Source organism: Chlorocebus sabaeus, chromosome 23 (assembly GCF_047675955.1).
Source record: "Chlorocebus sabaeus isolate Y175 chromosome 23, mChlSab1.0.hap1, whole genome shotgun sequence".
NCBI lineage: Eukaryota > Metazoa > Chordata > Mammalia > Primates > Cercopithecidae > Chlorocebus > Chlorocebus sabaeus.
In genome coordinates this window covers 42,417,448-42,487,924 of record NC_132926.1, presented here as the reverse complement: position 1 = coordinate 42,487,924, position 70,477 = coordinate 42,417,448, and the positions used below count along the sequence as shown (strand labels likewise).

Here is a 70,477-nt window from a genome sequence, read left to right as displayed (position 1 = left end):
TGTATGATGCCTTCCTCCCACCTTCGGAGCTTTCTTGTCCCTTGCAAACGGGGTCAAGTGTCCCTTGCCCCCTGCCCCCCACCCCCAGCCCATCACAACACTGGTCATTCTTGGTGACATCGCCTGGTCTCAGGGCTGTGGTCTGCAGCTCAGCAAGGGCAGTGCTGGCACCCGACACATGGAAGGGGTAGGAAACATCTGTGGGCTGAGTAACACATTCTCTCCTCTTTCTGGACATTATTTTTCTCTCACGCATTTCCAGCCTAATTGGGGGTCTGTCCACAGGTGAGGGAAGCTTACTACAAAGAGCCTCCTTTCTCCAGCCCCTGGAGCCTCCATACCCTTTGGCTAGAGGCCTTAAACAAGATCCTCCTGCCTCAAGGTATAGAGCCTGTGGCCTCTGTGCCAGGGACTGGGCCATTCCATTGCACTGACAGGCTCACAGCAACCTATGAGGGGGGCTTTAGGCAGTTCTCTCCATTTGACAGATGAGAAAGTTAAGGCTCAGAGAGGTAGCGAGACATACACGGTCACATACCCAGGTCTGTCTGCTTTCGGAAGCTAGCCCTTAAGCACCTGGCCATGCTGCAGGCTTTGGCTGGAAGGACCTCCTCCGTCATCCCACATGCTGCCTGTGATTGTGCCCAGATGTGGGATTAGGGTCGAGTATTACTTACTTAAACTTGTCTACACTTCTTTTTTTTTTTTTTTTTTATACCTTTGCTATTCAAATTGGAATACCTAATTTATTAATAAATTTATTTAAGTTATTTAACCAAATGTTCTCAAGCCCAGAAAGGTCACAGTCTGGAGCGAGGATAGGGGATTAGGGGGTAACCTAGGATCACGGCCTCCTCCCCTGCAATGACAGGGTGTGCGTATTTCGGGGGCCTGAAGTGGGTACAGCCTGAATCCACAAAGGCTCCTGCCTGCCGCTCTCCCTGATGTCTTCCCACCAGGCTCCCAGTCCCTCTTCCAGCTTTGAGGCCTGGCCGGGAGGGGCACCCCGTGTGGCTGAGGTTTGGCTCTGCAGCAGTGGGTCCATAGGCGACTGCTGGGAGTGAGGGCGAGCAGTGGCCGCTGCCGTTGATAAGGCGACGGAACCCTCAGGAGCAAGGACGCAACGAAGCCATGGAAACATGGCTGAGGTGTGAGGCTGGCTCAGCAGCTTCCCCCAGGTGGCCGCCTCCCAGGCCTGGCAGGGTCCTGCGAGACAGGTCCTGCCACTGGCTGCCTCGCTCCCTGCCCTATTGGGGGCCAGGTCTGGGCTGCTGACTGGGCTGGCTTGGTGTCACCCAGCCATCTCCCCAGGGCCAGGCTGGGGTCAACCCTGGGCCTAAGTAGGGAGGGCTGAGGACAGAGGCAGGAGTGCTCTGAGTTCTCAGGCCCCAAAGCCCCCTTACCCTGATCAATCCCTCCCCTTCTACCACCTCCTCCCTTCCTATAAATATGTGTGCATTATTTACCTTAAGCATTTTGATAAATCATAATAGCAGAGACATCTGCTGTCAAAACTGCAAACTGCATTTGGGGCTCAGCTGGTGAACGATGAGGGCTAGAGGCCAGGGGTACAAGAGCTCTGATGGTCTGGGGGAAAAATAGGGATGCCCCCACCCCTCATCCAGGGCTGGGCCTTGAAGGAGACCCAGGCCCCATCCTTTGAGACCCTTCCTCACCAGCCACTTAATCACAAAACCCTCCCAAGGAAGCTGCCCACCAGCCCCCAGCTGCGTCCCCTCCTTCCTGCCTCCCTCTGCCTAGAATTAATGCAGCAGTGACAGCGGCTGAGAAGTCCCCCAGAGCGGAGATTAACTCCCAGGGCAGCGCGGGCGGGGTTGGCCATGGGAGGCTTGGGGGTGGGGGGTCTGACGCACAGACCTCGCAAGATTAATCGCCCTGCAGCGGGCCTCATCACGAGGGCGCCCAGAGCTCCGGGCCCCCACCCCGAGGAGGGGTGCTAGGTCCCCTGTCAGGAGCCTGCTCCGCCCCCCCGCAGCCCTCATGGCCCTCAGTCCAACTCGTGGGAGGATTTTGGGAGCTGAGTTTCCTTCTCTTCCCGTTTTGGTGGCCCTCAGGGACCCTGAGGACCGAGCAGCAATCCTGTGGTCTCGTTCCCTCCCCCAGTTTCTGGCCTGGCTCAGCAGCCCTACCTCTTGCTGGCCCTACTGGCCCTGCTCCCGTGGCTTTCCCAGCCTGCCAGTTTCCTAACATAGAGCTAGAGGTGGGGGGCACTGAAAGAGGTCCCTGGACCTGCCGTATTTATTTGGGGGACTCAAAGAGATGTGTGAGGGATCCGATGACTCGGGGCCTGCTATCCAGCCAGCCCTCTTGAACTGTCCTGGGGGGCTTGTGGAGGTGGTGGAGAGAGAAGATCCTGGGCAGGTACAGAGTGAGGCTACTGGGTGATAAAGCACTGGGGTCAGTACCTGGGTACTGGCCTTTGTCAGCTAGTCACTCACTTAGAAAGTCTTTGAGGGGTTGCAGCAAGTGGAATTGAGCTTAGACATGGAATAAGGTTCCCCAGGCACGTGGGACCTAAGAAAGGTTGAGCTGTTTTGCATAGAAGACTCCTAAGGTCAGAGTTGGCCTTTACTCTGTAAGTCAGAGCTGGAGTATCCTCTTCTATGCACCCACTGCCCTAAGTGCTCCCATCACAACCCTGCTGGCATCACACTGGATGAACTCACCTGTTCACTTGCTGATCTTCTGAACTAGAAGGAGCACTCCGGGAGGGAGGGGCTTGTCTGCCTGGCAAATGCCAAATGCTCAATAATGTTGAATCAATGGATGAATTGGAGGAGGACATGGGTCAGCCTGTTGTATATGAGGGGCTGGGGAAAGAACTGTTAGGTCTGAGCTTGGGGAGCCCAGCTGCAGGGCCACAGGCTGGCAAATGCTAAGAGGGGGCCCCAAGAAGTTCCAAGAGAAAAGGGGGTCTGGATCCAGGCACCAAGTGGACGTTCACAGGCTATGTGACCTATAAAGGCTTTCCTTTCTGGGCCTCAGTTTACTCATCAGCAAGTAACATTGCTTTTCAGATATCCTATGAAGGTGGAATGAGAAATCCTGTGTGAGGTCCCTGTGAACTCTCTAGCCTTGTACCCCTTGGTAAGCAAGAGATTTGAATGCATGGGAAGAGCCAAGAAGGCTTCTTGGAGGAGGTGAGTGAAGCTGAGGCTCGAAGGACCATGCTGTCTACCTAGGAGGCTTGGAGACTGGTACTTCTGGGGCAGTGAGGAGACCACACTGGAGAAAGCCCAGGGGACGATGGGCCTATCTCAAGATCCAAGACAAATGGGTATATATTGTCTTGGGGACAGTGGGAGCCAATGATGGTTCTGGAACCTTTGGCCTTTAGGCTTTGGAGGGGCTAACATGTATCGAGTGAAGCCTTTAGTCAATCTGGGTATGTGGGGCAACTTCCCAACCCCACTCTGGGGCCCTGAGACTGAGGTAGGAAGTAAGCCAGAGGCTGATCTCTCACATATCTCCTTCCAGAGGAACGAAAATATATCCCATGTTAAAAAGTGCAGGGCTGGGCCAGGCGCCGTGGCTCACGCGTGTATCCCAGCACTTTGGGAGGCCAAGGTGGGCAGATCACCTGATGTCAGGAGTTCTTGACCAGCCTGGCCAACATGGTGAAACCCCATATCTACTGAAAATACAAAACTTAACTAGGTGTGCTAGTGCACGCCTGTAATCCCAGTTACTCAGGAGGCTGAGGCAAGGGAACCTCTTGAACCCGAGAGGTGGAGGTTGCAGTGAGCCAAGATCATGCCACTGCACTCCAGCCTGGGTGTCAAAAAATAAAGTGAGGGGCTAGGCTTGATCACAAGTAATCTGTTAGTGTGAGGACCTTGAATACTCATTACAGGATGGGGAATCCAAGTCACAGAATGGCCATGCCAGGTGTGTTCAGGACCCACACCTTTCCTGGAGGTGGGGATAAGGGGACATCTGACCTCATGCCTAGCCTAGAAGCAGCAGAGTCCCGGGCTGGGAGGCATGGGGATAGGATTTCCATCCAAGCCCTACCCATAACTGGATTCATGATCACATGACCAAAGGTATAGCCAGCCCTTCCTGAACCTAGCTTTCCCAATTAGTGCAATGGACCTTCCAGTATCAATCAGGCATGGTTCTAGACCTTTTCTGGGGGTTCAAGACTCAGGAGGGAGCTGCAATTTGGGGGTCCTTCACTCTATCCCCTCCCCCACCCCCATGCTGGGCCCCTTCCCTTCTGCTCTTCCACCCATACTCCTCTCACCCCTGACCCTGCGGCCAGCAGCCTCTGCTGCTGTCATCCGTTGTCATGGGAACCTTGCAGCGCTGACCTGATGCAGGCGAGAGCTGGCCCAGAGCTCCTAGCAAGGGAAGCTGAGGTTAGCAGGGGGCAGATGGGGGCACCTGTCCCTGCCAGCTTAGCTGGGTGCTGACACACCCCCAAAGGAATGGGGCATTGGAAGGACGGCCTGGATGGGTGTGGGCAGGGGTGCAGGGGGTCAGGGCCTGACTGCCCCCAGTCATTGGGGTGCCTGCTCCTTTTCAGGCCCACCCCCACCCAACCCAGCTCCAGGCTGCTGGTGGGAGGGGGGGTGGTGGGGACCTTCCCATTTCCCTCACTGTCGATGGGAGCTCAGAGCCCTGAGCTCAGCTCATTCTCAAGGCTAAAAATACCAGGGAGGCAGCAGCAGCAGCTCCCCCAGCACACTGTCCACTGCCGCCCCACTCCCAGTAATAGACACACACACACACACACACACACACACCAAGCCCAGCCTGGACCACACATCAAGGTGCTGCTTAACCATACTGTGCTGTGGTCCATGGAGGTTCCCAAAGTCCTGGCCCTATGTGAGACCCAGATCTGGGGTCGACTTCCACCTCTGACCCCAATTTGCCATGTGATTGTGGGGTAGTCCTCTGGATTCTCTGGGCCTGGTTTCCCCTTTTGTGTACTAAGGGAGCTACATGGAAGACGGGAGGCTCAGGAATGGAGTAGAGGGTCAGGGCGTTAGCTGCCCCATCTCATTTAGTTACTGGAGCAGTCCTGACAACTCCTTGAAGGATGTATTGAGTCAGAATCTGCTTTTTCTAGATGAGTACACTGAGGCCAGAGACGGTGGCTCAAGGGATGCTACTCCAGGCCTTTGAGTTCCAAGTGGCCCTCTCCTGCCCTGCGGTGGCCAACTGAGCTACTGAGACCTCCAGGCATTCGTTGAAAAATAGATCTGTGCCCCACAGTGGGGCAGCAGGTTAGTGGCATCAAATCTCAGAGAAGTTCCCGGTTCTGTGAGCGTGACTGAGAATGGGGTGGGGAGGCCATACTGCCCTCTGCCCAGAGTCTGGGTGAAACTTGAGGTGAGTGTTGACAATACCTGTCTGCCAAGTGCTTGGCCAAGGCCAGGGTGAAGGTCCACACTGCCCATCCAGGATGGGTGTGGTTGAGATACAGAGGAGTATCCACACTGTCCATTTGGCCAAGGCCTGGCTCTGTGTGAGACCCATATTGTTCATCTACCTGGGCTTGACCAAGACTGGGGTGAGCGTCCATGCTACCTGCCTGCCCAGCCTGGCTGGGGCCGGGTTGAGTGTTTACACTGCTCTGTTGGAGCTAAGGTCAAGATGATTAAACACACCGTCAATTTGCCCTGGGCCTAAGTCTTCTTTCCACCAGTTCTGGGCTCAGGATTTCATTTTGGGTTTCATATTCTCTCTTCTTTCTTGGAAATTTAGAATCATCTTCTCTGCTTATTATTTCTGATTTAGAGGAGGCCTAGTTTCATCTAGGGGCCAATGGGAGAAAGATGGGAGCCCCTTGCCATTCCTGGGACCCTCCAGGAGGAACCAGGGAAAATCCATTATAGAAATCACAGCCACTGGGCACTGAGAAGCCTGGAAAGCCAGACCCTGGCCTCTAGGATGCCTGAGAGATCCACTGCTGTTTGATCTGAGTCACTGAGTTCCTATACTTCTCCCCACTAGCCGTGTCACCCAGTAACACTGACATCTTGAGAACAGCAAGGCATACTTCTCCCACAGACCCAAGGCCTCACAGTTTGAAGCCAGTATCTGCAGGACCAGAGTCTGGATTTTCTGAGGGGGCCAACCAATACTGGAGTGCAGACAGTGGACTTTGTGTCCCACACCCTAGTTTTGCAATGCCAGCTCTTCCCTTCAGCTGTCATGTGTGACCCTGGGCAAGACACTTCATTCTCCTGGTTCTCAGTGTTTCCATCTCTAAAACAGGTGTTTATACCTTACCTATTTGTAAACGTTGGGACAAGGATTAAATGAGATAGTCCCATAAAGTGTCTGGCAGAGTAATAATTATTTCTGGAGGCTAGCAGGGAAGGGACATGCTCCAAAAGAATTCTGGGACATGTGGTTGGTTGGTTTTTCTTTTTTTTCAGAGGCAGGGTCTTGCTCAGGCTGGAGTGCAAGTAGCATGCTCACTGCAGCCTAGACCTCTCAGGCTCAAGCAATCTTCCCACCTCAGCTTCCTGAGTAGCTGGGACTACAGGCACGTGCCACCATGCCCAGCCAATTTTTAAATTTCTGTAGATATGGAGTCTTGCTATGATGCTCAAGTTGGTCTTGAACTCCTGGGCTCAAGTGATTCTTCCGCTTCTGCCTCCATAAGTGCTGGGATTATAAGCATGAGCCACCACGACTGGGCATTTGTTTGTTAATTAGTGCAGTGCAGGGAGTTGTATTGGTTGCTGGGTCTCAGGGCCTAAAACCCCAGCTGGGATCCTCTACTCTGAACTAGGGGCCTCCAAAACAGAAGCAATGCCCATTAGTTTTGTGAATGTGTTTTCAGTCCATGAATGGATGCTCTTAGGTAAAACATTAATAAACTGCATCACGTTGTTGGGGAAAATTAAATGTAAATTAGATAATTAAAAACGAAGCTGATGCCCGCTGCTTGGTGCTATTACCCCTTATTAAAAGTTATGAGAGGTGGCCCTGGGTGGAGGCTGGTTGCAGGGTTCCAGTGAGGGTGGGGGCAGCAAGGGGCTGGCTATTGGAGCCCAGTGTGATCTTTGAAAGAGGCAGACAGACCTAGAAGATACTCTGGTATGGGCTCTGGAGAGCTCTGGGTGTGCTGGGGTCACAGCCCTGTTGTCTCTTGTGGGTGCCTGGGTCAGTGCCTTCCCCTTGCCAAACCTCAGTATTTCCTTATCTGTACAGGAAGGATAGTAACAGAACCTACCTCATAGGACTGAGGCAGAGACTAGATGAGATGATATGTAGAAAGTACCCAGCCTAGTAGATCATCTGAGGTCAGGAGTTCAAGACCAGCCTGGCCAACATGGTGAAACCCCATCTCTACAAAAATTAGCCAGGTGTGGTAGCACGTGCCTGTAATCCCAGCTACCCAGGAGGCTGAGACAGGAGAATCGCTTGAACCTGGGAGGCAGAGGTTGCAGTGAGCCAAGATCGCATCATTGCACTCTAGCCTGGGTAACAGAGTGAGACTCAGTCTCAACAAAAAACAAGAAAGTACCCAACCTGGGGCCTGGTACATAGTAGGTGTTCATTAAATAGCCTTGATTACCAGGGATATCATCAACACCATCATCATGACTGAGTCCCTTCCAGCAGCCGGCCCTGAGCTGAGGGCTTTAGAGATATCTGTCCCCATTAGCACATGGAGTAGATACTGTCGTCCCATTCTGCAGAAAGCAAGACTCAGGCCAGGGGAACAAGTGTCCAGGGTCACACAGCCGTTGAGGTAGGTGGCCTTGCTGTATTTCAGTTTCCTAGAGGAAGAGCCCTAGGAACAGCATTCCCACACGGTGCTCCGCTTCTCACGCTGAAGAGGTTTCATTGACTCCTTTTTTCTGCACCTGACCTGTGCTCCTGGCCTGGTCCCGAAGCGGGACGGGGGTGATCATTCTGGAGAGAAGAAGACAGCCCCGGGGAACTAAGTCCCAAAGGAGTGTTCTAACCACTTGTCAAGGATAGACGGGCCTCCTTGCGGGAGGGGGCTGTGACTGTTGGACTGCGCCGAGGTGCGAGCTGGTTCAGTGTTCTAAGAAACAGAGAATGGAGGATGGGCAAGGCAGGTAGCAGGACCCGTAGGAGCAGAACAGGGAGGCTGGAAAGCCTGGGGCCAGGCCTGTGGTGGGCAGGGGAGGGTGCATGATGAGGGGGTGGGAACACGGAGCGGGTGAGTCACCGTTTCTGGGCCAGGCAGGCGGCGGCTGCAGAGCGGGGGGCGCATTCCTGGCTGGCAGGGCGGCCGGCACTAATGTCTTTCCCACATGGCCCCGAATTCCCCGCTCGGCACGATCACACGGGCAAGACGCTCCCGCGGCCACCCCCGCCCCAGCTGCCTCCTTCCCACAGAGCAGGGAAGGGGGAGGGAGTGTGGTGGAGGCTGGCGGAATCGGCCCCTCCTGGGGCGGGGTGGGGGTCTCTGGCATGGCCTCCCTGGGGCCTGCGCCCACGGTGTCGGCACGCGATGAGCGACTCACAGGGCAGCTGCAGTCACAGTGAGAGCAGGGTCGCGCTTGTGAAGCGGGGAAAGAAGGAGGCCGGGAACCGCCATGGGTCCTTGGCCACGTCTCTGCTTCCCTGGCCCCCATTCACCCACCCCCGCCCTGGGTCAGGCTTTCCCTCGCGCAGCGGCTGTCGGAGGGCCGCGGCCGGATAGGGACAAGCGGCAGAGCAGCAGCAACTCCAGCCGCCTCCGATCTTACGCCTTCTGGCCCTCCCCTCCTTCCCGACCTCTGGGCCTGGCTGGCGGGGGACGGAGAGCGGGGGACTGTGCCGCTGCCGCTGCATCCGGCGAGGGCCTAGTGGGGTGGTTCCTGGAAGAGGCCACACCCAGTCCCTCCCTCCGTGAGGTGGAGGCCAGCCCTTGCTAAGGCGAAGGGAACTAGGAGCGCCGCTCTCCCACGCAGCCCCTGTCCCCAGGCCAGGCCCCGGAGAGGGGGGAAACTGAGGCTGCTGAGAGGGCGGCCCACCCAGAGCTCCCTGTGCTGGGAGAGGTTGGCCGCTGTCCCTCCCAGCTGGGCTCAGAGGCGCTAATGAGAGTTAAATGTAGGACATGAGTCACCTCTGAGAGGGGACTGGGACCACCCCCAGATGTGGGTCCAGACGCTCAGCCTTTTCACTACTCCCCTGTGTGTCATCCCCTACCCTTGGCAGAGTGGGGCATGAGTTCTGACCTTGCTGACCAGGCTCTGTCACCCTGGACCAGCCTCACTTAAATGGCTGGGTGCCTCAGGAGCGGGTGCTGTGGGACCACAGGAGACTCTAAATCCCAGGATAGGCCCAGCGCACCCTGAAGACTTAGGGGATGGACCAACACCTAGGGTGTCTAGTGGCCGTGAGCCCTGGGGTGTGGTTATGGGTCTTGGGATGTGGGTGGGCAAAGGGCCCAGGCCACCCTGAAGATTCCCCCCACCCTACTGCCTACCTGGCTTTGCTCAGGCCACCAGGCTCTGACCACACAGGGTGCCTGTTCCCCCACTCCCCAAAGTCCCACTCTCTCTGACCTCCAGCCAGCACAAGGACCTCAGTCTGAAGTCCTCATGGCAAGGCAGGCAGTGAGTGTGTGTGTGTGTGTGACTGTGTGTGTGTACACACATGTGCCTCTGCGGCTGGGTCTATTTGTGCCGCTGTGTGTATTTATGACTGAATGTACAATTGTGTATATTTATGTGTGACTGGCTGTCTCTGAGTGGGTCTCAGTGTTGCAGGGGGCTTGACAGGGAATGTGCGTTTCTGCGTCTATATCTGTTTATTCCTTCTATATCTACGTGTGGGTCTTTCTGTGTGACTGTGTTTGTGTCAGCCTGGCCCCTTCTATGGGGTCCCTGCCTCCTCCTTAAGCACCCCACCATTACCAGGAGCCACAGGCGTCTGGGAGGAGACTCGGGAGGTGAAGCGCCTGCTGTTGCCCAAATGGAATGGCTTAGCTGGGTGGGCAGCACCAGGGGGTGGGCGTGGGCAGTCACAGGAGACAGAAAAGTGGGGGCCGGGGAGGAGCCCTGTTCAGCAGTCCCCTCCCTGCTCCCTCTGCTCCCAGCTCTGCGCCTCCTGGCAAGAGCTTATTTGCATGGTATTTACATTTCATTTGCATCGTGTTCAATTAAAAACCTGACCAGCTCCCGCCTGCCTGGCGCTGCCCGCCCAGCCTGGTGAAAATGTTGGTTGGGCAAGACGGCCTTCCCACCCCCCCCCCCACGCCCCCATGGACTGACCAATGTGGGAGGGGTCCTCCCCTCACTGAGATCGTGCAAGTCACCCACTCTGGGAGTGAGAGGGCTGGAAGTCCAAATGGAGAAACTGAGGTCCAGAAAGGGCTGCCTTGAGCTCCAGGCTAATGGCCAGTCAAAGCTAGAAGAATACTAGTAGTAACAGTTGCCCTTTCATGGAAGAATCTCTTGTGCCAAGAGTGGTGCCAACACCTGGTGTGCAATATCTCTTTGGAACTTTGCCATTCCTTGAGGTCAGGCCTTCCTTGCATTATCCTCATTTTCCTGATGAGAAGACCAAGGCTAGAGGGCCAAGTCCAATATCACTCAGCTGACCTAGAATTCAAGTCTCTATCAGTATGACTTCCAAGTTCATGCTCCAAACACATGAGCATAGCTGCCAGAAGTCTGGTGTCTCCTGCTTCTGGCAAGTGAACCCAACTCATTATTTCCAGGGTCATTGGTTCCAGGATGGGCTGCTGCAGTGCTCACCCTAACCTGGAGGCTGGCCTGGCTGCTGACTGCTTCATAAGACTGAGAGCCATACCCATTCCTGGCTATAGGGTGGAAGGCTCTCCCTGTGGCAGTCCTTCCTGGCACCTGGCCGTAGTCTTTCCTATTCCAAGACTGCCCTTCCTGGGCTCTAGCCAGAGCGGGTAACTTTGTAAAAGGCAAGTAAAGACTCTTGATAATGAAACTCTAGGAGGAAGTTCACAGCTGAGCTAAGAAGTGAAGGATGGGTGGAGAGATGAGATGGGCCCATGGAGACATCCAAGGCACCAGAGCAGGCCTGGCAGGAAAAACTCCCAAGACCTCTCCTGTCCTAGATCAGGAAGCTTCCTGGAGGCCCCTGTCACCTAGCCAGAGCTGGACTGCTGGTTGTCATCTACACAGGTGGAACTCTTAGCACTGGGGAGACAGTGGGAGTCCTTAGGCTGCCCATAGAGGGGTCATCCAGGGCCCAGAATCCAGCCCTGGGACTAGGGCATCCTAGTGTTGACAGGCCCCCAGTACCCACTCTCCTCTGGAAGGACTACCTTTCACCTCTACCACCAGCCTTAAAGCTCTAGAAGAACTCCACCTACCCCTGGTGCTGAGGGATCAGGCCAAGCAGCTAACTCATCCTCCCTGGCCACAGTGATTGGTTCAGAGATAGACATGTGACTTGGGCTTGACCAATCAGGCTGAACCCCAAGACTGGTTAGAATTACTGGGAAGAGGCGGGGCTCGGTGGCTCACACCTGTAATCCCAGCACCTTGGGAGGCTGAGGTGAGTGGATCACGAGGTCAGGAGTTCAAGACCAGCCTGGCCAAGATGGTGAAACCCTGTCTCTCCAAAAAATACAAAAACTTAGCCAGGCGTGGTGGCACATACCTGTAATCCCAGCTACTCCAGAGGCTGAGGCAGAGAATTGCTTAGACCTGGAGGGGTGGAGGTTGCAGTGAGCCGAGATCACGCCACTGCACTCCAGCCTGGGTGACAGAGCGAGACTCCACTCCGTCTCAAAAAAAAAAAATTACTGGGAAGAAGTAGGGGTTCTCTGATCTGGTATTGTGGGGATCTGGGGCCACCTGCCTTTTGAGGAGAGCTACCCATGAATGAAGCGAGCAAAGGGATACTGAACTTGAAGCCAAACACTCTTCTACTTGAGCCTTAGAATTAGCCAGGACGTTCCAATTTTACTTAAGCCAGTGTGTGTTGGCTTTTTGTCACTTGCAGCCTGAAGGTCTGACCAGATAGTGCATGCCTTGCCCATTTCTGCCTTCAAGCCTTTGTCCATGCACTTCTCCTCTGCCTGGAATCGGAGAGCCTTCCTCTTGCCCTCTCCTGACCAGCCTTGCCTGTGTTTTGAGGCCCAGCCACTCTCCTCCAGGGGGCTGGCTTCCATGCGGTACCCTCCCCTTTTAGCCCCACCCTCCTGGAGAGTTACCTGGAATTCTGACCCCCAGCTTGGCGCTCAGTAAGTCTATGCCTACAACTGCTGTGTTAATTTCCCTTTTGGGGGGCTTGTATCGCACAGCCCCAAAGTAGACTGTAAATTCTTGAGTGTCATGAGCTGAGTCCCCTCCTACAGAGAGGGGTGATAAAGTACAGTGGTTAGAAGCTTGGCTTTGGCGTCAGGTAGTCTCAGCTCAAATTCTAGTCCATCGGTGTGACCTTTGGACCAGTCTCTCCTTTTCTGAGTTTCCTGTAGGTCCATCCACCCAGTGCCGAGGGTGCCACTGTGAAGCACTCACAAACATACTCTCTGCCCTCAGGGGAGTTAAGGATGGAAGTTGGGGCAGTGGCCCCAACCGGAAGCAGCCAATCAGTAGGCTGAGGTGGTCCTCCCCAGCCTGCCAGCACTGGGCTCTAGGGGAAAGAATCCCCTCCACCCTCACACACTTCCTTCCAAGGCGCTAGGGGACCTTGCTGGGGGGAGGTCTGGTCGTCCCCTCCCCCTTCCGCCCCTTCCTGTCGTCCCTTCGAGCTGGCGCTGCTCTGAGTTAATCTCCTTGCCCGTCAGGGGGTGACAGGAGGTGTCTGTCATTCGAAGCTGAGGCCGTCAGCCTTGCCGGCTAATTGGGGCGCGGGCACCAGGAGCACGGGAAATGGCCGGAGGGAAGGAGAGGGAATGTGAGGGGAAGCCACCCTCACCTCCTACCCACCAGCTTGGGGCTGATCCACATGGCTCCTTAGGGGAGGGGGAAAGGAGGAAGGGACTGTGGGATGGGAACTTTGTGACCTTCGGCATTGCTGTTCCTCTCTGGGCTTCATATTGTCATTCACAATGATAACAGCAGGCCTTTAATGAGCAATTACTGTGTAAATCAAGCACACCTGTTGAAAAACCTCAGGTTTTTTTTTTTTAATTTTTTTAATTTTTTTTATTTTTTATTTTTTTTATGGAGACGGAGTTGTGCTCTTGTTTCCCAGGCTGGAGTGCAATGGCGCGATCCCAGCTTCTCACAACCTCTACCTCCTGGGTTCAAGTGATTCTCCTGCCTCAGCCTCCCTAGTAGCTGGGATTACAGGCATGTGCCACCACGCCCAGCTAATTTTGTATTTTTAGTAGAGACAGGGTTTCTCCAAGTTGGTCAGGCTCCTCTCGAACTCCTGACCTCAGGTGATCCACCCGCCTCAGCTTCCCAAAATGCTGGGACTACAGGCGTAAGCCACTGCGCCCGACCCCTCTGATGGTTTTCTATAGCCCTTGGAATTCAAGCCAGACTTCTCCCAAGGTCCTTGGGGACCCCCAGTATCCATGCCTCTTTCCTCCCTGCTCCTCCTGCTCCAGCCACTCCAGCCTCACCACAGAGCAAGCTCTTCCTGCCTCAGGGCTTTTGCACTTGCTGTTTCTGCTCTGTGGAACACCCTTTCCCTACCTCTTAGCATGGCTGGCTCTGCATTCTTCAGGTCTCAGCTCAAATGACACCTCAGAGACAAGGTCCCTGACCTCTTTATCCAAAATCACTCTTGTCTGGGTGCGGTGGCTCATACGTAATCCCAGCACTTTCAGAGGCCAAGGCAGGTGGATCGCTTGAGGTCAGGAGTTCGAGACCAGCCTAGCCAACATGGGAAAACCCTGTCTCTAGTAAAATACAAAAATTAGCCAGTCCTTTTGTGGCAGGTGCCTGTAATCCCAGCTACGCAGGAGGCAGAGGCAGGAGAATCGCTTGAACCTGGGAGGCAGAGGTTGTAGTGAGCCGGGATCCCGCCATTATACTCCAGCCCGGACAACAGAGCAAGACTCTATCTCAAAAAAACAAAACAAAACAAAATCACTCTTCCACCTCCAGTTACTCTGTTATGTCCCCCTGTTACCTTATCCTATTTATAATTTCACAGCATTTGCCATAATGTGAAACGACTTCATTTTTACATTCATTTTCCCCCTCTAGAATGGAAACCCTTAAGAACAGGGACCTTGTCTGTGCAATTTACTGCTGAAGCCCCAGTGCCTGAAAGAATGCCAGGCACAGGCCAGGCACAGTGGCTCACGCTTGTAATCCCAGCACTTTGAGAGGCCGAGGCAGGTAGATCACAAGGTCAGGAGTTGCAGACCAGCCTGGCCAACATGATGAAACCCTGTCTCTACTAAAAATACAAAAACTAGCTGGGTATGGTGGCAGGCGCCTGTAATCCCAGCTACTTGGGAGGCTGAGGTGGGAGAATTGCTTGAAACTGGAAAACAGAGGTTGCAGTGAACCGAGATCGCGCCACTGCACACTCCAGCCTGGGCAACAAGAGCAAAACTCCATCTCAAAAAAAAAAAAAAAAAAGGCCAGGCGCGGTGGCTCACACCTGTAATCTCAGCACTTTGGGAGGCCAAGGCGGGCGGGGATCACGAGGTCAGGAGATCGAGACCATCCTGGCCAACATGGTGAAACTCCGTCTCTACTAAAAATACCAAAATTAGCTGGGCTTGGTGGCATGTGCCTGTAATACCAGCTACTCAGGAGGCTGAGGCAGGAGAATCGCTTGAACCAGGGAATCAGAGGTTGCAGTGAGCCGAGATAACACCACTGTACTCCAGCCTGGCAACAGAGCGAGACTCCGTCTTAAAAAAAAAAAAAGAAAGGAAAAAAGAAACGTGGTATTATGTCCATTTTGAGGTGAGGAAACTGAGGTTTGAGGAGATTATGTGACTTTAAGTTATCGTAACTGGAATGAAGCCTGAGACTGTGTGACCATAGAGGTATAAGGGCTGTGGGAATGATTGTGAGGGTCTGCCAGCACGGCCGCTAAGCTGAGCCCAGGCTGGTGAGGGGGACGTGCACAAGGAGAAGACCCAGGGCCCAGGAGACTCCACTCCAGGGTAGAAGCTTCCTCTGGGAACTCAGCTGAGGGCAGCAAAGGAACTGCTCTGGGGCCTGGGGACAAGACCCAGTGTGCTGTGTGTAGGTGGTAGATGGAGCGGATGGTGCACTGGGGACCTCCATGCAGGCCTGGTATTTTGCCTGCCAGAGCAGAGGTAAGGATGCAAGTGTAGGGGCAGGTAGGGGGAATCTCCACCTCCCTCTCCAGTCTGCATCTACCTTTCATGCCCACTCCTGCCTGTCAAACTCCTGCCTCCTGGCCCTGGCACAACCCAGCCTTGCTGCCTTTTCTCTTCTCCTCTACTGCCGTGGTCCCTGACACCCTGGAGAAGTCCCTGCCCACTGTGCCTTCAGTCATGTCTTGTCACTTTGTGTGTATTTATTTATTTATTTGTGAGACAGGGTCTCACTCTGTCACCCAGGCTGGAGTACAGTGGCATAATCAGGGTTTACTGCAACCTCGATCTCCCGTGCTCAATCCATCCTCTCACCTGGGCCTCCCAAGTAGCTGGGACTACAGGTGCATGCCACCACACCCACCTAATTTTTTTTTTTTTTGAGACAGTCTGTTCAGGCTGGAGTGCAGTGGCCGGATCTCAGCTCACTGCAAGCTCCGCCTCCCAGGTTCACGCCATTCTCCTGCCTCAGCCTCCCAAGTGGCTGGGACTATAGGCGCCCGCCACCATGTCCAGTAATTTTTTGTATTTTTAGTAGAGACGGGGTTTCACCGTGTTAGCCAGGATGGTCTCTAATCTCCTGACCTCATGTTCCTCCCACCTCGGCCTCCCAAAGTTCTGGGATTACAGGCATGAGCCAGTGCGCCTGGCCAATTTTTGTATTTTTTGTAGAGATGGGGTTTTGCCTTGTTGCCCAGGCTGGTCTTGAACTCCTGGGCTCCAGTGATCCTCCTGTCTCGACTTCCCAAAGTGCTGGGATTACAGGTGTGAGCCGCTGCGCCTGACCTCTGTGTGTTTTTAAAAAATTATTTGCAGAAACAAGGTCTGAGGCTTTGGGTCTCACTGTGTTGCCCAGGCTGGTCTTGAACTCCTGGCCTCCGGTGATTGTCCCACCTCAGTCTCCCAAAGCGCTGGGATTGCAAGTGTGAGCCACCGTGCTGGCCCTCTAACCCATCCATTGAAGCCCAGCCCCTGTGCTGCCTCCTCCAGGAAGGGCTCTCAGGTTAGTGTTTGTGCAGTGGTTGTCTTCAGATCTGAGGATCCCTGCCAGGCTGTCAGCACCCTCAGCACCCATCACATGGCTGGCCCAAAGCCACTCAGTAAGTATCCTATTGCCTCCCCTTATCTATGGACCCCAGGTGAACCCAGCATTCTGAGTTCCTGGGTCTCTGGTTCTTACCCAGGTACCCACTGGGTGCCTCCAAGCCTGAAATCTCCACCTGACATAGCGACAGGGGATGTGTGGGCTGCAAGATGCTACTGCTAACCCCAGTCTTCAACTGCAGACACCTCATGGCCAATTAGACCCCAAGACACTCATGGGAACAATGATGGCTGGATCCAATCAAGACAGGTTATTGGCCTGTTAACTCACATGGGTCACACCTCATCAGCCAATCACAGGAGCTCCCTCCTCCTGTATTTTCATATCAGGGTCTCTTAGGGGGCCCTGACCTGGTTAAAGCTCCAGGCTGAGGCTGGGCTGTTTCCAGACTCTCCCCATTCTCTCCCCAGGATCACCGAGCCACAGTTTCTTTTCTAGTCCTTGCTACCCTCCCATTACTGGCATCTCCATTTCTTCCTGTTCCTCCCCTCTCCTTCCCTCCAGACGAAGCAGCCCAATCAGAAGGGTGTGTAGGGGTGAGCTCCTAAGATGGCAGCCTAGCCCTGTGTGAAGAGAGGCTAGGGCATGAGGATCCTGCTAGGTGCAGTCAAGCCAGCCTTCAGCATCAGTAGCTGTAGCAGCAGTGCCTCCTTTCCCTTCTCCTCAACCTCAGGCTCCCAGGCAGGCTCCCAGACGCGGGGTAGTTCCTGCTGCCCTGCTCTGTGTGTGTGTGCTGCCTAGGTTTCCTGCCCTGACCCACCACACTTCCCCCAGGAAGGGATGGAGGGGAGGGAGGGGCAGAGATGAGGGCAGGAGCCTTCCCATCTCCCTCACCAGCACACTGGAAGTAGACAAGCTTAGGTGGAGCCTAAATGGGTCCCCCAAGAACCCTACCCCCTGCTCTGGGTCAGCAGGTGGGTGGGCTTAGGAGCCCAAGAGGGGGAATACGGTGCCAGCGCCAAGGACTCCGTACATTTTGATGTTAGGTGAACAGCATTCAAAGCAGATGCAAATATTATGCAAAGTAGAACTTTCTTTTTCTAGTCCACAGCTCTGAGGTGCTCTGAAATGGGCTGAAAGGGAGGCCCACAACTCAAGGGGAGGTGTGGAGGTTAGGGCAGGTATCATCACTGCTTTGTCAAGAGGTTGCCACACTGAAGTATAGCTACTGTGTACCTAGCACCTGGCTGGACTTGATTCAGCCTCTGTCCTTGAAAATTCAGGCACACAGGGGAATCAAGGGCAGAAGGGGTAGATCTATCTCTACAGGATATTGGTTGAAGGCCTTTAAGAAGCATTTGCCCATTAAATGACATATGAGACCAGATAGCAGAATGGCTCAATTCTCCTGTTCTGGCTTCAGCCAGGCCTGGGTTTGATTCCCAGCCCTACCACTTAATGGTAGATTTTGGGCAAGACACATCACCTCTGGAAGTTTCTGTTTATTTACTCATACATTAAGAACAATGATTGTGCTGGGTGCAGTGGCTCATGCCTGTAATCCCAGCACTTTGGGAGGCTGAGGCGGGTGGATCACCTGAGGTCAGGAGTTCAAGACCAGCCTGGCCAACATAGTGAAACCCCGTCTGTACTAAAAATACAAAAATTGCCCGGGCATGGTGGTACATGCCTGTAGTCCCAGCTACTTGGGAGGCTGAGGCAGGAGAATCACTTGAACCTGGGAGGTGGAGGTTGCAGTGAGTCGAGATCGCGCCACTGCACTCCAGCCTGGGTGACAGAGTGAGACTCCAACTCAGAAAAACAAAAACAAAAAATTGTACCAGTTTCATGGTGTGGATGGGGTGGTTATAAGGACTCGATGACATGTATGTGTGACATTCATGGACCAGAGCAAAGTGCCTGGCCCTGGGTAAAGTTTCCATAAATGGGAGTTGTAATTTAGGCCTCCACCCCCAACCCTCTACCTGCTCTGCTCAGCTCTTTCAGCTCCTAGAGCCTAAAATGCCGTAACTAACTGCAATTCAGGAAAGAGTACAGGCCTCTGCCTGAGAGCCGGGCCTACGTTTGCTTTTGTCTGTCCCCACCACCACCCTGGGCCCTGGAGGGCCACTCAACTGATTGAATGAGTGGTAACTGAATGGTCTCAACTCTTCCAGAAGGCAGTTGAGGAGGGCTCACCTTGAGACCTTTGAGCAACTCTTACGGTAACCAGAGGATGGAGAGTTAGGGTCCTGAGATGAGGAGGATCCCAGTAGACAGTTTAGTGAACAAGGACTGGGTGGGTCTCTTCCCAGTGACCTCCACCCCCTCAAACAGCCTTCCAAACAAAGGTGTGTGTGGGGGGGAGCAGTGGTTGATGGGAGGAGGAGCTTCTACCCTCAGCAAATGAAAACAAAGCCAGAGGTCGGGTGGAAAGGCCAGGCTGTGTGTTGAGGACTGTTCTGGTACTAAGAGGCAGGTGTGTGGGGGTGGGTGGAGCAGCAACAACCCCCACAATAACAGCCAACATTTATAGAGCACCTACTCCTCCCAGGCTCTATGCTAAACACTTCCACCTTACATCATACTTAAACCTCACAATGACAGTCTGGATTATGATCCCATCCTTTTCTTTTCAAATGCTTGAGGAAATTGATCTACCCAAGGAAATTGATGTTTACCCAAGGTCACTCAGCTAGTGAATATCAGTACCAGCATTTCAACCCTGGCTTCTTGCTCCATAGCTTTACTCTTAACCTCTTAAGCTGGGCCTCCATGCTCCCAAAGACCGACCTAGGTTCAAATCCTGCCTGTTTCAGCAAACGTCTATTACCCTACCTCACCCACACATCCAATTCATCTGCCAAAATATCTCTAAGCCAGCAACCTCTCCACCACCATCTTTCCCTTGCTATCCCAACCCCCAGCCCCTCCTCCCAGGTCTCCTTGCTTGATCCTTTGCCTTCCATTGGTCTACAGGGGGGCCAAGGGGATCTTTAAAAAGTTTAAGTCAGACCTCCCAGCTTAAAACCCACCGAAGGCTGCCATGGCACTTTGCATAAACCCTGACCCCTCAGGGGGCCTGCAAGGCCCAGCCCTATAGGCATACCCTTTGGGCTTACAAAGGCCTTCCCCTCACCTTCAAGAGGCACATTCTTTGCAGACTTGGAGCCTTTGCAGCTTTGGAGCCTCTGTGCCGGCTGTGCCCTCTGCCTGGCATGCTCTGCCCCCTCTCCTTTGCTTGGCTGGCTCCTCCTGGTCTTTCAGGCCCCAGCTCAGATATCTTCTCCTCAGAGGCCTCCCTTGATGACAATAGCTCATATGGACCCCTCCCTGAAGTCAGTCTCACATGACCTATTTTAATGTCCTCATGGCTCCTCACGCTCTCTGAAGTGATCTTGGTCAACTATTTGTTTACTTGAACGTCACTAGAACGCAAGTTCTGAAAGGCTGGGGACAAGACTGTGCTCTCATGTTCCCATGGTCTAAATAGTGCCTAGCACGTAGTAGGCACTCAGTAAACATCTGAACAATATGTATTTGATGTGACCTGCATCAAGAAGTCCCAGCCTCAGCTTCCTTTTTCTGTTAGGTTCTGCCTTCTCTCAGCCTCCCAGGGAGGCTCTGGATGAGATCAGAGATGGCAAAACGCTCTCTCCGGGAGAGGGAGGGCACGGCGCCCGCCTGGGGATGAGGTCAGTGCAGCAGGCACCTCTCCTCAGTGCAGGAGGCAAGCAGAACCGCAAAGATCATCTTGGCCAGACCCATGCCCCTGGAATCCCAGACGGGCAGGGCAGGGCAGGGCGTGTGACCCCTTCCCCTGGTGGGAAGCTCCTCCCGGCGGGGCCTCCTCTTCCCTTCCCCGGGGAGGCAGGTGGAGCTGCGTCCTCATCTTTGTTCCCATCTGGAGCGCGTTTGGCGCGGCGTGGCGGGGGCGGGGCTGAGCCCCCGCAGTGCCCGGAGAGACGGGCCCGCCCGCTTATCTGATCTGCGGCTAATTGAAACTCCCTGCTCGCGAAGGTCAGCTCGGTCCCCTGACAGCTGCCGAGCCGAGCCGGGCCGGATGGAAAACCCGGGCTGTGCAGGGCCCGGCGGGGCGCTGGGGGGAGGGGTTGTGGGGGGCTGCCTCTGCGGCAAAGTAGACAAAGGCGGCCCCTCCCTCCCTGTGCGCGCTGCTGGGGGTCGCCAGAGGTAGCGGCCTTCGCCCTCACCCTGCAGGGTGTTCCAGCCGGGGTCACATGGCCTAAGGCTACAGAGGAGGGGGGCGCCCTTAATCCCTACGTGCCCGCCCACCCCGCTCCCACGCCGGGGCCCTGTCTGGGGTCTCTGGGAGAGTCACCCCCAACTTCCTGCCCCCACCCCGCCTCCACGCCCCGGCTCTGAGACTTCCTGCCTCCCCGGCTCCGGGCAGCTCAGGCTGTGGGAAGCTGGCGGGGCGGGGGCGGCCCGATCCCCTCCCTCTGTGCACTCGACGGGGCGCTGGGGGTCCGGGAGGAAGTGTGCACGCTGGGGGGCACGGCTCGGCCCAGAAGCCGCCATCCGGTGGGTCAGGTGCGGCCTCAGCCTGGGAGGGCGGGCGGGCAGGCCTGTTGCTAATGGTGCTGGAACGGGCGGGGGGGGCGCCGGGGGGATGGTAGCTGGGGAGCCTCTGGGAGCCCTGTTTCCAGGGTTCCGGGTGCGGACGTGGCGAGCTCTGGAGACTGCAACCCCGCCCGCCGCGCCCCAGGCGGTCCCAGTCCCTAAGCAGCCCGCACGGGCCTCCCGCTAGCTGCCTGTGCGCCTAGGCTGAGGTGCTGGGGAGCTCCCGAAGCGGAACTCCTAGCCTCCAGGCTAAGCGCGCGCCCCTAATCGAAGTCTTTGGGGCCTTGGCTTTCACAGCCAAGAAGAAATAATTCCAACCACAGATTTTCAGAACCACGTGCCAAACACCATGATAAGCGTTGAACGTATTTTGTATCAATTAGGCCTCACAATTCCATTTTGCTGATGAGCAAGCTGAGGCGCAGAGAGGTGGTGACTTGGCCGAAGTCACACAGCTAGTAAGTTATCGAGGCGGGGCTCGGCTGTGACTCCAAAGCCAGCGTTGTTAGCCTCGGGTGGTCACGTCTTAGCAAGAGCTCTGCAGTTGTGCGCCAATATAGGTCGATTACCCAGGGCATCCACGAATGCAGACAGCCCCTTGGCGGCGTCTTGCCGCACGTGTTCTCGTCTTGGGGTTGGGCACGTGTTTCGTGGCGCAGTCCCGCGTGTCAGAGCCCGGGGACAGAGGTATAGCCTAGCGGCCTGGTGCCCAGGTGCGCCATTCGCCGTTGGGACCTGGCAGTCATATGGCTGGGGCCTGAGCTGCGAGCAGGGCGGAGCGGGGGCGGAGAACTCGGAGCTGAGTCCACGCGGGCCGCGGCGCCTGGGAGGCCGCAATCCCGGCGCCTGCAGCCGGCGAGGCGCGGGGTGACGCGCGGGGGCCCAGCTACCGTGACCTCCTCCGCGGTTGCCATGGAGACCGTGCACTATAAATAAAAAAAAAAAAAAAAAAGAAGGAGGAATTTCAAACCCGTTTTCTACGGCGCTTGGCGGGAGGGGGGAGGAAAGCTCTCTTTGAATCGAGTTTCCCATTTCACCTTCCCAGGCGGCGGGAGCGCTTCCCCCGCAGCCCAGCCGGGAAATTGCCGCCCCTCACGCCGCGTGGCGCCCCCTGAGGAAGCTAATTAGCGCAGCCCAGGGAGCTGGAGACAGGGGGACCGAGCCCCGGGGGGCCAGGACCCGCCTCTTTTGTGGGGGGAAGCGCCTACAAATTGGCCCCCATCTCTCCAGGCGCGCGCGCAGCCCAGCGCGGGCCGGGGCACGGGGCGCAGGCGGGAGGTCGCATCTGCAGCTTTGGCGCAATGAATCAGGCGCGGCCGCCGCCGCCGCCGCCGCCGCCGAGCGCGTCTGGCATCCGGAGTCTCCCGGGATCGAAAATAATTTGGGCAAAGCGGTGGGAGGTGTGTGTGCGCGCGCTCCGAGGGGAGGGCGGGGGAGCAGGCCGGGCGGGGTGCGCAGGGCGGGGGGAGGTGCCATCCGACAGCCCCGCTGTGGTGAGAACAGAGTTGACACTTCTTTCCTTTCCACTTACTGCGGCAAGTACTGCGAGGAAGTTTAACCCTCTCGCTGCTTGGAGGGTTAGAGGCTCTGGGAGCGCCCTCATGAGGGCGCGCCGGAGCTGGGGGTTCCAGGTGTGCAGACTCCTTTGGAGTGGGCTGTTGTGGCGGGCTGGAGTCAGCCTTTTAGCTCCTCAGACCAGCGCGCCTACCCGACATTCCTCAAGGCATCCTTCTGGGACTTTCTTAATCCTTCCGTTTGCCTTCTGTGCATCTGGCTAGTGTCAGTGCTATGGCCTCAGTTTCCCCACCTATACAAGAGGGTGGGGATTCTATAGCACCTTCCCTGTCGGTCTGGTGACCCTGGTTTCGTGACCCTCTCTCTGGCTTGATCCCTGGGCCTGGGCAGGGGTGAGCCCGTTAGGGCAGCCGGGTGCAGGAGTCAGAACCTGACCCTCCATGTCTCCCGCCAGCGCTCTGGGCGCCGTTCGTCAAAATGGCCGGGTTCCTGTTTTTGCCTCTGAAGGCAGAAATGTCACTGCCGCTGCATTAAGCACGCTCGGCGGGAACTCGGTTTGGAGCGAGGAGCTGGCGCTCAGCCCTGCCAAGCTGCCTGCCGCAGGCGGGTGGGGATGGGCTGGCTGGCCAGCCGGCCTGGCTGGGGTCAGTCTTTGTCTATGAGGGGCTCCCACCTTCCTGTCTCTAGCCCAACATGGCCCACTCCCCTAAACTGTGCTGGTTGCTCCCACCCCACTCAAGTTTGGCGGGGGCGGGGCGGGGGAGATGGTGGGGGGATTAAAGGGGAGGATCTGTGCCCCTCTGGCTCGGGGATAGCAGGGAGGTGATTGGGCAGAGCTCATTTCCTTCTCCCCACCCCCATAATTGGCAACACCTCTGGAATTCATGGATCGTCTCCCCCCTAATGTTGCCCATTTGACGAGGGAGGAATGGTAGCCAGGCCTCAGGGCATCCTCAGTCTTCTGACCTGAAGTTTCTCCAGGAGGGCCTGGGGGAGAGGGTGCATTTCACCTTTTCCTAGCTTCCTTCTGGCCAAGGGATCCCACCACCCCAGGAATTCTCAAATCCTGGTGCACAGCAGACCACTTGTCCTTGTGAGCACACAGATGTGAGGAGGAGGGGGCAGGCCAGTGTGGAGAGTCTGATTTAGTGGGTCTGAAGTGGTCCTGTGATCTGCACACCTCACGAGACCTGAGGGAAGGCCCCCACCCTCACTGAGAGGCATGCTGGGAGTCCCACAGAAATCGGAGGTGATGGGGTTTAGCAAGTCACTGAACAATGGGAGATTGAGAGAGGGATCACTTAGTAAGGTAGGAACTTGGTGGTTGAGAGTGTGGGCTCTGGACTCACGAGGACCAAGCTTAAATCCTGGCTCTACCACTAATTGACTGCATGCTGGAGGGCAGATGACCCAAACTGAGTCTTGGTTGTCTCAGTTTTAAAATGGTGGTAACACTGATGGTCCCTAACCCCACCAAAACAATGTGTGGCTTCTATGGGACAGTGCATGGAAAGTGCTGAATGTAGGTCCAGGTACTTAGTAACTGCATGATACATGTGAGCTTCTGTCATTGTCATCACTATTAAAACTGTTGGAACTCAGATTTGTAGTTCAGACTTTAGTTTTGGGGTGGAGGACAGTCTGGCCCAAACGTCTCTGGTTCTCCTAGTCTCATCCTTTAGGGGTCCACCAGGTCCTGGTCAGGGGAGAGTGAGCGTGGGGTAGGGGTCAGTCCCCTGGGTGTGGTCTCATCTGTGGTTCTCCACTCCCTACCCCAAGCCCTAGTGCCTTAGGTCTCTTTCACCCTTGGGTGTCCCCTCACAGCTCCCACTTGGAGCTACAGATGCCCACTGGGCATTGGCTTGGCTAGTACTTGAGGGCTTGCCCCTCCTAGACCCATATCCAGCCTCACTTCTCTATGAAGCATCAGATTCTGTGATGGTGGTACAAGCGCCCGGGTAAATTAGGCCCCTGCACCCTAGGTGGTAGGGGAACTGGGAGTGTTAATGTTGAGCATGTGGGGTGCAGGAATAGGACACCCAAATTGGAGCAGCCTTTGGAAAGTGGAATCCCACTTCCCTCTTTGGAAAGATAGATTGAGGGGAGCTGAGTAAGGACATAGTACTAATGTGTGCCTGGAATCTAGGGCTGATATCTGTTTCATTCAGGATATTTGGGACTGCTGGTTTCTTTTTTTTTTTTGAGACGGAGTCTCGCTCTGTCGCCCAGGCTGGAGTGCAGTGGCCGGATCTCAGCTCACTGCAAGCTCCGCCTCCCGGGTTTATGCCATTCTCCTGCCTCAGCCTCCCGAGTAGCTGGGACTACGGGCGCCCGCCACCTCGCCTGGCTAGTTTTTTGTATTTTTTAGTGGAGACGGGGTTTCACCATGCTAGCCCATGTTGGGATGGTCTCGATCTCCTGACCTCGTGATCCGCCCGTCTCGGCCTCCCAAAGTGCTGGGATTACAGGCTTGAGCCACCGCGCCCGGCCAGGACTGCTGGTTTCAGAATACAGGAAGGACTAACTGAAAACCAAGGCTATACACTGGGGAGGATCCTGGGGCAGATGCCTTGGCATGGGAGCATTCTTTTTTCTTTTTCTTTTCTTTGTTTTTTGAGACGGAGTCTCACTCTGTCGCCCAGGCTGGAGTGCAATGGTGCGATCTCAGCTCACTGCAACCTCCGCCTCCCGGGTTCAAGAGATTGTCCTGTCTCAGCCTCCCGCGTAGCTGGGATTACAGGCACACACCATCATGCCTGGCTAATTTTTTTGTATTTTAGTAGAGACAGGGTTTCACCGAGCTTCCCAGACGGGTCTTGAACTCCTGAGCTCAGGCAATCCACCCACCTCGGCCTCCCAAAGTGCTAGGATTACAGGTGTAAGCCACGGCGCCCGGCCTGGCATGGGAGCATTCTAACTTGACTTGGGGAAGTGGTGTCTGTCCACTTGAGGCTGCCAGGTGGCTGAGGCTGAGATGACCTCATAGAGCTCCTTCTTGGGCTGTAGGCAGCAAAGGGCACCAGCTTTGGACTCTACTCTTCTCACGCGTGCTTGCACATCTGCCCATGCTCGCCACACTGACCCAGATTCATACTGGCCCATATGTTCTCATGCCCCTACGTGTACATTCATGTACATGCTAACGTATATGTGCACACGTGGTATACCACCACATGTACAACACACATGTACGCTTATGCATGCACAAGTACACACAGGTACACTTGGATAACCAGATGCACACATACTAACTTGCACACGGGCACTCTGATGCACCCATGCATACATTAACACCATGTACACACACAGTAACAAATGCACACGCATGGGCAAACCTACAGCCATTTGTTCTTCCATCAGCCAATTCGTGTGTATGTAAACTGTATCTCCCATGAGAATAGCACTATCTTTGTTCATTGTCAAGTCCCCCAAGATAAGAGAGGTTTGTTCAACCTCAAGGCTCACATGCTTGGTACTTGGGAGGTAAACAATACAGTATTGTTTGGAATATATGAGTAATTGTATAAGTGTATATAGAAATGAGTAATCTATGGTGAATAATAACCATAATAGTAAATGCCACCCCCATTTATTGAGTAGGTGCTATGTGCCTAACCCTGTGCTACCAGTACCATCTCATCTCAGCCTCATAGCAACTTATGAGGCAAGTACTTGTTTTTGGGGTTTTTTTTCTTTCTTTTTTTCTTTTTGAGACGGAGTCTCGCTCTGTCGCCTAGGCTGGAGTGCAGTGGCGCGATCTCGGTTCACTGCAAGCTCCTCCTCCTGGGTTCACGCCATTCTCCTGCGTCAGCCTCCTGAGTAGCTGGGACTACAAGCGCTGCCACCACCCCTGGCCAATTTTTTGTATTTTTAGTAGAGACGGGGTTTCACCGTGTTAGTTGGGATGATCTCGATCTCCTGACCTCATGATCCACCCGTCTTGGCCTCCCAAAGTGCTGGGATTATAGGCGTGAGACACTGCGCCCGGCGTTTTTTTTTTTTGTTTTTTGTTTTTTTTTTTTTTGAGATGGAGTCTTACTCTGTCACCAGGCTGGAGTGCAGTGGGGCGATCTCAGCTCACTGCAACTTCCGCCTCCCAGGTTCAAGAGATTCTCCTGCCTCAGCCTCCCAAGTAGCTGGGATTACAGGCACGCGCCACTGCGCCCAGCTAATTTTTTGTATTTTAGTAGAGACGGGGTTTCACCATGTTGGCCAAGATGGTCTCAATCTCCTGACCTTGTGATCCACCCACCTCCACCTCTCAAAGTGCTGGAATTACAGGCATGAGCCACCATGCGCAACCGAGGCAAGTACTCTGATAATTTCTGCTTAGGCGTTTGGGAGCTGAGGCTGCAAGAAACAGTCATTGCCTGTATCGTCTTGCTAGGGCTTGCATAACAAAATACCCCAGACTGGGTGGCTTACAGTTCTGGAAACCAGATGTCTAAATTCAAGGTCTTGGGAGGACCCTTCTGAGGGCTGTGAAGGAAGGATCTGTTCAGGCCTCTTTCCTTGGCTTGTAGATGGCCACCTTTTCCCTGCGTCTCTTTGTCTCTTCACCTTGTCTAACCTCTGTGCATATCTGTTTCCAAACTACCCCTGCTTATGAGGACACCAGTCATATTGATTAGGGCCCACCCCAAAGACCTCTTTTTTTTTTTTTTTTTTGAGACAGAGTCTCTCTATGTTGCCGAGGCTAGAGTGCAATGGTACGATCTCGGCACACTGCAACCTCCATCTCCTGGGTTCAAGCAATTCTCCTGCCTCAGCCTCCTGAGTAGCTGGGCTTACAGGCTCCTACCACCACGCCAGGGTAATTTTTTTATTTTTAGTAGAGATGGGCTTTCACCATGTTGGCCAGGCTGGTCTTGAACTCCTGACCTCAGGTGATCCGCCCGCCTCAGCCTCCCAAAGTGCTGGGATTACAGGCGTGAGCCACTGCGCCTGGCCAAAGACCTCATTTTAACTTGAATTTATCTGTAAAGACTCTATTCCCAAGTAAGGTCACATTCTGAGATACTGAAGGCTTATTAAAGACTTTAACTTATGAATTTTTGGAGGTACCCAATTCAACCCATAATACTACCCAAGTTTGCACAACTGGAAAGTAGTGTAAACAGGATTTGATCCTGAGTCTGGAATGCCAGGGCCCATGGTATCACTCTACTAAGTGGTGCAGAGTTTGGTGTGTGTGTGTGTGTGTGTGTGTCCTGGTGGTTGCTATCTGATGCTATTATTTCCTGCTAGCAGGTGGGCATCTAGAGCCTGCTTGCATGAAGGAGTTGGCCCCTATTCACCCTGGCTTGCTGGTGCGCTGGAAGCTTTTATACTTCTTCTGTCATGGCATGGGCACCCAGAGCCATCCCCCAGGGCTGTGGTGGCCAATGCTGACCAGCCAATACTGATAGGAGTGCCTGTAGGGGGACATGGGGGGCCAGGGAGCTGCTGACTCCCCCCTACCCCACCACTAGCCATCATCTCCAGTGCTGCAGCCTCATTTCAAAGGCTTAGCCTATTCAGGTGGGAAGCTGGAGACATTTTGGAGGTGGATAGGGGCAGTCATGAGGCCTCCCTGCATCAACTGGGGCAGCTAAGACCAGGCAGTCCTGTGCTGACCTTTGTCCATAGCCTGAACCTCTCTTTGTGCCACACAGGAGGCAGGGAGGCTGGACCTCACCCCTCTTCTCCTCTAAGCTTAGCTGGAGGCCTAAAAACGAGCCCTGGCAAAGGAGGGAGGCAAAACACCTAGTCTGATGGGGAGACACAGCCTCAGTTCTAAGAGGAGCACAGGTTTGGGAGGGAAGGCCTCTGTCTTCTGGAATTTTTCAGTCTGAAAAGCCCCAGGCTCTCTAAGCCTCACTTTGCTCATCTGGGAAGTGGGGATGACACCTGTGAGGGTTCCAGGAGTTATGATGTGGAAGGACCAAGGACCAGGATCAACATGGATATCTTAAACCGTGCATAGCCACAACATTCAGGGGGATGATGATGACGATGATGATTATTATTATTGGTAATATTTACTGGGCACTTACTAGACCTCAAGTCAAATGCTAAGTGCATGCTTTACCCAATTATCTCAGTTAATCTTTTTTTTTTTTTTTTTTTCTGAGATTGAGTCTCACTCTGTTGCCCAGGCTGGGGTGCAGTGGTGTGATCTCAACTCCCGGTGACCTACCCCCTCAAGTGATTCTCAAGTGGTTCAAGTGATTCTTCCCCCTCAACCTCCAGAGTAGCTGGAGCTACAAACATGCGCCACCACACCTGGCTAATTTTTATTTTTATTTTATTTTTTGTCTCGGTTTGTCGCCCAGGCTGGAGTGCAGTGGTGCAATCTTGGCTCACTGCAAACCATTTGGCTCACCCCTGTAATCGCAACACTTTGGGAGGCTGAGGTGGGTGGATAACTTGAGCTCAGGAGTTCAAGACCAGTCTGAACAACATGGTTGATATGATTTGGCTGTGTCCCCACCCAAATCTCAACTTGAATTGTATCTCCCGTAATTCCCATGTGTTGTGGGAGGGACCCAGAGAGAGGTAATTGAATCATGGGGGCTGGTCTTTCCTGTGCTATTTTTGTGATAGTGAATAAGTATCATGAGATCTGATGGATTTATCAGGGATTTCTGTTTTTGCTTCTTCTTCATCTTTCTCTTGCTGCTACCATGTAAGAAGTGCTTTTCACCTCTCACCATGATTCTGAGGCCTCCTCAGCCATGTGGAACTGTAATTTCAATTAAGTCTTTTTTTATTCCCAGTTTCAGGTATGTCTTTATCAACAGTATGAAAATGGACGAATGCAGTAAATTGGTACCAGGAATGGGGTGTTGCTGAAAAGATACCAAAAAAAGTGGAAGCAACTTTGGAACTGGGTAACAGGCAGAAGTTGGAACAGTTTAGAGGGCTCAGAAGAAGACAGGAAAATGAGGGAATGTTTGGAACTTCCTAGAGACTTGTCAAATGGCTTTGCTCAAAGTGCTGATAACGATATGGACAATAAGGTCCAGGCTGAGGTGGTCTCAGATGGACATGAGGAACTTGTTGGGAACTGGAGTAAAGGTGACTCTCATTATTTATTTATTTATTTAATTAATTTTTTTTTTTGAGATGGAGTCTCGCTCTGTCGCCCAGGCTGGAATGCAGTGGCTAGATCTCAGCTCACTGAAAGCTCCGCCTCCCAGGTTCCCACCATTCTCCTGCCTCAACCTCCCGAGTAGCTGGGACTACAGGCGCCTACCATCTCGCCCGGCTAATTTTTGTATTTTTTAGTAGAGATGGGGTTTCACTGGGTTAGCCAGGATGGTTTCGATCTCCTGACCTCATGATCTGCCCATCTCGGCCTCCCAAAGTGCTGGGATTACAGGCATGAGCCACCGTGCCCGGCCAATTAATTTTTTTTTTTGAGACAGAGTCTTGCTCTGTCACTCAGGCTGGAGTGCAATGGCACGATCTGGGCTTACTGCAAACTCTGCCTTCCAGGTTCAAGTGATTCTCCTGCCTCAGCCTCCCAAGTAGCTGGGATTACAGGTGCCCACCACCATGCCTGGCTAATTTTTGTATTTTTAGTAGAGACGGAGTTTTGCCATGTTGGCCGGGCTGGTCTTGAACTCCTGATCTCAGGTGATCTGCCCACCTTGGCCTTCCAAAGTGCTGGGATTACAGGTGTGAGCCACCACACCTGGGTTTTTTTGTTTTTTTTTTTTTGAGATGGAGTCTCACTCTGTGGCCCAGGCTGGAGTAGTGGTGCAATCTCTGCTCACTGCAAGCTCTGCCTCCTGGGTTCCTGCCATTCTTCTGCCTCAGCCTCCTGAGTAGCTGGGCCTACAGGCGCCCACCACCACACTCGGTGAATTTTTCGTATTTTTAGTAGAGACAAGATTTCATTGTGTTGGCCAGGATGGTCTCAATCTCCTGACCTTGTGATCTGCCTGCCTTGGCCTCCCAAAGTACTGGGATTACAGGCTTGAGCCACTGTGCCTGGCCTCTTGTTATGTGTTAGCAAAGAGACTGGTGGCATTTTGCCTCTGCCCTAGAGATTTATGGAACTTTGAACTTGAGAAAGATGATTTAGGGTATCTGGTAGAAGACTGTTCTAAGCAGTAAAGCATTCAGGAGGTGACTTGGGTGCTGTTAAAGGCATTCAGTCTTATAAGGGAAGCAGAGCAAAGTTTGGAAAATTTGCAGCCTGACTATGCGATAGAAAAGAAAAACCCTTTTTCTGGGGAGAAATTCAAGCTGGCTGCAGAAATTTGCATAAGTAGTAAGGAGCCTAATGTTAATCCCCAAGACCATGGGGAAAACGTCTCCAGGCCATGTCAGAGACCTTCATGGCGGCCTCTCCCATCACAGGCCTGGAGGCCCAGGAGAAAAAAGTTGTTTCATGGGCTGGACCCAGGGTCCCCGTGCTGTGTGCAGCCTAGGGATTTGGTGCCATGTGTTCCAGCTGCTCCAGCCGTGGTTGAAAGGGGCCAAGATACATAATGGACTTTGACTTCAGAGGGTGGAAACCCCAAGCCTTGGCAGCTTCCACGTTATGTTGAACTTGCAGATGCACAGAAGTCAAGAATTGAGGTTTTGTAACCTCCACCTAGATTTCAGAAGATGTATGGAAAGTCCTGGATGCCCAGGCAAAAATTGCTACAGGGACAGGGCTGTCATAGAGGACCTCTGCTAGGGCAGTGTGGAAGGGAAATGTGGGGTCAGAGCCCCCACACAGAGTCTCAGCTGGGGCACTGCCTAGTGGAGTTGTGAGAAGATGGCCACCACCCTCCAGACCCCAGGATGGTAGATCCACCAACAGCTTGCACCATGTGCCTGGAAAAGCTGCAGACACTCAACACCAGCCCGTGAAAGCAGCCAGGAGGGAGGCTGTACCTTGCAAAGCTACAGGGGCGGAGCTGCCCAAGACCATGGGAACCTACCTCTTGCATCAGTGTGACCTGGATGTGAGACCTGGAGTCAAAGGAGACCATTTTGAAGCTTTAAAATTTGACTGCCCCGCTGGATTTTGAACTTGCATGGGGACTATGACCCCTTTGTTTTGGCCAATTTCTCCCATTCGGAATGGCTATATTTACCCAATACCTGTACCCCCATTGTATGTAGGAAGTAACTAGCTTGCTTTAGTTTTTGTTTTTTTTTTTGAGATGGAGTCTCACTCTGTCGCCCAGACTGGAGTGCAGTGGCATGATCTTGGCTCACTGCAACCTCCGCCTCCCAGGTTCAAGCGATTCTCCTGCCTCAACCTCCCGAGTAGCTGGGACTGCAGGCATGTGCCACCACACTCGGCTGATTTTTTATTTTTAGTAGAGATGGGATTTCACCATATTGGCCAGGCTGGTCTCAAACTCCTGACCTCAGGTGATTAACCTTCCTTGGCCGCCCAAATGCTGGGATTACAAGCATGAGCCACCACACCTGGCTTTTTTTTTTTTTTTAAGACAGAGTCTCACTCTGTTGCCCAGGCTGGAGGGTAGTGGCATGATTTCAGCTCACTGCAGCCTCCACCTCCCAGGTTCAAGTGATTCTCCTGGCTGGGCGTGGTGGCTCAAGCCTGTAATCCCAGCACTTTGGGAGGCCGAGACGGGCGGATCACGAGGTCAGGAGATCAAGACCATCCTGGCTAACACGGTGAAACCCCGTCTCTACTAAAAATACAAAAAAAATTAGCCGGGCGAGGTGGCGGGTGCCTGTAATCCCAACTACTCGGGAGGCTGAGGCAGGAGAATGGCGTGAACCTGGGAGGCAGAGCTTGCAGTGAGCTGAGATCCGGCCACTGCACTCCAGCCTGGGCAACAGAGCGAGACTCTGTCTCAAAAAAAAAAAAAAAAAATCAAGTGATTCTTCTGCCTCAGCCTCCTAAGTAGCTGGGACTACAGGCGCATGCTACCACGCCCAGCTAATTTTGTAGTTTTAGTAGAGGCGGAGTTTCACCATGTTGGCCAGGCTGGTCTCAAATTCCTGACTTCAAATGACCCACTCACCCTGGCCTCCCAAAGTGTTGTGATTACAGGTGCGAACCACTGCACCTGGCTGCTTGCTTTTGATTTTACAGGCTTATAGGTGGAAGGGACTTGCCTTGTCTCAGATGAGACTTTGGACTGTGGACTTTTGGGTTAATGGTAAAATGAGTAAGACTTTGGGGGGCCGGGGCGGTGGCTCACGCCTGTGGTCCCAGCACTTTGAGAGGCCGAGACGGGTGGATCACGAGGTCAGAAGATCGAGACCATCCTGGCTAACACTGTGAAACACCGTCTCTACTAAAAATGCAGAGAATTGGCCAGGCACAGTGGTGGGCGCCTGTAGTCCCAGCTACATGGGAGGCTGAGGCAGGAGAATGGCGTGAGCCTGGGGGGCAGAGCTTGCAGTGAGTGGAGATCACGCCACTGCACTCCAGCCTGAGCGGCACAGCGAGGCTCCGTCTCAAAAAAAAAAGAAAAAGAAAAAAAAAGACTTTGGGGGACTGTTGGGAAGGCATGATTGGTTTTGAAATGTGAGGACATGAGATTTGGGGGAGCCAGGGTCGGAATCATATGGTTTGGCTGTGTCCCCACCCAAATCTCAACTTGAATTGTGTCTCCCATAATTTCCACCTGTTGTGGGAGGGACCCAGTGGGAGGTAATTGAATCGTAGGGTCTGGTCTTTCTGTGCTATTCTTGTGATAGTGAGTAAGTCTCATAAGATCTGATGGGTTTATCAGGGGTCTCCACTTTTGCTTATTCTCATTTTTCTCTTGCCAGCGTCATGTAAGAAGTGCTTTTCACCTCCCGCCATGATTCTGAGGCCTCCCCAGCCATGTGGAACTGTAAGTTCAATTAAACCTGTTTTTATTCCCAGTTTCAGGTATGTGTTTTTTTTTTTTTTTTTTTTTCCAGACGGAGTCTCGCTCTGTCGCCCAGGCTGGCATGCAGTCGCGCAATCTCAGCTCACTGCAAGCTCCACCTCCAAGGTTCACGCCATTCTCCTGCCTCAGCCTCCTGAGTAGCTGGGACTACAGGTGCCCACCACCATCCCTGGCTAATTTTTTTGTATTTTTAGTAGAGACGGGGTTTCACCATGTTAGCCAGGATGGTCTTGATCTCCTGACCTTGTGATCCACTTGCCTCGGCCTCCCAAAGTGCTTGGATTACAGGTGTGAGTTACCGTGCCCTGCTAGTTTCGGGTATATCTTTATCAGCCATGTGAAAACAGACTAATACAATGGTGAAACTTTGTCTCTACAAAAAATACCAAAATTAGCCAGTCGTGGTGGTACACGCCAGTAGTCCCAGCTACTAGGGAGGCCGAGGTGAGAGGATTGCTGGAGCTCAGGAGGTCGAGGCTTCAGTGAGCTGTGAGTGTGCCACCACTCCAGGCTGGGTGACGGCATAAGGCCCTGTCTCAAAAATAAATAAATAAATGAAGAAACACATCCAGTGAGGTGGACTTGCCCAGTGTCACACAGCTGGAGAGGGAGAGAGTGGAGGTTTGACCCTGCTCTGAAGATTTTACTGGCTGGTCACAGTGAGTGACTCACGCCTGTAATCTCAGCACTTAGGGAGGCCAAGGCAGAAGGGTAGTTTGAGCCTAGGAGTTCAAGACCAACCTGGGAGACCCTGTCTTTACAAAAATTACAAAAATTAGCTGGGCATGGTAGCAGTCACCTTTAGTCCCAGTTACTTGGGAGGCTGAGGTGGGAGGAGCTCTTGAGTCTGGGAGGTCCAGGCTGCAGTGAGCTGTGATTGTGCCACTGCCCTCCAGCCAGGGTGACAGTAAGACCTTGTCTCTAAAGAAAAAAAAGGTTTCACAGTAGGCCCTATAATTGTGTAAAGACAGGGATCTCAGGGTGGGGGCCTAGGAGTAAGGACTCTACCATGGCTGGTAATGGCCCTAGTTCTGGGGTCCCCACCCTCTGAGCCTATACCCAGTCCTCAGAGGTGTAGGCTGAGGAGTGTTCTTTGTCAAGGTGAACCAGGCCCCTGTGTCTGGATGTATTTTTTTTTTTTTTTTGAGATGGAGTCTTGCTCTGTTGCCCAGGCTGGAGTGCAGTGAGATCTCGGCTCACTGCAATCTCCCCCTCCCGGGTTCAAGCAATTATCTGCCTCAGCCTCCCGAGTAGCTGGGATTATAGGCGCTCATCACCACTTCTGGCTAATTTTTTGTATTTTTAGTAGAGACAGGGTTTCACCATCTTGGCCAGGCTGGTCTTGAACTCCTGACCTCGTGATTCACCTGCTCCAGCCTCCCAAAGTGCTGGGATTACAGGCGTGAGCCACCGCGCCTGTACAGTTGTTTTTTGTTTTTGTTTTTGTTTTTTTTGAGATGGAGTTTCACTCTTGTCACCTGGGCTGGACTGCGATGGCGCGGTCTCAGCTCACTGCAACATCTACCTCCCAGGTTCAAGTGATTCTCCTGCCTCAGCCTCCCGAGTAGCTGGGATTACAGGCGCCTGCCATCACGCCTGGCTAATTTTTGTATTTTTAGTGGAAATGGGGTTTCACCATGTTGGCCAGGCTGGTCTCGAACTCATGGCCTCAGGTGATCCACTTACCTCCTTCCAAAGTGCTGGGATTACAGGCGTGAGCCACTGCGCTCGACCTGCCTCTGGATTTTTGAAGTTGGTCCTTACAGCTCCCTGTAAGGTGAGAACTATTCCTGTTTTATAGGTGAAAATACTGAGACCCAGAGTCAGAATCAGTCCCCTAAGCAAGTCAGCAGGGCAGTGCCAGTCTCAAACTCAGGACTCCTGACTCCATGTTGATATTCTTTCTGTTGGAGGCAGGTGTCTTTAGGTAATTTGAGAACAGAAGTCCTTTTTGGTTCCCTTCCCCAACCCTGGGTTGCCACAAATGTGAGACTAAGGACAGGTTAGCGGAGGGTGCAGATCCTAAAAACCAACTCCCAATAGCAACACCAGTGTTAATTTAGCAGCGGACGTGTATTGATGGCTCACTTTGTGCCGGGCATGGTGCTTCTGTGTGCATGTGTGTGCAGCCTCAGAATCCTCCTCAACACAGTGCTTCAGAAAGCGACTGTCAGCCAACGGGAAAAGACATAGGCCTGCAGTTCAGATCAGCCCATGTTAGCGAGCAGCAGGCATGAGGAGAGAACTGGCCAGTACTGGGGAGAACAAGGCCAGCATCTAGGAGGCAGATGTGAGACAATGGCGATAATGTAGGGGAACAGCTAGACTGTAGGGACACAGACATGGGGCCCCTGATGTCAAACTGAGGGGTTTGACAAGAAAGGTTTCTTGGAGGAAGTGATATTTCAGTTGAACTCCTCTGCACCCTTAGGTGTTCCCCAAACCAGACTATGCCCCATCCTACCTCATACCATCCATCCTCCAAGATGATGAGAGTTAGGGGTTCAATAGGATTGAGCCAGGCAAAGAAGATAGGGTGGGAAGGAAGAGTTCCCAGTTCTAGGCTGGGAGAATAGCACCCCAGAGGCCTGAAATAGGAAGGAGCGCAGCCTATCTGTGGAACTTAAAGATGCTAAATGAGGGCCGGGCGCGGTGGCTTACGTCTATAATCCCAGCACTTTGGGTGGCCGAGGCAGGCGGATCACGAGGTCAGGAGATCGAGACCATCCCGGCTAACATGGTGAAACCCCGTCTCTACTAAAACTACAGAAAAATTAGCTGGGCATGGTGGCGGGCGCCTGTAGTCCCAGCTACTCGGGAGGCTGAGGCAGGAGAATGGCATGAACCCGGGAGGCGGCACTTGCAGTGAGCTGAGATCACGCCACTGCACTCCAGCCTGGGCAACTGAGCAAGACTCTGTCTCAAAAAAAAAAAAAAAAAAAAGATGCTAAATGAGGCAGAAGGTGGAGTATAAGGGGGCAGAGGGGAGGGCATTCATTTAGGGCACTGCAGACCAGGAGAAGAGGTCTGGGTTTAATGTTGTGGCATGGGGGTCCACTGATCTAGCTTCCCATCCACCCCTCACATGGTACTTTCCTATCTCCAAGACCTTCTCACATCAGCCAGATTCACCCAATACTTCTTGGGAGTAGATGGAGCAGGGGTCACCATGGCCATTTTACAGATGAAGAAACTGAATCTCAGACGTTACAGTGCTGGTCCACTTTGCCTGGCTGGTAAGAGGGGCAGTGGGCCTGGGTTCTAAGCCAAAGTCCTGGACTATTTGCAGGACCATCAGTGTGGATTCTGGAGGACGGATGGTATGGAGTAGGGTAGTGCACAGTCTGGTTTGGGGAACCCCTAAGGGTGCAGAGGGAGGGTGAGGATTCCTGCCAAAGCTCCAGGCTGGAGGGGACTGCGACCTCCCTCCTGCAGTCCATCCCCAGTGGCCAACTGGGGTGAGTCAGCCTGATGAAGTCACCTACTTCCATGCAGACTGCACCCCCTGACGTGGGAGGCGCCTGTCAGGGGCACCAGCCGAGACTGAGGACAGGCTGGGCAGCGCTCCAGGTCACTGTGTGGCAGCTGATTTAGGGGGACTGGAAATGTCCAGAGCCATCAGAAGCAGCTGGGTGTCTGGGGCCTCGACGCCCATAAGTCATACTGCTGCCTGCTGTTCCCTGCATTGCTACCCCAGGGGTCTGTGAAGACTCGCCAGGGACTGGGCTCATCAAAATCAGTTTATACCAAAGGAAATTAATTTTTGCCTCTCTGAGATGGGGTGTGGGGAAGGGAGGTTGGCTCCAGAGGTAGGCCTGTGACAGCACTGCAGGGAGGGGTTGGATCCCACAGTGTGACCACGATGGCACTGATCGAAGAGCCTCAGGGCTAGAGGGCCTGCGCATTCTACAGAGTGGGTGACTGAGGTTTCAAAGGAGCCTCCTAGTCTTTGGGACCAGAACCCAGATTTTGTTCTTTATTAATCTGTCTTTATTCATTTATGTCCTCCCTCACGCCTGTTCCTTCTTTCCGTCTTTATCTCCATAAGTATTTACACTGGCACCTGCTATGTGCCAGGCACTGTCCTGTGTGGTAAGGACACAGAGATGCACAAGACAGACTAAGTCCTGCTCTCATGGAGCATGCAGTCTGGTTGAGTAAGACAGACTGGTCATAGCTAAATAAGAAAGTATCAGATGGGGAGGAGTGCTAGGTGAGCATTAAAGTAGAGTGATGTGAGGCGAGGCACAGTGGCTCACACCTGTAATCCCAGCACTTTGGGAGGCCGAGGCGGGTGGATCACCTGAGGTCAGAAGTTCGAGACCAGCCTGGTGAAACCTTGTCTCTACTAAAAATACAAAAATCAGATGGGCGTGGTGGTGGGTGCCTGTAGTCCCAGCTACTCAGGAGGCTGAGGCAGGAAAATCGCTTGAACCTGGGAGCTGGAAGTTGCAGTAAGCTGAGATCACACCACTGCACTCCAGCCTGGGTGACAGAACAAAACTCTGTCTCAAAAAATAAATAATAAAAATAAAAGCAAAAATTAGCTGGGTGTGGTGACGCACTTGTAAGCCCACCTATTCAGGAGGCTGAGATAGGAGGATTGCTTGAGCCCAGGAAGTTGAGGCTAAAGTGAGCCGTGATTGTGCCAGTGCACTCCAGCCTGGGTGACAGAGCAAGGCCCTGTCTTGAAAAAAAAAGATAAAACAGGAGTTGTCAAAGAAACCTTCAATGAGGCAGCTGGCCCAGACCCACAATCTGCTTCCACTCTTCTTGAGCTCCAGGCTTCTTTGTGGTGAGGGTGAGCAGCTAGCTGGGTCAGCCCTTTCCCTGCCCAGCTTTACTTGTGTCCCTGTCTGTCAGGAGCCCTCAGCGGCTCCCCATTGCTCAGTAACAACAGTTCTCAGTTCTTGAGTGATTACCTTAATCTGGGCATAGAGCCTTTTTGTGAATCCCTACAACAACCCTGCTAGGCAGATACCATTATTATTTCCATTTTACAAATGAGGAAACTGAGGCTTGGAGAGGAGAAGAGATTTTTTCCAAGGTACCTCAACTGGTTGGTGACAAAGCCAGGATTCAGATTCGCTGAGCCATTAGTTGCCACTGCTGATGGAATGAAGTCCACTGCCCTCCCTGGAGTCACAGCCTTGCTCTTACCTGCTCAGGACCCACTTTCCCACCATCCTGTGCTCCACAGACTGAACAAATAGCCACTTCCCTCTCCCTTAACGCTACACAGGTTCCCACCTGAGAACCTTTCTTTGCCTGTGCTATTCCCTCCACCTAGAGTCCCCTCGCCTCCCCACATAAGCAAGGGGGTGCCCTTTATCTCTTATGCCCCCACAATTCTATTTGTGAGGCTCTCTGGGCCCTTATCACACACATTTTGTGTGCCCAGGGATTGGAGGTGTGACAGACTGGTATTTAGATCTAAGTCTTTTTTTTTTTTTTTTTTGAGATGGAATTTTGCTCTTGTCGCCCAGGCTGGAGTGCAGGCATAATCTCGGCTCACTGCAACCTCGGCCTCACGGGTTCAAACGATTCTCCTGCCTCAGCCTCCCGAGTAGCTGGGATTACAGGTGCACACTACTATGCCCAGGTAATTTTTGGTAGAGATGGGGTTTCATCATGTTGGTCAGGCTGGTCTCAAACTCCTGACCTCGTGATCCATCTGCCTGGGCCTCCCAAAGTGCTGGGATTAAAGGCATAAGCCACCGCGCCCAGCCTTTTTTTTTTTTTTTTTTTTTTTTGAGACGGAGTCTCGCTCTGTCGCCCAGGCTGGAGTGCAGTGGCCGGATCTCTGCTCACTGCAAGCTCCGCCTCCCGGGTTCACGCCATTCTCCTGCCTCAGCCTCCCGAGTAGCTGGGACTACAGGCGCCCGCCACCTCGCCCGGCTAGTTTTTTTTTTTGTATTTTTTTAGTAGAGACGGGGTTTCACCGGGTTAGCCAGGATGGTCTCGATCTCCTGACCTCGTGATCCGCCCGTCTCGGCCTCCCAAAGTGCTGGGATTACAGGCTTGAGCCACCGCGCCCGGCCCAGCCTTTTCTTTTTTTCCTAGATGGAGTTTCCCTCTTGTTGCCCAGAATGGAGTGCAGTGGTGTCATCTCAGCTCACTGCAACCTCTGCCTCCTGGGTTCAAGCAATTCTCCTGTCTCAGCCTCCTGAGTAGCTGGAAATACAGGTGTGTACCACCACACCTGGATAATTTTTTTTGTATTTTTAGTATAGACAGGGTTTCACCATGTTGGCCAGGCTGGAGTGCAGTGGCGCAATCTCGGCTTACTGCAAGCTCCGCTTCCCGGGTTCACGCCATTCTCCTGCCTCAGCCTCCCAAATAGCTGGGACTACAGGCGCCCACCGCCACGCCCGGCTAATTTTTTGTATTTTTAGTAGAGACAGGGTTTCACTGTGTTAGCCAGGATGGTCTTTAACTCCTGACCTCGTGATCTGCCTGCCTTGGCCTCCTAAAGTGCTGGGATTACAGGTGTGAGTCACTGCGCCCAGCCTAATTTTTTTTTTTTTTTTTTCGAGATAGAGTCTTGCTCTGTCACCCAGGCTGGAGTGCACAGGTGATCACAGCTCACTGCAAGCTCCGCGTCCCGGGTTCACGCCATTCTCCTGCCTCAGCCTCCGAGTAGCTGGGACTACAGGTGCCCCAAGCATGCCAGCTAATTTTTTGTATTTTTATTAGAGAAGGGTTTCACTGTGTTGGCCAGGATAGTCTCGATCTCGTGACCTCGTGACCCACCTGCCTTGGCCTCCCAAAGTGTTGAGATTACAGGCGTGGTCCACCGCACCCAGCTAATTTTTATATTTTTGTAGAGACAGAACCTCCGTATATTGCCCAGGCTGGTCTCGAACTCCCAGGATCAAGTGATCCTTCTGCCTTCGCCTCCCAAAATCCTGGGATTACAGGCATGAGCCACCGTGCCTGGCCTGGGGCCTGGGTTTAAATCTTATTTGTATTACATATTGGCTCTGTGATCTTGAGAGGGCAACAAACTTTATAAGCCTCAGAGTTTTTGTTTGTTTGTTTGTTTTTTATTAATAAGATGGGACTGTAGTGGGGAGCAAATAGATGATAAATGCTCAGCATAACTCAGGAGGCTGAGATGGCAGGATGGCTTGAGCCTAGGACTTCAAAGCTGCAGTGCACTGCCCTCCAGCCTGGGTGACAAAGCCAGTCTTTTAGACTGGGTGTGGTGGTTCACGCCTGTAATCCCAACAATTTGGGAGCCCAGGAGTTCGAGACCAGCCTGGGCAGCATAGCAAGACCCTGACTCTAAAAAAATTAAAAAATTAGCCAGGCATAGTGGCATGTGTCTGTATTCCCAGCTACTCTGGAGGCTGAGGTGGGAGGATAACTTGAGCCAGGGAGGTCAAGGCTGCGGTGAGCCATGATTGTGCCACTGCACTACACTACAGGTGACAAAGCAAGGCCCCATCTTTTTATTTTTCTTTTGAGACACAGTCTCTTTCTGTTGCCCAGGCTGGAGTGCAATGGTGTGATCTCAGCTCTCTACAACCTCCGCCCCCCATGTTCAAGCGATTCTCCTACCTCAACCTCCTGAGTAGCTGGGATTACAGGCATGCACCACCACGTCCAGCTAGTTTTTGTATTTTTAGTAGAGTTGGGGTTTCACCATGTTGGTCAGGCTGGTCTTGAACTCCTGACCTCATGTGATCCACTCACCTCGGCCCCCCAAAGTGCTGGGATTACAGGTGTGAGCCACCACGCCCAGCCGCAAGACCCCATTTTTTTTTTTTAGATGGAATCTCACTCTGTTGCCCAGGCTGGAGTGCAGTGGCACGATCTCGGCTCACTGCAACCTCCGCCTCCCGGGTTCAAGTGATTCTCCTGCCTCAGTCTCCCAAGTAGCTGGGATTACAGGCACCTGCTACTGTGCCCCACTAATTTTTGTATTTTTAGTAGAGACGGTTTCACCATGTTAGTCAGGCTGGTCTTGAACTCCTGACCTCAGGTTATCCACCTGCCTCAGCCTCCCAAAGTGCTAGGATTACAGGCATGAGCCACCACGCCCGGCCGACCCAATCTTTAAAGAAAAAAAAATGAGCAAGAAGTATAGCAGTTCACTGCTCCTTTGTAGGGTGGTCCCAAAGGATAGTGAAAGGTGTCCAACATAGTTAGTGGGTATTCAGCCTGAGAGGGCAGATCTAGGGGTTCATCACATCTCTCTTCCCCAAAGGGCCAGTCCAGGGCTTTGTGGCTTGGAGCATATTTTTTTAGTTGAAGTTGATGTTGATTTACATTTCCAAGGATGTGGCCTCATTCAGTCCAGGCAGCCCTCACCACCCAGGTCGGGGAAAAGGAAATTACTTGACGGTCCTTGGTGTTCATGAAATCTATTATCATCATAATAACAATAATTAATTTTTTGTTTTGAAATGGGGTCTCACTGTGTTGCCCAGGCTGACCTTCAACTGCTAAGTTCAAGAGATCTCCCCACCTCAACCTCCCAAGTAGCTGGGACTACAGTCCATGCCACTGCACCCAGCTCAATAATTAATTGTTTTATATGGGCAACTGACATTTTCTTCATTTTATATGAAGCACTTTTAGAAAACGTTGCTGTTTTTATTGATCTACTATAACTTATTATTTAAGTACAAACAGCAGTTATCCATACAGCTTCAAGCAAGGCCCCCAGCTCCCTTTCAAACAGACTGCTACCTGAAGTCCTTGCTGAATAGGAGTTTGGGAGCTGCCTCTGTCCAGCCACACACACATGCGCATGCACACGCACGTGCACACACACACAGACGCACACACACACACCCCCTACATGAGGGTTGGGAAGACCCCAGCTCCTTTCATGGAGGTGTTATCTTCAGTCACCTTCACAGATGACACCAGGTTTGAATAGCATTAACAGATGAGCTAACCCTTTGGTAGGCCAGGAAATATACCCTTGAAGTGGGAGAGGGGACAGGGACTCCTCCCTAAAGATCTGCAACCTGGTCGGACACTGTGGCTCATGTCTGTAATCCTAACACATTGGGAGGCTGAGGTAGGCGGATCCGTTGAGCCCAGGAATTCAAGAACAACATGGTGAAACCCTGTCTCTACAAAATTTAAAAAAAAAAAAAATCAGTCGCCTGTAATCCCAGCACTTTGGGAGGCCAAGAGGGGCAGATCACGAAGTCAGACTGAGACCCATCCTGGCTAATATGGTGAAACCTCATCTCTACTAAAAATACAAAAAATTAGCCGGGCACGGTGGTGTGTGCCTGTAATCCCAGCTACTCGGAGACTGACGCAGGAGAATCGCTTGAACCTGGGAGGCGGGTTTTAATGAGCCGAGATCACGCCACTGCACTCCAGCCTGAGCAACAGAGAGAGACTCCATCTCCAAAAAAATAAAAAAGAATAAAATAAAGATTAAAAAAATTAGCTGGGCATGGTGATGCAGCCCTGTGGTCCCAGCTACTCCGGAGACTGAGACAGATCACTTGAGCCTGGGAAGTTGAGGCTGCAGTGAACCATGCACTCCAGCCTAGGTGACAAAGTGACAAAATAAATACAAAATATTTGCAACCTTTTTCTGCCCATTTTGTAGGGTACTCACTGAGCCCAATTTCAGGGCTGGGAAGACTGGACTGAAGTGCCAGTGGGGCCTATCCTGGGGCTATTTTTCCGGGTGTGGATATTGATCACTTTAGAAGTGCAGAGACAGTCAATGAGAGGCTGGAACTTGGTTGTGTTTCCTGTTGGGGCCACAGACAATGGAAATAGAGCTTCTAGAGGAAGGGGCTCTGTCCAGAGGACAACACTGAAGTGTGAGGGCCCAGCAGTCTGGCTGGTCTACCGGGTGCAGCTGCCCCTCTCCATTCTTATCTCTCCACTGGCTGGGGTCTGAGCAGCAGTTTGGAAACCTTAGATGGAAGCTAGAAAAACTAACCAGTTGGCTGGAAATTTGGGTCTAAGAAGAGAACAATGGGGCTGCAGACCCGAAAATGACCCTCTCTTTTTGGTTCATGGTGCCTGAGAATTTCAAGAGACCCTTCGCCTGGAGGGACATGGAGTCCTGGGAGCAGCTAGGCCTTCAGGTGTCCCTGTGGGCCCGGTAGTCCCTCCTTTTCTCCCTCCCCAGTTTCCCACAGCCCCAGGTACCCAGGGACAGCAGAGGCCTTGCAGCCAGTGGCAGAGCAGATGATGTGGGGAGGGGAGAGAGCTCCTTAGGCCTTTCTGGGCACCCCCTACCCCCTCCCGCCTTGAGTAGTGGGAGTCCAGCCATCCTTCTTATGCTTTTGGTTATTTGGTCAATAACCCATGAGCCAGGTGTTGTGCTAGAGGCTGTACTCCTGGGACCCAGAAAAAATGTATTCCTATGGGAACCCTCAAGCGTGTCACCATCAGGAGAAGGGAGCCAAACCAGTGACACCTGATGGATTTAGGACTGGGGATGCTCACAACAAAGGCTCCTGATCTGGTTTGAGAGGCTGGGGAAGGCTGCCTGAAAGAAATGACTTTCTGGGTTCCAATGATAGCCCTGTGACCTTGGAAGAGTTATTTAACCTCACTGTGCTTGACTTTCCTCATCTTTAAAATGGGCATAATAAGGCCAGATACAGTGGCTCACACCTCTAATCTTAGCATTTTGGCAAGGCGAGACAGGAGGATTGCTTGAGGCCAGGAGTTTGAGACTAGTCTGGGCAACACAGGGAGACCTCCCTCTCTAAAATAAAATAAAAATTTTTAATGATTTATTTACTATTTATTTATTTATTTATTTATTACAGGCATGAGCCACCACGTCCGGCTAAAAAAATTTTTTTTAATGAGCATCATAATAGTACTATTTCAAAGGTTGTTGTGAGGATTCAGTGAGTTAATATGTACATGTAAATCCACTAGAACAGTGCCTGGCACACAGTACATGCTCTGTAAATGTTAAATAAAATATAAAAACAGCTACCAGCCAGGCACAGTGGCTCACACTTGTAATCCCAGCACTTTGGGAGGCCGAGGCAGGTGGATCACTTGAGGTCAGGAGTTCGAGACTAGCCTGGCCAACATGGTGAAACCCCGTCTCTACTAAAAATACAAAAATTAGCTGGCCATGGGGGCGCATGCATGTAATCTCAGCTACTCAGAAGATTGAGGCAGGAGAATCACTTGAACCTGGGAGATGGAGGTTGCAGTGAGCTGAGATCACGCAGCTGCACTCCAGCCTGCGTGACAGAGCGAGACTCTGTCTCAATAAATAAATAAATAAATAAATAAATAAATAAAAAACAGCTACGACTTGGATGAGTCGGACTTGGCAATGGGTGAGAAAGCAGGTCCTAGGCAAGGAGGACGAAGACCTGCATGTTCAACAGCAGGCTTCTTCAGAGGATTCCCCTGTGTCCTTCCATGTCCCTGGATGGGGTGGCTGGTGACTCTCCTGGTCTAAGACCTGGCTTCGTAACTCTGCCCCCTTCCCTCTGCTGCCTCAGTGTGGTCTTGGGGCTGCTCAGTCCTCAACCTGAGATGTGACTGAGTCCATGGCCCAACTTTGCCCACTTACCCCTTCCTCTGATGGTGCTGCAGCTCCCTGTGAGCCCACCCCAGGCTGGGCAGGGCGGTGTGGTGCTGGGGACCCCCCCATGAGCATCTGGAGCTCCCTGTTTGGTGGGGCAGCACAGACGAGTAACTGGCTCAGCCCGGGGATCAGGAGGGCTTCTTGAGGGAGGTGCTCTCTGAACAATGTCCTAAAGGAAAATGAAAAGTTCTCCAGAGAAGAGGAGGGGAGGGAATTCCCAGGCAGAGGGAACAAGCTGCACAAATGTTGGGAGGGAGAGAGATCCTGACTCAGGAGAAATAAGACCCCAGTATAGTTCAAGCTCTGGACTTGGGAGCCTTCTTCTGGCACGTTTTATCCTGAGGCCTGAGTTTCTTCCTGCTTGCCCTCTGGCCCAAGCACTGGTAGTGGCCTAAGAGGTTAAAGTCCAGTCTTGCTCCGGGGCCAGCCCAGGAGCTGGGGGTAGGGGCGCCAGTTGCCCAGGTCCCTCCCTCCCACTTCAGAGCTGGGAGTGTTTGGCAAAGCAACAACGCCGCCTTTGTGTCCTTCTGTGGGTCCAGGCACGTCTAGCCCAGCCTAGGCGGCTGCTGGTTTCAGTGCCCTGTGATCCCAGCCAGGCGGTGCAGGGCAGTGCAGGCAGGGTGTGCTTCCTCAGGGCCCTGTGGCTGCCTCATGTCCCTTGCACCCCCACGGGGTTCCCCAGGTGGGAAAGCCTGTGCCACGGAGTCCATGGGCATGTGTGGGGCTGGTAGTGTGGGCCCAGAGCGGGTAGTGGTGAGTGGGGGTTTGCACAGAAGCTGGAGAGGTACATCCAAAGGCTCCTGTGTGCCTCAGCATGCACCCGAGGGGCATCCCGGGCTGAGTCCATGAGTGTGCATTTGGGTGAGGACGTGATTCTGGGTGTGAGGGGTCTTGCTTGAGCACACGAGCAGCCCCCAGCCTGCTCAGAACAGAGCACTGCTGTCTCTGCTGCGCCAACAACGAGGCCTCTCTGTCTCAGCGCATAATGTCCCCTCTGTATTGTCTGCTGCACCGCTGTGGTGACGATAATTTTAAGGCCCAAATCCTTTTCGTGGGTGAGGGTGAGGGTTGGGTTGGGGATAGGGCAGGGTGGAAGCCTTCTGGGGAGGGTGGGAGCTCCGGGGCTGTGTTTCAGCTCTACGTGTGTGGTGGTCTGTTGTATGTTTGGGGCCTTCCCCTACATACTCACAACCCCTACAGGGGCAGCAGAGAGAAGTCAGGGACTCCCAGAAGCCTCTGCCAGAACCCCTTGCCCTGAAGTCATGTGGTCCCCGCCCTGCTCCAAGCCCTCCTCCCCCACCCTGCCCGCCCAGACTTCAAAAGCACTCTCTCTCTCTGGGAGCCCCTTTTGGTCCCTGCCTGCCTCTGCTGATCCAGGCTTTCTGCAGGCCTATTCCTGTCTTTCCTATCCTGAAACCACTAGGCCAGCGGCTGTCAACCTTTTTGTTCCCAGGACTCCTTTACGTGCTTAATAATTACTAAGGACCCCCAAAGAACTTTTGTTTACATGAGTTGTATCTATCAAGACTTGTCATATTAGAAATTCAGACTGGGAAAATTTAAAAACAGGTATTTATTCATTTTATTTATTTATTTATTTATTTATTTATTTATTTATTTATTTTGAGATGGAGTTTTGCTCTGTCGCCCAGGCTGGAGTGCAGTGGCATAACCTTGGCTCACTGCAACCTCCTCTTCCCGGGTTCAAGTGATTCTCCTGCCTCAGCCTCCTGAGTAGCTAGGACTACAGGTTCACACCACCATGCCCTGCTAATTTTTTTTTTTTTTTTAAGACAGAGTCTCACTCTGTCATCCAGGCTGAGTGCAGTGGTGTGATCTTGGCTCACTGCAACCTCCGTCTCCTGGGTTCAAGTGATTCTCATGCCTTGGTCTCCTGGGATTACAGGCATGCACCACCATACCTGGCTAATTTTTGTATTAGTAGAGACGAGGTTTCCCCATGTTGGTCAGGGTGGTCTCAAACTCATGACCTCAAGTGATCCTCCTGCCTTGGCCTCCCAAAGTGCTGAGATTACAGATGTGAGCCACTATGCCTGGTCAATAATAATTCATTTTAAAATAACAGTAATAATACCATTACCAGTTATCATAGATAATATATTTTTATGAAAAATAGCAACCTTGACTGGCTCAGTGGCTCATGCCTGTAATCCCAGCACTTTGGGAGGCAGAGGCGGGCAGATCACTTGAGGTCAGGAGTTCGAGACCAGCCTGGCCAACATGGTGAAACCCCGTCTACACTAAAAATACAAAAATTAGCCGGGTGTGGTGGCACGAACCTGTAGTCCCAGCTACTCAGGAGACTGAGGCACAAGAATCTCTTGAACCTTGGAGGCAGAGGTTGCAGTGAGCCGAGATCGCACCACTGCATTCCAGCCTGGGTGACAGAGTGAGACTCCTTCTCAACTAAGAAAAAAGAAAGAAAGAAAGAAAGAAAAATAACCTTGTTTTCGAGAACAAAACAAAATGAGCAAGAAGAGTGGCACTGTTTTTACATTTTTGCACATCTCATTAATATTTGGTTTAATAGAGCAAACAGGCCTCATGGGACTGGGCTGGATTCTCATATCTGCTTTTACTTTGAATTGGTGGTGATTATAGATAGGCACATAATTTTGTTTTTGTTGTGGTTAAAGTATATGAGGAAAACCTGGCCTCACACAGATTTATAGTTGAAAGAGTGAGTAGTGCTTTATTAACCTTTTCAGATAATTTGATACTACACCAAAACTCGACAAGTGGCAGTTTCCTAAAGGTTAATATCATTTGGGGCCTGAAACCATATCAGTGAGCTTTTCATATTCTATTACTATTAAAGTCCACTTGTCTAACTCACATTTTGAGTGGATCTTTTATCCACACATGATTTTATAACAGCATGCATATCATTTAGAAAATTTTTCTGGGCTGGGTGCGGTGGCTCACGCCTGTAATCCCAGCACTTTGGGAGGCCAAGGCGGGTGGATCACCTAAGGTCAGGAGTTCAAGACTAGCCTGACCAACATGGAGAAACCCCATCTCTACTAAAAATACAAAAAAATTAGCCGGGCATGGTGGCGCATGCCTGTAATCTCAGCTACTCAGGAGGCTGAGGCAGGTGAATCGCTTGAACCCGGGAGGTGGAGGTTGAAGTGAGCCAAGATCACGCCATTTCACTCCAGCCTGGGCAACAAGAGTGAAACTTGGTCTCAAAAAAAAAAAAAGAAAAGCAAATTTTTCTGAAGGCTGGGCGCGGTGGCTCGCGCCTGTAATCCCAACACTTTGGGTGGCCGAGGCAGGCGGATCATGAGGTCAGGAGTTCAAGACCAGCCTGGCCAACATAGTGAAACCCTACCTCTACTAAAAATACACACACACACACACACACACACACCCAAACTAGCTGGGATTGGTGGCAGGTGCCTATAATCCCAGCTACTCGGGAGGCTGAGGCAGGAGAATCACTTGAATCTGGGAGGTGGCGGTTGCAGTGAGCCCAGATCTCACCACTGCACTCCAGCCCGGGCGACAGTGTGAAACTCCGTCTCAGGGGAAAAAAAAGAAAATGCCGGAGTCCCAGCTACTTGGAAGGCTGAGGCAGGAGGATTGCTTGAGTCTAGGAGTTCGAAGCTAGTCTGGACAACATATAGCAAGACTCTGTCTCTAAAACATGAACAACAAACAAAATAATTTTTTAAATAAAAAATATTAGTTCACTGAGTTATGAAGATCTCTCAAGTATTAACACATTTCATTATGCCATATTAAAAAATCACATCCGTGGATGTGATTGACAATTTCTTCAGAAATGTACCAGGAAACTGTGAAGCTTATGGTGTTATAGTGTTGTATACCTGTCTTTCAAAATTTAAATTTCGCTTAAAAACTACAATTTTATACATAAGCAGAATATGCAAAATAAAAATAGAATTTTAGCTGGGCATAGCGGTGTGTACCTGTAGACCTAGCTATTCAGGAAGCTGAGGCGAGAAGATCCTTTGAGCCCAGGAGTTTGCATCCAGCCTGGATAACATAATGAGACCTGTCCCCAAAAACAACAACAAAAAAACAAAAAAAAGACTGTTATCATTGGCAACAGATACTGTGTGTTATTTTCCTTGAAGTGACTGACTGACTTCATTATTTGTGAGATAATAACTGCCAAATATCTAAGACTGCCTGTCAGTCTTTCTGTCAAGTAAAAATGACGTGCCATAAAAAAATCAGCTAGTTCAGCTCGCAACTCAAACAATAGCATAAGTGCTTTTCTTGAGGCAGCCAACATACTTTGGGGTGTGTGTGTGTGTGTGTGTGTGTGTGTGTGTGTATATATATATATATATTTTTTTTTTTTTTTTTTTTGAGATGGAGTCCTGCTCTGTTGCCCAGTCTGGAATGCAGTGGCGGGATCTCGGCTCACCACAACCTCTGCCTCCTGGGTTCAAGTGATTCTCCTGCCTCAGCCTCCCAAGTAGCTGGGACTACAGGTGCGTGCCACCACACCCAGCTAATTTTTGTATTTTTATTAGAGACAGGGTTTCACTATGTTGGCCAGGCTGGTCTCGAACTCCTGACTCGTGATCTGCCCACTTTGGCCTCCCAAAGTGCTGGGATTACAGGCATGAGTCACCACGTTCGGCGAACTCTGGTATGTTATAGAAGTGTTTTATGTGAATTCTGTGTACATGTGCCGAATATGACTCCTAGTACAGTTTGATTTGTGCTAAGCCACCAACAGTTTTACCCAGTGTGGCTTAGACATAATAAAGAAGTCAAATAATGTCTTAGTATTATTAGTAAAATAATTTTGACCTCACCTACCCCTGAAAAGGTCCGGGAGACTCCCAGGGGTCTGTGAACCCTACTTTGGGAATCACTGTACTCGTTGTTCTGTCTCTTCGGCTCTCGGGGTGATGGGCCGTGTCTTTCATATTTTGCTGATTAGGACACTGGGGTCCAGCAGAGCCCCACGTGGGTCCTCATCTCTCATTCCAGCACTGAAGTGAGAATTTTTTTCCTGGCAGTGACTGGGGAGGTTTCTTGGGGGGATGGCATTGATTTTGATGGATGAAGAGGCCACCAAAAGTGGGGGCTGGGAATGCACCCTTGGTGGAGGAAACAGCATTGGTGAAGGCCTGGAGAAAAGAGCTCTAGATGGGGTCAGATAACTAGGACCCTCAAATGCCAGTGCCAAGGCAGTGGGCACCACAGAGCAGTGCCCAGAGATGGGAAGCAATGGATGAGATGTGCCAGGGACAGGGAAAGTCAGAGAGGAGGGCCTTTGTCCTTCATGAGGAGGCCTTCCCATGCTGGCTGGCCTCAGGGCTGTGTTCTCAGGGCTGGGTTGATGTGTGGCCACTGAGATGAACTTACCCTTCCTGACCGATCATGATTGGCAGAGGGTGGTCTGATGCCCAGAACTCCCTGCTGACAAGTGTCTCCACACCTGCACTGACACTCAACCTCTCTTTGCCTTTGTATTGGCTTTTATGGTGACTGTGAGTAGCCTCATCCAGTTTCTTATGCCATGCATGAGTGTGAGGGTGACCTGGGCAGAGGTGGCTGCTGAGAGGAGACACTGGTAGTGACATGTCAATGTGATTAGGGGTGAGAGTCCTGACTTTTTTACCACAAAAAAACCTGCTTGTTGCAGGCACTGATGCCTCAGCCTGAGTCCTGTAAAAGTGGGGGTTGCAGAGCTGACCCCGACACACCCCCCACCCTGGGCCCGGCCTGCCCTCTTCCTCTTCCTCTTCCAATGGCCCTGTGTCCCTACCCCAACCTGTCCCTGAGCTGCTGGTCTGGTATGGGGAGACAGACCTCTGCTTCGGTGCAAGACTGGCCTCACACCTTCTGCTGCGCACATCTGTGCTCCTGAGCTATGTACCTGGGCTGGGTTGTGCCACACATGTGTTCGCAGCCATGCTGTGTGACGGTGTGGATACGCCCTGCGCTGGGTGCACATGGCTGCTCTGTGTCACAGACATTGAGAGCTTGTGTACCTTGCCGTGCACACTGAGTCGCTGTTTGTTTCTGTGCCTTTAGTTAGTTGGGTGGTGTATGTTTGTGTGTATATGCTTTGTATATCTTTACAGGGTGTGAGTGTCACTGTGGTGGGTGGTGTTTTTGTGTGCTGGTTTGTCAGTGTGTATCTTGGCCCAGCCCCAGAAGGCCAGCTGAGGTGTGGCGGGGGGTTGGGGGTTGGACTGTGCTGGGATAGGGAGCCCACAGCCAGGAGGCCTGACTGGGAATAGACATGTCCTCACCTGCCCAGAAAGCATCCCAAGCCCTCAGAGAGCCCTTGTCCAGCTTCACCGCCCCTGGCCAGTCAGGGTGGGTGGCTGGAGAAGGGGGCATGAGGGAACCAAAACAACCTCAGCCCAACTCTCACACTTGGCTGGCACCCAGGCCTATTATGGGGCCCCCCCCGCGCCCATGGCCCACCCCCTAAAGTTCCAAGCACTTTGCATTGTGGGGCTTGGGGAGGGGCCTAGAGACAAGGCTCTGTTTGGCTCTTGTGACCAACTTCAGCTCCTAGTGGGCCACTGAGGCAGAGCTGGCCCCAGGCCTTGTTGAGCGTGGGGCTGCAGGGAGGACCAGCTCCACAGAGCCAGGGCTGATGCTCATCTCATTACCTGTGTCATTCATTTAACAGATACGCATTGAGCACACACTGTGTTCCAGGCCCTGCTTTAGGTGCTGGGAATATAGCAGTCACTCACTGAATTAGGGGTAAAGATAGGCGATACTGCTGCTGTGCATGTACAGATGAAGAAACAGGTCCTGGGAGGTGAAGTGATTTGCCCAAAGTCATAACGAAGCTGGGATTTGAAACCAGGCCTGTCTCATGTAAGAGGCCTCCTCCTGCATTTGTCCATCCTGCCTTCAGTAGTCACAATTACAGCCGAATACCCACTGAGCTAGGACCAGCTAGCTGGCTAGCCCCGTGCCCTGGGCTACAAGTTGATGCAGGAGAGTGGGCACAATGAAATAGTGAGCTCCTAGGAAGACAAGTTGCCTGGAGTAGGCATAGGGGTGGTAAGGTAGAGGATTGAGGGGTGGGGAAGGAGCAGAAGGAGCCTGTGTCTGTCTCCAGGGTGCACTGGGACCCAAGGGAATGCCTCCTCTCCTGCTGTGTGATCTGGGATGGTCCCTGCTTCACTCTGAGCCTTAACTTCCTCATCTGTAAAGTGGGCACAGTAACTGCCCTCTCCCAGTGGTACCATGCTCAAGGCATGATGCCTGGCACACAGTAGGGCAGCTAGGAGGATGGGACAGAGCTGCAAGTGGGCAGGGCCTCCCCAGGGCTCTCTGCTCAGCCTCAGGAAATGGGTAGGGGGTAGGGAGGAGGAGGCGCAGATGTGCGCTTGTCTCACACGAGCAGCCGCATTTAGCCACCGAGTCGGGACTGAAATATTCCTGAGGGAGAAGAACCCTGAGGCTTCAGGGCGGCAACGGCTCGTCAGTGGGGAGCGGGGAAGGGATGTTGTCACCATCTGCCTCGTGTCTGTCTGCGACTAAAATAATACTGGGGTGAGACTCGCCGCAGGCATGGGCCCAGCCGCAAGGTTCCCCAGAAGAGGGAGGGGCTGGGGGTGCTGGAAACCTTGTGGGGAGCAGTGGCAGAGAGAGGTCTGCTGGGGGCAACTCTTGGCCAAGGCTGGGCCCTGGTCCTGCTCCCCTACTGAGGAGCCAAAAGAACCCATGCGGGGGATGTGCATAGGCATGAATACTTCCTGGGGGGATCAGCCCTGGGAGTGCAGGACCAGGAGACCCCCCCAGACCCAGCTGGGGGTCTGCTTCAGAGGGGAGACCAAGCGTGTGCTGAGATCCCTGCAAAGCAGGGGCAACAGCAGAAACAAAGCAAGAGACAGACAAATTGCCTGATTCAGCTTCCATGAGCTTATCCAGAATATTGAAACCAGAAAACGTAGCAAGAAGCTATTTTAATTTCAGCCGACGTGTAAGTTTTGGGTCTATGGTTTACTGTGGTTTTTATTTTGAATCAAATATGGAGGATGTTCCATAATTTTCTCGGGGCTCTGGGCTCTGGGGACTGAGTGGCTCTGCCTTTCTCTACTGGGCACAGTAGTCACATGCCAGCTGCCTCTAGGAGTTGGCACCCCTGGGTCTGGGCAGGTGCCCCTTCAGGTCAGGGACATGGCTTGGAGCCTGGTGCTTTGCTTCTGGGTGAAGCCACCACATTCTGATCTTTTGCTATGGTTCTCATCAGACATGACTAGTGGGATATTTTTGTTTTTGCAGAGAACAGACCCATGACCTTAGTGGTTTAACTGTGGATGCACCCAAAATGCTGGTTGCTTTGTGCTGACATGGGCTGTCAGTTTAGCAGGCAACGTGCGAGCACCTGCTATGTGCAGACCCTGAGCTGGGGCAGACTGGGCTCACCCTCAGCATACAGGGTAGAGAAGCCAGCAAGACTCATAGGAGATCAGCCACCTGGGTGCCAAGGAAGGCAGTGGGGAGCAGCAAGGGGGTGTTGGATATGGCAGGAGTTCATGGCTGTCATCCTGGAGAAAGTGGCAGAAGCACTCATCCTTGAAAAGGAGACAACAGCAAAGGACAGTAAAGAGTATGCCCCAGGCAGAGAGTACGTGTATGTGCAGACCACCACTTTGTGGCTGTCTCTCTTTGTGGCAAGGATATCCGCATCACAATTTAGGTGCAATGTGGAGCCCTTCTTTCAGACCAGACCCAGGTTAACTGGCTTAGGTGTGTTTTCCCGGTTAGTCCTCACCAACATCCCATGAGGCCAATACACTTAGTGCCCATCTTATAGATGAGGAAACTGAGGCTCAGAGAGGTTTGGCAACTTGGGTAAGAGGCAGAGGTATGGCCCCGGGCTACTCCGTGCTGCCTCTGCACAATGCCCTCATTTGGCAGGCAGCAACTGAGCGCCTACTATGTGCAGGCCCTGAGCCAGGTGCTTCGTGGATTCAGGCCACAGCATCACATTCCAGAGTGTCCTCAGATGGCTGGCATCTCTCATTGTAATCTGGGCACGATGACCAGAGGAAGCTCTCTCTAGGGTATATGTGGGTATGGGGGAGAGGAGTGTGGGTGGGAGTCTGGAGGCCCCTGCTTTGTAGCTGTGAGTTCTCCCTCATGAAAGCCTCAGTTTCTTCACCTGGAAAACGGGGCCATGATGCCTGCTGTGCAGGCCCATGTGAGGATGTTCATTGAAAGCATGTGGAAAAAGTGCTCTGTGTGTTTGGTGAGCCCTCAAACTGGGCTGACTCTCCTCAAACCACTGGGAGCGAGCTTCCCGGAACAATCTAGCCACCAGCCTTTCCTTGCAGCTGACAGGCTGCGGTCACCACTGCCACCACCACTCTGAATTATTCAAGACCCTCCAGGACTCAGTGGCAGCCCTTCCCCTCTCCCTGCACAACCGGGCTGTCAACACCAGCCTCTGAGCCTCTGCCAGTGATCTATGGACCTCAGGGCCCCCAAGCTTCGGCCTGCTCAGGTAGGGCCATGAGTGTGATAGGGTGAGGTGTGGCTGAGCATGTGACAGTGAGCGTGTGAGAGCAGGAGGGTGTGACAGTGTGAGTGTGTGTGTGAGTGTGGCTGTGAGGGTGCGTGAGGATGTATGCAGGTGAGCATCTGTGTGAGGGCAGGTGTGAGTGTGCCACATTGTGTGTGAATGAGTGTGTGAGTGTATCTGGAGCCTGGGCTTTCCTTAGCTGCGGGAGAGCTGGGCTCAGGGAGGAGCTCCCTCTGGCTCAAGAGAACACAGTGATCTGAGAGCAAAATTCCAGCCTGGAGTGGGAGGGTGTCAGTTCACCTTTGCTTCCAGCGTCCCTTAAGGGCTGGTTGGAGTGGGGAAAAGGCAGAGAAGCAGCAGTTTAGAAAGAAGGGTATGTCATGGTTGGATCATGAACAGGACTTGGAGTCTGTGGTCCTGTGGGGGCTCAGAACACTGTCAGATTATTTGGGTATGTGCCATTTCCCAGCAAGCTGAGACCCTCAGAAGAGAGGCAGTTGCCTCCCCCAGTCCCTGTCCTCCTCCTGGGCCTAGGAGAGCTGTGAGCCCCTGTGGGCAAGAGGTGAGGACTGTTCTCTTGGATCTGTGGCCAGGTGGAAGTTCTCCAAAGTCTTGGGGGATGGGGAGGGTACGGGGGCTCACCAGCACCTTACTGGAGGGCCCTCACCCATATGCAGGAAGGACAGAGCAGACCTCTCTCTGGTCCCCCCTCCTACCAATGTACTGGCCCTGGAGGGTTACTGCTTCATGTGGGGTAAGATGGAGTACCTGGGAGGTTGGGAGCTGGTGAGATTTAGGAACTGGGAGCCTACAGTGTGTGGAGGTTGTGGGGGTGGAATGTGTGTTTGGTGTGAGTGTTGGGGTCTGTGTGTTGGTGTGAGGAGGTGAGAGGCTGTCTGAGTTTGCCTTTGTATCTGTAAGATTGTTTTCAAGCCCTGTAAGTGTGACTGTTTATCTGTCTTTTTGTGAGTGAGGACCTGTGTGATCACATGAGTGTGTACGATCTGTATTTGAGAGTGTATGTGTGTGGAAGCGTGCTAATCGTGTGGGAGAGGTGAAAGATGATTGACAGGGAGGGGGGGTGGCGGGTGGGAGCCCACACTGAGTGCACGGTTTCATCCTTCCTCAGGCTCTGCTTGTCATGGCTGAAATCCCCTGGACTGCATTGGGACCATACTGCTGAGAGTCTGGTCGCTGGGCTTCAGCTGACAGAACATCAGAGCCCCAGGACTGGAGAGCCACAGGTTGGGAAGGTGAGGCAGGGTGAGGGACTTGATGATGGGGAGCAGGCAGATAAAACTGGCTAAAGAGCTAGGGCTGCTGGAGCCTGATGTCTGGTCCAAGTCCCAGCGCCTCCACTCATGGGGTGAGCTGGGGCAAGTCATTTCGCTCTCTGAGCCTCAGTTTCCTCATCAGAACAATGGGCCTGTACACTAAGCATTACCCGCCCAAAATCCTAGAAGCCTGCCTTCTCCTCCTGACTCTGGGAAGTTGACCACTGGGGAGGCCTGGGACACTGGCCTGTCTGGAGGCTGGGGAAGGATGAGATGACCCCTTCTTCCCTTCCCTGGGTCCAGAGGGCCTGACTTGTCCTACTGTACCCCTCCCATCACAGTGATCTGTGTGGGCTCATGAGAACATAAGCTAGACAGTGATCCTGTTCACCTTCCTGCATTCTGGGAGGCTTGGCCTCCAACCCCCACACCAGGGAATGGTCTTCACTCCTCCACTCCTTCCCAGGTTCAGAAGCAGGAATGGCGGAAGTCCTGCCTGTCCCCTCTCTGACTTTACTTTCCCTTTCTAGAGCGGGGGTATTCTGGTATGGGAGGACTGAGTGTCCCTGCTGCCTGGTCCTCAGAGTTGGCTAGCTCCCCCCGTACCCCTCATTCCCCTGCCTGCTTGCCTGTAGAGCTGTGGCCCGGGCAGCTGTCCGGCTGAGTGGGTTAGCAACACAAGACAGATGGCAAGGGATTATCTCAGCTTCTCAGAGCACGATGGCGGCAGCGGCGGGGGTGGGGGGAAGGCTCTCACACCCTCCCCATGTGTGTGTACACACACACACACAAATGCACACATGCAGCTCCCCGTTCCTGCCCCAGACCCAGCCCAGCCTCATGCTATTTATGAGGCAGGCAGGAAGACAAGAGGAGAGATGAGATTATGAGAATTGGTGAGAACCGTGGGACTTGGCAGTCTTGTCCCTGCCCCACTTGGCTCCCAGACCACAGGCTGAACCAGCTTCTCAGGCCCTTCTTGGACCCTGCCCCTGCTATTATGATTTCTCTGCAGCTGCCACCACTGGGAATGGTACATTCAGGAGGGCATGGTTTTATAGAGAAGTTTGAGGCCCAGAGATGTGCGAGCTGCACTCCAAGTCACACAGCAAGTTTGGTTCATTAGCAGGGTAAGTTCTGGGGATTGGCAGGTGGTGGAGTCTCTTAGATGTCCTGCACTGGCTGTGGGGTCCATGGGTCTTCTGCAAACAATGTGTGTTTGCCCTAGCACTTGATACTCAACCCAAGGTCCCACAGGGGCATGTCACAAGGCCAGCTGCTGGCACGCAAGGACTCACAGGTGCAGCCTCTCGTTCATATACACTGTCAGGCTCTGGGTGAAGGCTATGTAGAGTTGAGTGACAGAGCTGGATCTCCAGACTCTGTCACTGTGAAAGAATTGGGGCAGGGTTAGAACCCCACTAGAGTGAATTCTCCTACCTGCCCCTCAATTTGCTACAGGCAGATGGTGGAGGGACTTTCCAGCCTCAGCCACACACTCAAGCCCCCCTACCACCACATTTGCCCCTTAACAGCCCCACTCCAAGTCCTGAGTCATCTATGCTGAGCCCCCTGGGGAGAAGTGTGGGCCAGGAAGCCTGGCAGGATTTTGGAATGGCAACCCCAGGGGGCCCTTTTCCCAGCATGGGTGGGCGGGGCCGACTCATTGGGGAAGGCAGGGTGGAGGCCTTCTGAGAGAACTTCTCTGCTCCTAGCTGCCAATGTCTTGGCTTCGCCCCCATCCCCAAGAGTCTGCTGGACCCAGGAGTGCGGATGCGGGGCAGTGCGAAGCTGCTTCAGGTTGCCCAGTGCCACTCCCTGCAGAGCAAACCCACTCCTCGAGGCCCCGAGGCTCCGTCCTGTCACTGGGCTCTCCTGTGTTCACGTGTGCCTGCGCAGGCTGTCAAGTGAGACACGACCTCAGGGTCAGCCTGGCCTGCCTCTGGGGCTGCATTATTTGCGGGGTTTCCAACATGGTGATACCACCCACACTGCCTGGTCACAAACAAGACTATTATGGCGATACCACCCACACTGTCTGGTCACATACAAGACTGGCACCGCCAGGTTTCCCTGCTCCTGCTCCCTCAAACCATTGAATCAGCCCCTCTCTCGCTATTGGATGAGGGGGGCTGCCAGGACCACGCCCCTCCTCCCTACGGCCAAGGTGACCACACATCTAGGTGTCAGGGGTCATGGGCCCAGTGCAGAGTGCTAGGCCGAACTCATCTCCTGGATCCAGGCCAAGCTCCACTTCTCTGTCCCTCCAGACTCAAGTTGGTCATTTGTATCGTGAGAGCTGGACAAAACTATATCTAAGCTCCCCATCTTCCCTCAAAGCTTGGCCTGGGGAGCCCTACTTGAAACCTTGGAGGTTCTGAGCCTTCCACCACCCCCAGCGGGGGACTTTTCGTTCTGTGAAGGTCTCAAAGTAACATTCTAAAGAGGCAACGTGAGAGCCAATCAGAGAGCCTATGTAAATAACAGCCCTCTGATTGGCTGTCTCCTTCACGCCCTGAACGAAACTTCAACTTCATCAACTCAGCGAAGATTTTTTTCCTCTGGCCTTGCGCGCCCTGCAGGAGGCGGGGCTGGGGGTCACCCGAGCCTTCTCCCAGCCGCAGGGTACCTGGGCCTGCCGAATGGGACCGCGCTGGGACGGGCGGGAGCGAGTTCGCCGCCCTGACCCTGGTCCCGCGGGCGTTATTCTGGTGCAGAATCCCCCGCGGGGAGGCCCGATAAGTAAGCCACCCTTTCTTTGTAGGACCGCCAGGGAACGGGCTGCAGGCCGCGAGTATAAAGCTTGGCTGGGCCGGATCGATATCTGCCCGCTGGACTGATGCGCGAGGGAGGCTGCGAGACAGGCTGGCTTTGCTGCCGTGTGATGGCCGCGCAGCACCCACCGACCCCCACAGCTCCCCCACCCCGCCATTTCCTTCATCTAGCGCTCCCGGGGAAACCGAGGCGGGCAAGTGGCGTAGCGATGGAGGGCGCACCCAGGGGCAGCGACGCTGCCTTGCTCTGGCTCCCAGCTCTGGTGGCGGGGGTGCGGGGGTGAGGGTAGCCCAGGGTCGCACCCTGCTCCCAACCTCGGCTCGTCCCCACCCTCCACGGTCGTCCGCAGCTCTGCATTTCTGCCAGTATCGTGTCCCCTTGCCTGGTCCTTCGCCCTCCTCCCACTTTCATTGTGTGTCTCCTCTCTGGCTCTGAGGTTCCTCCTCCCTCCCTTCTCTCTCTGGGTGTCTCCGTGTCTATCTCCACATCTCCATCTCCATTTCTTTCTCTGCTTGTCTCTGCCTCTAGCTGTCTCTGTCCGTCAGTCTCTGCTCAGGTCTCCGCTCGCCTCTTGCTCATTTTCGTTCCTCCCTTTGTCTGTCTGACTCTCTCTTCTCTCCCCCGCTTCAGTCACCCCCCAACCCCCCGCACACACACACACCTCACAGCCCTGTTTACGACATCCCCTGGGCTGGCAGGTGGGCGGGGCTGCAGCAGAGCGGGGGTGAGAGAGGGAGACGCAGCCTCCCCCCCAGCTGTTAACCTTCACGCTTCAGGCCTCTGCGGATGGCAGAGGAGGGGGAAAGCCCAGCTGCCAGCTTGGCGGAGGTGACCGGGCGGGGGCTGGGGGCTGTCCCTCCCTCTGGGCTCCTCTCTGGGGAGATCTGGGGCCGGAAGGAATGTGGTGGAGGCTGCCTTCGGCTGAGGAAGGCTGTTGCCGGATGGGTGGCCTCCTGAAGGCTTGTGCTGGCGAGGCGGGTGCCCAAAGGGGGCTCTGAGCGGTGTCGGCCCTGCCCGCAGCCCGGCCGGACGTGGGGGCCGGCGTGAGAATCCCGCCCATCTGTGAGCCGGCCTCACGCCGTCAGACCCAATTTATCTCGCCGCCAAAGTTTCACAGCCATCTGCTCGAGTGGAACGGCTTCCAGCGCTGGCCCCACCGGGCCCCCCAGCCAGCGCGGGGATGTTTTCCAATACGACAGCATTGCCCCCCCCCCAAAGCAAGGAGGGGGTGTAGGGGGAGGCGGCAGAGCGCGGTGCGCGGGGCTGGCAGGCAGCCCTCTCCCGCGAGCGAGCCGACCCTGAATTTTAAGCGATTGATCAGGAAGCGCAGGCCGTTCCCATCACTTTGAGCAGCCAAATGCGACGGCGCAGGGATTTCAAGGGGCCTTTGCGGAGGCGGTAATGAGGTCACCGTAACTGCGCCAGCCCGCTGGCGGGAGGGGGCGAAGGTCTGCGGACACGTGTGAACACAGCCTGTGAACGGAGCCACATCTGTATTCACGTGACCCCCGGGGCCCCAGCACTGCCCCAGGAGAACTCCGCATTTGGATCTGAGCTGATTCACACTCCGCTGCCCCCAGCCCACCTCCCCAACCTGACAGGGTCGGAGAGACTGAGCTAGAACCCACCCTTGCCACATCCATGATTCCATGATCACCTCAGACAGCTTCAGCGCAGGAGCTTCAACTCTCTTCTCCTCCCCGCTATGTGCCTAAAATACACATATTTGGGCACCTGCCCATTGCACTTCTGAACAAGCCTGCAGAGACAGATGTACCCTAGACCCCCGGTAATCACACAGGTGCACACATTCCAATTACACACCTGACCGCAATGCTCATGCATTGGTACACTCCCAACCACCACCACTACCAGCCCCAAACATGCACACAGGTACTCCATCATTCTCAAGCCAGCACCCAGCAACACACGAGACCCCAAACTCCCCTCCCCCCGGGCGCACGCATGTGCACACTCATTCCCAAGACCCCGAGCTTGCTGCCATGTCCGCGCGGGTGGGCGCCTCCACTGCCCGCCAGGCAGCGCGGGTGCAGACCTCGAAGAGAACAAAGGCCGGGCAGGTGGGAGGGAGGGGGGCTGAGCCCCCGGCCCGCCAATCCTCCTAGGCAATGCTCGTCTGTCTCGGCTCCGCGGCCACCGCATCGAGCGGCTCTGATTACCAAGTAAATCACCGCGATGATCTGAATAATTATCGTCTCCTGAAAAGGGAAAAAACAGGGAATAAATAAAGAGAGAAGGGAGCAGCCACCTGATTTCTAGAAGCCCTGGTGTATGTCAGGAGTGTGAATACATAGGGGTGGGTGTCAGTGGCCCCCTGCAGATCCTCAGGACTTCTGCTGGGATGCAGTGCAGGTGGGGTAGGATGGGCCTCAGGGCAGACAGTCATTCCTTAGGGGTGGCAGTTAGCATCCAGTCTCCCCCCTTCCTCTCCCCAGGGTAAGTCAGGCCCCCTGGAGCACCCAACCAACCCCAGCTGGCCTCTCTGCTCCTCACACACTCAGGCCCACCCGACCTGTAGGACACCCTCCTGTTCCAGGGCTTTGCTCAGCAGGTTCCCCTCTAGCATGCCCTCTTCCCACTTCTCTGGCTGGCCTCACTCTCCCATCTCTGAAGTCCAGCCCCACGTTACTTCCTCTGAGAACTTCTTCCTGACTGCCCAGCCCTCCGGGATCCTCCTTTCCCAGAGTTCCAGTGTCTGATTGCATTTTCCCTGACTGATTTGGGTGTGTTCTGCTGATCTTCTCAGCCGGATGGCAGCTTTGGTGGAAGCAGCTATGTTTTAAGCAAAGCAGTAATGGTGGCAACAGCAGCAGCCACTACCCCATTCTGAGCATTTAAGATGTGTTGGCCCTGTGCCAAAACACGCTTTCACCATGGATCCTCCCCAGAATCCTGTGTGGAAAGTAATGTCTCCATTTTAGTAATGGGGAAACTGAGGCTTACCAAGAATGAAGCTTGGATTCCTTTCCTCCGGGATGAAGATGCTGGTCATCTCTGCACTTGTCACCTGATCCCACATATTGGAGGAGCTGCTCCTCTTCCAGTGCTGAGCACTAAGAACACAATTACCTCAACTGGCTGGGCACAGTGGCTCACGCCTGTAATCCCAACACTTTGGGAGGCCAAGGTGGGCAGATTGCTTGAGCCTAGGAGTTTGAGACCAGCTTGGGCAACATGACAGAACACGATCTCTACAAAACAAACAAACGAAAAACACCAAAAATTAGCTGGGTATGGTGGTGTGAGCCTATAGTTCCAGCAATTTGGGAGGCTGAAGAGGAAGGATGATTTGAGCCCAGGAGGTTGAGGTTGCAGTGAGCTGTGATTGTGCCACTATACTCCAGCCCGGGCAACAGAGTGAGACTGTCTTAAAAAAAACAAACAAACAAAAAACCAGGCCGGACGTGGTGGCTCACGCCTGTAATCCCAGCACTTTGGGAGGCCGAGGAGGGTGGATCATGAGGTCAGGAGATGGAGACCATCCTGGCTAACATGGTGAAACCCCATCTCTACTAAAAATACAAAAAAATTAGCCAGGTGTGGTGGTGGGCAGCTGTAGTCACAGCTACTCGGGAGACTGAGGCAGGAGAATCGCATGAACCTGGGAGGTGGAGCTTGCAGTGAGCTGAGATCGCACCACTGCACTCCAGCCTGGGTGACAGAGCAAGACTCCGTCTCAAAAAAAAAAAAAAAAAAAAAAAAAAAAAACCCAAAAAAACCCAAAATATGAATACCTCAACTCCAACCTGCCCAGCCTCCACCAGCGCTGCCCATTCCAGTTGCTCCCTCTCCTCGCTTTTCCTAGCCTCAGGAGGGGTGCCATCCATGCATTGTGACCCCCAACCTCCCAAAGGGCATGACCCTTCCCCATAGCCACATCTTCAAAGGAGGGGCAGCTCAGTCCTATGCTTCTTCCTGAAATGGTTCCAGATGTGGGGCCTGCAGAAAAGGCAGGGTGAAGGCTCAGCACAAAGCTAGGTTTCCTCCTGGAGGTTGCCCTAGGGAAGGCCCATGCTCCTCCCACCCCTGGCACCTGGTCAGTAAATGAGAGCAGAACGAGGCCACTGACGGGATGGTGGTTCAGGGAAAGAGTCTCCCAAGAGCCTGGGGAAGAGGAACCTTTGTGGGGCCTGGGTGTCTGGGGCAAGAGGGAGACCGAAGCCCATTCTGGGTTTGCGTTCCTCACCCTATCCAGCCTTGCTGGATCGGAGACCTGGGGCGATTTCTGGGGTGGGTTTCTCCAGGGAGCAAGGAGGCCCAGGACTGAGTGATTTAGAGCCCTCCTAGTCCTCCTCAAAGAAATGCCATTATAGACGGGGGAAACTAAGTCCAGGGCTCCAAATTGGCTCCTGGCTAATGGTGCCTATGCAGGCCTCTCCCATGGGGATCCTGATTCAGGGCCCCAAGTGTTCCTGGGGGCATGACAGGGTCTGGATGTCATTGTGGCTTGGGTAGAGGAGGGATAGGTGAGACATGATGCTGGTCTAGAGATACATCCAGGTGGTTCGGCTCTGGGTATGAATGAAGATGAGGCAGAGCCCAGCTTAGCTCTGGGAAAATCTCAGCTCCTATTCCACAGTTTTCTGGGACTCAGGACAGCACCTCCTACCTGGGAGGGGGACGGAGGTGGCCAGTATCCTTGGGATGGTTCACAGACTCCTCTCCCCACCCCAAGCTCCCTTCTGGCAGCTACTCTTGGTTCCCTACTTAGATATTTCTTTGGCATCTACTGTGTGCTGGCCCTAGGGGCACAACAGCCTGGGGTTCAAAGAGTGCCCAGGCAGATGGGGAGGCATACCCACCCACCTACACATACTCACATGGACTCTCCTCCCACCCCCTTCAAGTGTGACCCACTGGGAAACTTGGGGAAACAGTAAAGAATGTGGCAAGACCTTTGCAATTAGACAAACCCAGGTTCAGACCCTGGCTCTACTTTACTTGTTGAGAGCAAGTCAATGAGCCTCAGTTTTGGTATCTACGAAGTGGACATTATAATAGTGCATGGTTCACAGTGTGCCTGTGAGCGTTCTGTGAGATAATCGAGATGTCGATGCTTATCACTGCCCATCATCAGGGAAGGAGAGATGACCTCTAAGGTTGCTCCTTGGCCACGCTAGGACAGTGTTTCCATGGCATGGCTAGGGTCCAGACAGGGTCTCGTTCTGTCACCCAGGCTGGAGTGCTGTGGCGTGATCTCTGCTCACTGCAGCCTTAGCCTCCTAGGCTCAGCAATCCTCCCACATCAGCCTCCCAAGTAGCTGGGACTACAGGCACATGTCACCATGCCTGGCTAATGTTTACATTTTTTTGTAGAGACTGGGTCTCCGTATGTTGCCCAGGCAGGTCTGGAACTCCTGACCTCAGGTAATCTTCTCACCTTAGCCTCCAAAAGTGCTGAGATTACAGGTGTGAGCCACCGCACCCAGCCAGTCCAGCCTCTTGACTCAGTGGTGGAGGTGGTTGGCCTTGGCAGGTCTTCCACACTGCCAAGCCCCTCACGCTCCTCAAAGCTTAGTTCCCTTACCGGTCACGTCTCTCTCTACTAAGTTCCTCTGGCTCTCACTCTTTCTCTGCCTGCCCATAATTCCATCAATCCATGTCTCTTTTTCTGTTTCTGCCTCTCCCTAAATACACGTAACTCTCCCCTACCATAAGAACACCCTTCCATTCCCACCCACACATCCAGCCCAGCTCAACTCATCACCAGCATGCACTTTCACCTGGGTGCACACAGGCAAGGAGGCATAAAGAGACAGAGTGGGGCCGGGCGCGGTGGCTCAAGCCTGTAATCCCAGCACTTTGGGAGGCCGAGACAGGCGGATCACGAGGTCAGGAGATCGAGACCATCCTGGCTAACACGGTGAAACCCCGTCTCTACTAAAAATACAAAAAACTAGCCGGGCGAGGTGGCGGGCGCCTGTAGTCCCAGCTACTCAGGAGGCTGAGGCAGGAGAATGGCGTAAACCCGGGAGGCGGAGCTTGCAGTGAGCTGAGATCCGGCCACTGCAGTCCAGCCCGGGCTACAGAGCAAGACTCCGTCTCAAAAAAAAAAAAAAAAAAAAGAGACAGAGTGATGGAGAGACACAATCACACACACACTCACACTCGAGTGCACATGGGCACGAGGACAGCCACCCATCCAACACACACACAAGTGCACACACAGCACAAATAGGCATGAACAGGTGCATACAGATGCACCTGGTGACAAACACAAGGACGTTGGAGCATATTGTATATGCAAGAGTCCACAGGCGTATATACTCTCCCCCCACCACAGGCACACATGGGTCAGGCACAGACAGGTACACACAGGCACAGAAACACAAGGGCACACAAGCACATCTGCACAGTAAGACACAGGCACACACATACACACATGTAGGCACACACAAGCTCTCGCCCCCACCCCCCTCAGCTGGCTGCCCGCCAAGAGCGGAGCTTTCTGCTGGGTGTGCACAACCTTTCACAGGCTCTAATTGAGTCGAGGGTGATTTATAACATGGCAGCTCCCCTGCCTGCATGGGCTGCCCCCTCCTGCTGCAGCCCTGGCCAGTCTTCGACCACCCCCTCCGCCCCCCTACCCCCCATAAAGCATCACTTGCACAGGCCCCTTTGAGGGAGAAGGGGGCATTTTCTTCCTTGCCACCAGCTCCTGTCTTCATTCTTGCCTTTCTCCTGGGCTAGACACTGGACTCCAAGAAGTTATGCCTCAACCCACCCACCCCACCATCGCCATCAAACTCAGTGTTGCTCAGCCCAGCCATTGGGAGACCAATCTAACTAACCTGCCTGATTAGAGACAGCCAGGACCCTGACTGCCGATCCCACATGCTTCCTGAGCTGCAGCAGGAGAAACTGGATTTGGACATGAGAAGCGACTTGCCCAGTGAGCTGGGGCTGCAGGATGGGCGCTGATTAGCAGGGCATAGGAAAGCCTCCATTCAGGGCCATGGGGGAGGAGAAGGCCACCAATAACCTTGTTTCCTGCCCCTCCATCCTTTTGGGTAACTGAGCTGTGACCCTCCATCCCAGCTGTCCCCACGGCTAGTGTGGCTGGGCCTGTAATTAACTGCATTAATTAGGCTCTGAGGTTTGGCTCATAAAGTCCCCTTATCCACCTCAGAAGGAGTGACAGTGAGGACTTTTATCCTAGTGGGAGGGGTGTGTGCATCCTGACCCCTCACTTCTGACCCTAACATGGACCATCAACTCTAGCCATGGCCCATGAACTCAGCCTAAGAGCTATTTCATCCTCCCAGAAGCATCTTGTGTTGGATGCTGATGCTGTTAACCCATTTGATGGTGAAGACAACCAAGGCCCAGAGAGGCCAAGCCCTAGAGACTCATCCCACAGGAGTCCCATCTGCCCTCAGGACCCCTGCTGCACATGGGGCTGCTTTTTGGAGCAGGAAAGGCTAGATGTCCCTGTTCCCAGAGTTGGTTTTTTGTTTGTTTGTTTGGTTTGGTTTGGTTTGGTTTGGTTTGGTTTGGTTTTTGAGATGGAGTTTCACTCTTGTTGGCCAGGCTGGAGTGCAATGGTACAATCTCGGCTCACTGCAACCTCTGCCTCCCAGGTTCAAGCGATTCTCCTGCCTCAGCCTCCCAAATAGCTGGGATGACAGGCATGTGCTACTACACCGTGCTAATTTTGTATTTTTAGTAGAGATGGGGTTTCACCCTGTTGGCCATGGTGATCCACCTGTCTTGGTCTCCCAAAGTGCTGGGGTTACAGGCGTGAGCCACTGCACCTGACCCAGAGTTGGGTTTAGATTACAGAATGAGGAACTCAGATTAGATTTAAGAGGGGTTGGGCATGATGGCTCATGCCTATAATCCCAGTACTTTGGGAGGCCAGCCTGGGCAACATGGGGAAATCCCATCTCTACAAAAACATTTAAAAAATAAGCTGGGTTGGGTGTTGCATATCTGTAGTCCTGGCTACTTGGGAGGCTTAGGTTGTAGGATCACTTGAGCCTAGGAGTTCAAGACCAGCCTGGACAACATGGTGAAACCCCATCTCTAAAATTAAAAAATTAGCAGAGTGTGGTGGCTCACACCTTTAATCTCAGCACTTTGGGAGGTTGGACAGATCTCTTGAGCTCAGAAGTTTGAGACCAGCCTGCGCAACATGGTGAGACCTTATCTCTACTAAAAATATAAAAAAATAACTGGGGCGTGGTGGTGCGTGTCTGTGGTCCTAGCTACTTGGGAGGCTGAGGTGGGAGGACTGCTTGATCCCAGGAGGCGGAGGCTGCAGTGAGCTGAGATCACACCACTGCACTCCAGCGTGGGTGATAGAGTGAGACCCTGCTTCAAATTAAAAAATAATAATAAAATAAGTTAAAAAAAATTAGCCAGTATGGTGGCACCCACCTGTAATCCCAACTACTTGGGAGGCTGAGGTTGGGGGATCACTTGAACCTGGGAAGTTGAAGCTGCAGTGAGCTGTGATTGCATCACTGCATTCCAGCTTGGGTGACCCTGTCTCAAAAAAACACAAAAAAGAGGGACCTCCTTAGCAGCAGAGTTTGATTGGGAGCTAAGGGGTGTGTGTGTGTGTGTGTGTGTGTGTGTGTGTGTGTGTGTGTGTGCAGTGGAGAGGGTCTGGGCTGCCCCCAAGGGAATCCACATGATAATGGCAGCTAACATTTAGTGCTTGCTTATTGAGTCGCAGACAGTCCCGTAGAGGAGGAGCTGAACCCCATTCTATAGACAAATAAAACTGAAATTCTGACAATTTAAGCCATCTGCCCCAGCCTCATGGATTTGAGGCAGCGCCACCCACGTCCCTTCCCACTGTCATGTCCTGGGTAGGTAGATGGATCCTCTGGGGTCTGTATTCCAGCCACACCACCCCATCTCTGCTGTGGGTCAACCCAGTCGTGGGCTCTAGCTCGAATACACTTGAACATGTGTGAGTGTGGGTGTGACATGGGTGGCTGAGAGGGTATATAGGGTGTGTCCCAGAGATGCTAGTGGGGAGGGGATTTGTGCTTGGATGTGTGTGTGTCCCAGCATGCCTGGGTGTTTGTGTGCATGAGTATCTTTGGGACGTTATGGGTTTGTGCTGGTCTCTATATTGTTGCATGTTTGTGTTTGTAGCTCTGCCTGCATCATTCTGTGTCCCTCTCTGCACAGCTTGTGTGATGTGTGTATGTTCCTGGGAGCTTCCTCTCTATTTGTCTCTGTGTGTGTCTTTGACGTGTCTGTGTCTGTCCTGCTTCTGGGTGTGTTTCTGTGTGAGCATCTCTGCGGCCCTGTTGGGTATGTGTGCGTGTGCATGAGGCTCCGTGCCTGTTTCCGAAAGAGACTCTAGGTGCCACAGTGTGTGATGCTGTGACTGTGTCTCTGTATCCGTGTGTGACTGTGTGTGAGACTGTAACTGTTCTGTGTGTATGCGACACACCGTGTGCATGACTAAATGGTGCTGTCTGTGTGACTGTTTCAGGATCTGGACTAGTGTCGGCACAGAACTTAAGGGGACTCCAACAAATCTCAGTAATTAGGAAATAAAATATTTTCGTATACTTAAAAAAATACACAACGCAAAAAAAATGATGAAAATAGACTATTAAAGACAGGCTCAGTGTATGCGCCTGTCAGTGTGGCTGTGTCTGTGCCTCCGCAAGTGTCCCCGTGGCTGCCGCCCGCCCTCCCGCGCTCCGCCAGGTGAGCGCAGGCCCCAACCCCCGGTCACGCTGCTCTGGGCTGAGCCTCCGTAATTTCCGAGTCGGCGGCGGCTTTGTGTGCACCGGTCGCGGTCTGGGAGCGGGGAGGGAAGGGAGGGTTATTTCTCCCCCCTCTTTCTTTTTATTGGGTCATTAACAACGGCCTGGACTGCCGCTGCGCCCCCACTTTCATGTCTGCCGCGCCTCCCGCCATTATCTGCCTCCGCTGCGCGGCGTAATTCGATGCCAATCAGGTTGGGGCGCAGAGGCAGCCGGATCAAAGCCCGGGCCGCGGCTCTGGAGGGAGTGGGGTTGGGGAGCGGGCTGCGCTCCCCCGGGGTTGGGGCACCCACCGGGGTCCCGCTCAAGCATCTAGGGTCAGACTGGGAAGTCCTTGCCCAACCCGTGCGGGGTTCAGAGGGTTGCCTGGGGTGATCAGGTGGTCAGTGGCTGGGCTGCGCGGTTCAGCCGGGCACAGGGTCCCTTGGGGGTAGTTTCGTGGAGGGAGCGGCGTTTAGGTGGAGATTCTAGGCGGAGGGACCAGCTTGGGTACAGACCGGGAGGCAGGACTCAGGAGAGCGCCCTAGGAATAGGGAAGAACCCAGCTGGTGGGATTCTTCTGGCTGGGCGACTGTGTTGTCTTCCAAGGGTTAGGAGCAATGGAGGGACTTGAGAGGGGCGGCAGAATCATGGCTGGCCTTCAGGATCCTTTATCTGGTGATGTCCTCTGTCTGCTAGAGGCTATGCCCTGACTCAGTTTCCTCCGCTGGGAAATGGGGAAGCTATTAGCTTCCCCCACTCTTCCACAAGGGATAGTGAGGTGATGAAGGCGATAAAACCACCCAAAACAAGCACAACTCAAATTTCTTGAGCACTTCCTAATTGCAGGTCAGGCCCCAGTCTCCATTCATGTTTTTACAGACGAAGAAACAGGCACAGAGAGGGAAAGTGACCTGCTCAAGGTCCAGGGTAGTGAGGGGCATGGCTGGGATTGGAATCAGGCCCATAGATTGCATGAAGCGGGTTATCTCCTGGGAGGGCCCCTAGCCAAGCCATCTGCTGCTCTCCCACCCCTCCTGGGCTCTAGGATGGGGGTAAAGCGTTTGGAGCTGCCTATGTGAGAAGCTAGTGGAGCCACAGAGTGGGCTGGGTGGGCAGTGGGACTAGAATCATCCTCCTCACACTCACAGCCATCTCCACTGCTTACAGCAATTGGGCAAATCACCTGCCACCACCACCCCAACCCTGGTCTTTGCCTGCATCTGTAAAAGGGGGTTCACAAGCTTCTTCAGCTTGTCCCTTAAGAGTCAGTGAGAACGCAGCAAAGGGTGTTTTGAGCATCAGATGTAGTGTGGATGGGTGTTTTTATCACCATCAACCAAAGACTCAAGGGGGGTAGTGTCTGCCAGGCAGTCCCTGAAGGGAATGGAAAGCCCCCTTCTTCCCCCAAATAAAATGCCGGTGTTAGTCCCAATGATTTTGGAAAGAGTTGTTCCCCCGTCCCCACCCTTAAGAGGGAGAGAAAGAGATTTTCTCTTCCAAACAGTGCTGGGTCTTCACAACTCTAAATATCTCCAACCCTAGAATGTTCTGAGCAAACCAACGTATACATAATATATGCTTCTGTTCTTAACTAAAAGGAGGCCTCCAGACCTTGAGGACAGCAGCCAGCAAGGACTCTCACCACTGTCCTCTCCCCAGCATACCCTAGTTCTGGGGCCTGACAAGTCAACAAGTCGGGGTTGTGGGCTGAGGAGAGTGGAGGAGTGCAGGTCCCTCACCAGCCCCTGGTGTCTTACAAATGCTTTCTTGAGGCTGAGCATGGTGACTCATGTCCGTTGTCTTAGCACTTTAGGAGGCCAAGGTGGGAGGATAGATTAAGCCTAGGAGATAGAGGCTGCAGTGAGCTAGGATTGTGCCACTGCACTCCAGCCAGGGCAACTGAGTGAGACTCTTGTTTCAAAAACAAAACAAAACGAAACAAAAAACCCAAATGGTTTCTTGAGTACCAACTTGGGTTGGGTTAGTCTGCCCTGCACTGGGGAGACAGGTGTAGGAGGCCACAGATAGATGTAGGAGTGCCTTGTCTGCTGGGAGAGGCCAGTGTAGTGTGCTTTCTGCATGGGGTGGTGATCTGTGCTCACAAGGGCGAGGCTTCTAGTGGGCCCGGGAGCACCCTTTCTTTCTGAAGAGACAAGTGAGCTGGATAGAGCAAGATAAATGGAAGCTTGCTGGTTGAGGGCTGGGGACGGGAAGTACATTTCAGGAATGTTTGAAGCCCAGAGGCCTGAAAGAATAGTGCACAGTGAGTGTTTCTGGAGGTGGGGAGAAGGGCAGGGGGTTGGGCTGTAAAGTGCTGCGGACCATGCAGGCAGCAAGGGCAGGGCCTGGAAAGATCTTGAAAGTAATCCTGAGGGTGCTGGAGAGCCAGGGCAGCTTCAGGGCAGGAAGTCACCTTCCTTCAGCCTCCTCACTTGTGTGGTGTGGGCACAAACCATCCTC

General features: G+C 53.3%; 1 long non-coding RNA gene across 5 annotated transcripts; it reads left to right on the top strand.

Annotated features, from left to right (window-relative positions):
• The first annotated feature begins 26,995 nt into the window (after positions 1-26,995).
• Positions 26,996-60,553, top strand: LOC103244645 (uncharacterized). Of its 5 annotated transcripts, none has more exons than XR_012090843.1 (7): positions 26,996-33,133; positions 36,280-36,408; positions 49,089-49,210; positions 54,044-54,213; positions 55,361-55,484; positions 56,521-56,635; positions 57,221-58,255. It is a non-coding gene; the product is annotated as an uncharacterized lncRNA (long non-coding RNA). The 5 variants fall into 5 exon arrangements; XR_012090839.1 differs by lacking the exon at positions 57,221-58,255 and adding an exon at positions 58,270-60,553 and having other exon boundaries at positions 27,000-33,133; XR_012090841.1 differs by lacking the exons at positions 49,089-49,210; positions 57,221-58,255 and adding an exon at positions 58,270-60,553 and having other exon boundaries at positions 27,007-33,133.
• The last annotated feature ends 9,924 nt before the right edge of the window (positions 60,554-70,477 follow it).